Here is a 72,089-nt window from a genome sequence, read left to right on the forward strand (position 1 = left end):
CTCGTGACCATACAGTGTCAGATGTATCCAGTTCAGTGCCAGTTAGACACACTCTGCCCGCCCCCCAATGAGACTGACAGTTGGTACGGACAGAAAGGAACAACATATTTAGTTATTTACCTAATTTATGTGCTATCGTTTGATTTCAGCTCAGTGTTTGCTGGGTTTCTGCTGACATTTACGGTCGCTCTGAGAGCTTTCTCTACTCTCCTGTGCTGTCTGTGTTTCACTGTGGGAGCCACAGAGGCACAGAGTGCAGCATTGACAGGGACGTTACTCGAGCTGACAACAAGGGTTGCTGTTTAAGATCTGTTGCACCCGTTTTATTTTGGGAAAGTAAAACATTGTAGCTGTGGTTTATAACTTGGGCCTATTCTTTGACGATATATTCAAATAACAACACCGATGCTCCAACGTCTCATCCAGAGTGGCCTACTTTTTATTCTGCTCACATCAACTGCAGCACTTAAAGATTTATTCCGTTTGTACCTTTCACAAACAACAGTACTGCATATGCCAGTATACACTATGTAAATGCCTATAAAGGCGAACTTAAATTCACTTAGACAGTTTCACCAACAGGACACTTCATATAATAGCTCACAGCATGTTAGATAAAGTGAGAGAGTTATACGACAATTCATTTTCAGTTGGGTTCTGTCCAGTACTGGAGCACTTCATTCTGAGATTTGTTTGAGTGAGAGGAAGGTCCTGTAACCTGGTGCAGAAAATGTTATATAACAGTATAGGATTTGTTGTAAACATAAAATTGAATTTTCCATTTAAGGAAAGTTTAAAAAAATGTTTGTGTATGCTGTAAATACTAGTACTTAGAAAGAAAGGAAAATAGAAATGGCATTCTACCATCGTCATCATTAGAGCTGCACAATTAATCGCAAAATAATCTAAATCGCGATATGACTAAGTGCAATATCCAAATCGCACAACTGCAATTTTATAAAAAGGCAGGATGTGTCACAAAACAGTGTTTTAATGAAATGTTATAGCGCTGCAGAGACACTCTGGCCTACAAAGCTTGTTCTCCAGATGAAATAAAACAAGTTTGTTTGGCAGAGACCGGAAAAATGCCACATCGGCATGATTTTACTAGCTTTTCAGTGACAATGAAAATTGTGATATAAAATTTAATCATCCATAATAATCATAAATTATATCCCAATCTCAATATCTGCCAAAATAATTGCAATATCACTTTCTGACCATATCGTACAGCCCTTCATCATCATTGTTCCGTTTTTGCAACAAATTAAATTTTGTTACTTTCAGCACAAAATTAATTTATTACCATTTGTCAAAAAATGATTTGGGTCAGTGTCAGTGTGTACTGTACCTCTGCTTCCATAGCCTCCTTCAGTTTGAGTGTGTGCCGTGTGATGGCCTGCAGGGCTGCTTCCTGCGCTCCAATGGCCTGCAATGTAGCTTTAGCTGTGTTGGCCAGTGAGTCTTCAAGACTGGCTGATACAGCTGCAAAACAGTCAGACAGGAAAGATCAGAGGCTGACAGAGTGTAGAGCAGGGTGTAGAGTAGAAGGAGAGCATCCAGAGTGTATGCAAAGGAGTGTTCATATCTAAGAGGGGTAGCTACACAATGCTCAATTAGTACATTCAACTCAAACTGACAATAGACAACTTTTTTGCTTTAACTCATCATTCTGAAGTAAATACTGATTGCACAGTGTAATGGCTAGAGAAAAATAACACATCCGTGAATAGAATGCAAATGTATGCTATTCAGTCTGCCAATGGGCTGGATTTCTCCTGCAAAATGAAGGTTGAATTCAGCACTAAGGAAGTGCTTCTGCCATTGCCCAACCAAAACAGGAAGAGGCACTGTTTTCTCCGATCACTATCCCCAGGTAACGGTGGAACAACTGGAATAACAGTGGAAACTCTACACTGCAAAAGAAAAAGAAGCTGCTGATGGAGGAGGCAAAGACGGTGAAGGGAGAGAGTGATAGAAACTGAGGTAAAACACGAGTGAATGGACAGACAGTCACTCGGTGAACTGTGTTTTCTCTTACCGCTGGGACAGGAGACAGTTCGAACCCAGCATTCTTATACTAGAACAGTAAGTAACAAAACCTGCCTGCTTATTAATTCAACAGCGAGTGTAAGTCTGTCTTTTCACAGCACTGAGATCAGGGTGCAAATTGAGATTCTTCTGGGTGTGTTATGTTTTGGACAACAGCCAGGCCGCAAGCAGTAGCCATGTTGCTAACGTTGTCTTTGCAACAGCAGTGCCAATAGCAATACCACTAGGAGGGTGGTGTCTGTTTCAGCTTTAATTTGACTAGTTACTTGAAAAGCAACATTAGATTTGTTTGTTTGTTTTCAATGATTTGCCAATGAAGGAAGTGTAATGTAACGTATGACCGCTTGCTTGCGTTGCTTTACCTCATGTCAGTTGGGATTTATCACAGCTACTGTACAGTCCCAAGAACTCTAATGTCCAAAGTATCCCAGACTAAACACGGCAAAAGAAAGAATACGAAGGCCACACTGCCAGCTCAGATAGGACAGTCTCACCACTTTAAAAAGGTAAATGAAGGGATTGGTTTACGAGTTGGGGGGTGTCTTATGGAGGGGTGTGTGTGTGATAACCTCCTCTGATAGTGACAGTAAGTTATGAAGGAAACATGCAGGTAGAAATTATGAAAAAATGTGTAGAAGAAAGCAGATATGTCTGCACACACAGATAAATATGTTTTTCCACCACCTCTATTAAAATGTTATATTATGAACAGTTTATTATATAATAGCATAAACTGATTCGAGTATTTCCCATTAACCATATGACCGATTATCCTATACAGTGCGTTTGTGTGTGTGTGTGTGTGTGTGTGTGTGTGTGTTGTTGTTGTTGTCAGCCTACATGTTAGGATTTCCTGTTCCTCCTGGTCTTGTTGAGCCAGTCTAGCTGTCACTTCTTCTACTGGACGTTCTTTCAGTGGTTCTGTTGCTGCAAGAGACTCTGTGTCGGGATGAACCACTGCTGTCACCGGGGTTTCCTCATGGTCATGGCATTCCTTGCACTCTGGAAACAACATGGACACACACTCATAGACACAATGTAAACTTATGTCCTCTACCATAGCAATCCAGTAATGTGACACCTACACACTGCAGAACCACAGACACCTCGCTAGATTGTATGTGAAGTACAGGTGTATTTTGTGATTTAACCTCTAGGAGTTCTACATTCAACGGCTCTACTGATACAATATCTACAGCTCCCAGAGACCGTCACTGAGTCAGTACCAACCCACTGTCAACTGTAATGATCAAATAAATATATTTTTCTACCTAACTGATACATACATTTATCCATGTGTTAACTTTAATATCCAAAGAGCTTTTACTTTCAGATATCAGAGTGTGGACAGGTGCAGCTCGATGATATTACCTCTGACTGCTGCTTCAGTGTCACATGGAGCAGGGACTGATGGGACCTCGCTTATGGCTGAGATAATATGAGTCGCCTCTGCTGAAGCCTCTGGATGGGACACAAATTCAGAATGACACATGCAGTTTGTGAGGTTGCACATATGTGAGCCTGTGTAACAAAACCTAACGTGTAGACCTTTGATGGGCTCTTGAACAAATCAAAGGAACACAATGCTGGATGCTATGCACTAACCAAAGAAAGTGATGAGATCACTGTAAACACTGCATTTCTGAAATCATAGTAAAATAATTTGGCTTTGAGATTCTGGATTTTGTTGCAGAAGGTCTAAAGAGTTATATTATGTTCATTTTTAACATTTTGGGATTCCTTCTTTGTGCTTGAACAAGACTGAAAAAACGCCAATCGTAAAGCTAAAGAAGGCCAAAACAGACTAAGACAAACATACCTCTTTGTTGAAAAGGAAAACTAATCAATTGCCAAAATATTTGCCAATTATTTTACTGTGATCGATTAAAGGACTCAAGGGCAACACACATCATCGGTGGATGATATTCGTAAAAACATCCACATCCATTGTTTTCTAAGAGCTGCTGAGAGGACTCCCCTTTCATACACCTGTCCACTCTAGCGTCACACTGGAGGATGTCCAACAGCTGCTGGGCAGGGGCACCTGGGGGTGCACACGATCACAGCGGCCTCTCTCGGTTAGCCAAAAATCACACATAAATGTTTTTTACATGTTCTTTTTATCTATTCTTTCTTTTAGTGACCTTGTTTTTATGGGTCTTGTCTGCTGAATGTTGTTGTTTAGGAGAACAATGTTTTGCTATGGATGCCAAGTGTGTTTTATGAAAGTGAGATAAAGAACTCCAGCTCAGGATATCAGAAAAACTGAAAAGCTCTTGAAATCAAACCCATCTTCAAGAATGGAGACACATTTGATCCCAACAACTACAGAGGCATCTGGGTTAGTACTAACCTGGGGAAATTATTTGGCAGTATTCTAAATGACTTCATCATTGAGGAGAGTGTCGTAAGCGAAAGTCAGACTCTCAGAGAGAGACAGGCTCTCCACGACACTGTCCGTGTGTGTTGCCCTTAATTGTTTGGGCTCTAACCTCTAGAGTACGGGACAGGAGCACAGCATTCTACAGCAAAACTCAAGTGACAGAAGACAGCTTACCCTGAGAAACCTCTGAGGGTGCATACAAACAACAGAGTGCAGTAAAACATTGACATTTCAACAAAACTCAAATTCATCATTTATACACTATATAATAACTATATCACTATATAATAAGATCTCATGGCTCAGTCTTTCTCCCTTGTTTCCATACGTACCCTCGATGCTCTGTGTTGGGACAGGACTTGTCTCGGTGGCTGGACTCTCTGCCGCCTCCCTCACCTTTTTCTCTGACTTGGTTTTGGCCTTCATCTGTTTTTCCATCATTGAGGGAGGCTGTGCCAACTCCATCTAAACAGCAGCAACAGCAGCCATTTTAACTGAGGCTTGAGAGTCTCAAAATGTTTTTGTAAAAAGTCTCATCTGACAATCATTTCTGCACAAAGTCTGTGATTTAGATGTTTTAGGCATAGAACAAAAGCAAGTGAGGGTGCTTGATTGGCCGATAGTTTGGGTGGTGGTCTCTATAAAGGCCCGTCAGAAGAGCTTATCAGACGAGTCAAGAAGACTGTTTCTTTACTTGCGGCTAAAATGCCATAGCATAGCAGTGCTTGAGACTGCTTGAGCACTGATTACAACAGAGCACTTCACAAGCTGTCACTATAGGGCTCAACTAGGGCTACCCAGGTCCTACATGGATTTTTTTAAAGAAAAATTAATTTGCAAAGTTCTATTCAATTTATGGCACATTGTAAGATCCTATAGCTGCAATCCAAATACTTTTTTAAGTCATAACTTCTTGAAGTTTGGCCCTCAGAGCTAAATATTTAGTGATTCTTTGTTTGTGTATTCTGAGCTTCACCAATTGTGTATTTTTCACTGGAATGGGTTGAAATCAACATCCAAGAGAACATAAGTAACCTTTGCAAAATTCATTCATTTAAATGGTTGTTGCTGAATGGTTACAGTAATCACATTAATAACAGGAAGTCAAGTCTAACAGCTTATCTTAGAAGCTGCTGGCTGAATGTTTCGTAGACTCAATTTACCTGAGACAGAAGAAAAGAGAACTGATTTTTACAGGTCAGAGCTTAGCTAATCTTGACAACCTGTCTGAGTGTCAGACCAGTCAATCAAAGGTGCAATCAAATACTTTCTACTTCCATTTGCAGTGAAATGCTGCACTGTAGAGTTGAGTAAAGAAAGGACTGAATTTTGACCCGCTTTTGTCTAGCTGGTACAATCTCTTAAAATATGCAAGGATGAGCCCTGAGAACAGATCGTACTCAGGATCACCTAGGGACGAGTGTAATTTAAAGTCATTGGATTTATTTACCAGCTCTGTTAAGGAGTGGGATTTTCTCTTTCACACCCTGTTGTATTTTTAAAACAGTCTCATCTAATGCAGAAGAGAATCCAGCTGACCTTAGCGCATAGTCAAAATATGCTGTGAACCAATCCTGACCTGTTTCTTGATGGGGAGGCTGTCATCTTGAGGAGCAGGTCCCAAAGCCAAACCAAACAGCTGGTCTGAGTATGGGACATTTTTCTCCACAGTTGCTCGGAACTTGTGGTCCCATGAGGCGTAGAGTACCGTACCTCCAATGCCACCGCCTACGGTCACCAGGCCGGCAGCAACCACTTTTGCAGCACCACTGCTGAAGAGGGCAGCAAACGATAGACATTAACCTGCGGTCCATATGTGTGTGTGACAATGGGCATATCCCAATTCCCTTTAATCCATGTTTGCCTCACTTGTGTCTTTTCCTTACGTCTTAAGCCCCTTTCACAGATGCACTGTATAGATTTATCCAGAGTTTACCCAGAGGAGCTGTATGTGTGAACTTAAATGTCTGCATTATTTGCCCCAGACTGGAGTGAATTCACAGCAAGCGAGTGGGCGTGTCAACGATGTGTAATCTCCCGTGTTAGTGCTGGTTTAATCAGCTGTAACACACACTCAAATATACACTGGGACATGCAAAAATGCAGTTTAAACTGCTCATCGTCAAAGTTCTGCGAAACATCTGTCCAGAGTATTTCCCCACACGGTCTCTCGTGCTTCCATATGGCCAGTTTTGTTGTTCAGGCCTACAGTTAACACAGATATATGCAAAATATTAAACTTGGGAGTGATACACTTAAGTTTAATCTGTTATCTGTCTTGAGTCTGGCATGAAACTCCAGTGATGATGTGATGCATCAGATCAGTCTGATCAGCTGATCTGATCTAACAGGGGGGAGTGTCCGCTGGTAAGACTTGTGTGAAGGCTGCTCTTGTGTATCCTCTCCATCGTTCCCCAGAGCACAGATGAGAGCTCTGGGACAACCCGCCAGGCGGTGGACCAGAACGATTCCCAGTTCAAGCAAGGACAGTGGGAGAGGAAATATCAAATAAGGGAACTGGAAATGTACCCAATGCCTTGCCATCATCAAGAGGGGTCAATTTAATGTGTGAGCTGCCCATATGACTCACTTGAAACTCTGCACAATTCATCTCTGAACAGTGTGTGTGTGTGTGTGTGTGTGTGTGTGTGTGCGTGTGTTACCCGGTATCTCTTGCAGTGTAGTGCCGGCAGTGTTGCACATTGTTCAACCGGGTTCTCCCGAAGTTCTTCTAGAGAGCAGGCACGATACGGAAACAGGGAGTGAGGAACAAAGTCAATATCAGACAGACAGCTAGTTCATGCAGTGTTGCTGCTTGACGTTACAGATGTATATAGACGTTGTGTAGATTAGGGGTGTGCCGACACAGATACAAATATATGGCTGTGTTACAGTCCAAAATGCAGTATCTGGTTTCCACGAATACACAATATCACCACAATCACAGTGTGACCTACATACAAAAAACATATTGTGATGTGTGCTCAACAGCTCAATCATACCACAGGCAGTATAACTGCGTTATATAGGCCTACTGTGTATTTCGTTCAGTACAGAGACAGCAGAGTATGCAAAGCATATTATCAGTTCATACAGACGCCAGTATTTACTTGTGTGTGCTTGTGCCTGTTTGTTAAACCTGAGCGGGCCATGTGATATCACTGGTCCCTCCTGGTAAACTGCAGGGCTCACTTAAGAAATATGACTGACAGGTCTGCAGTGAGCTGGGGCAGACGGTGGGTTCAACAGAAAACGTGGTTAGCTCAATCATCTCGCAGCTGACATGTACCAGATATGAACTTTTTTTTTTTTTTTTAAAGATTGAACCCAGCGGAAATGTTGCTGGCATTAGCCATATTTAAAAATGTTAATGTTAGTTTTTAACATGTTAGCTTCATGACACGTTTACTGACATGAAAAAAGGAGTGAGGTCGACAGTAGTGTGTGTTTGTGAGGTCGTAGATGAAGTGTGGCTTTACCTCCTAACTAGCTAGCTCATGTTCACTATCTTAGCTTTAGCTTGCTTATGGTTCAAATGTCAACGGCTGCATCTGTCATTGGAAGCTAACCAGCTAGCACCGACATTATGCGTTTTTCTTATCGGCTCTCTGGTGCCTACGTAAATAAAGAGCCGTGACCTGTTAGGATGTCGGGGCAGTTAGGAAGGATTTGAAGGTAAATGATCCAATCTTGTTCACAATAAAAAATCCGCTATGGCACCTTGAGCCAGGGTCACTGAATGACAACACGATACCGCCGACATGGTAACGTTAGCTCGCTGTAGTAAAGGAGTGGTTACTCGCGAACACACGAGTCTTACCCGGGCTGTGGCATTAGCTCCTCTCAGACAAGCCCTCAGCATGGTCCTCAGTCACCTTTCTTCTCAAATTTGAATCAAGTTAACCTTTACAGTAACAGTAAAGTTCAGTTCTCTTCTTTCCTCCTTTCCGTTCTCGTTTCCCTTCTCCTTCTACCTTCTAACTCAGGGAATTTAAACACTTGTGTGCGCAACACTGCCCCCCTCCGTCAAAAGCACAAACGTGCGTCTGTTAAACGCACCAAAAACAACCCTCCTGCCTCTGGTAATGTGATTGCTTATTGAGAAAACCCTTTCCCACGTTTGAAGTAGTTGAAGAGTCGGACTGAGCAAATGTTTCTCTACAGCTTATATAGACCTGCTTATGTTGCTTTATGTTGCTGTGATGATTGGAGGTTCTGTTTGCCTTTGATGCAAAGAATCAAAGCAAACTAGAACCTCCAATCATCATGCTGTCACACACACACACACACACACACACACACACACACACACACACACACACACACACACACACACAAGAAAGCACACATCTGGCTTGGAGTTACAGACACAGTTGTTGAAGCCATCTTATTTCTTCCACTTCTTTGGTTTCCTCAGTCAAGCACTGATCTTGTCCAGTTTGTCTTGGAAAAGGTTGTTCTGCTTCTCCACTTGGAGCTTGTCCATATAGATGCCAAGTACTTAATGTTTTCTCATTCTTTTTTTCTTCAGCTATGTAAGTGTTGTTGCATCCCTCAGTAAGCAACGTAACAACCTGAAGAACTGATAATGAACACTGCTCCTACTAGTTTGTTTTCTTCTTCACCCCTGACACCCAGCTTTTTTGGGGCTCAGCGGGAAACTATACATGTACTTTCATTACAGTACCCTTGAAAACTGTGTCATACCTAAACCTCATAACTGTCGATGTGCAACAAACTGAACTGCTTGGTGGAAACCACCACACCACACATCAGAGGAAACTAACCTTAACATTACCATTATTTCACTAATGTGAAAGAACATTTCTGTAGAGATCCTCACAACAAAAACGGCATAAAGGAATTATGCTCCTTAATGATGTCAGGTTACTTTCCATCATGAGGCATGAATTGCATTTTTAACCTTGTAAAGAATCGAGGTATAACATTTCATACCAGTGCTTTAATAAAACCTTACCCCGCAGGAGCAATAGACGTGAAATTGGTTTTGGTTCTCAGGTAAATTTACAGGGCTAGTCATCATAACAACACAACTGTTTTCATGGATCAATGGTGCGTTGAGTGTTTCTAATATAAAGCAGACACAATAATCATATATGGTCATAAAACACAATGAAACATTCAAGTTTGTTTTTTTTATTTGAAATTATTCACAGAGGAAACAGCAATAAGAAACAGTAACATTTGAATTAAAAAACAGCCTATGTAAAAACAAATCACAGCCCCACAAACTCAAGTAATTCTCCTTAGAACTTAAAATAATACACACAATGTTGTCAAAATGAATCATAAAGGGAAAATATGTTTGCCTTTGGTTTGCCTATTTCCGTTAAGCTACTAGGTTGAGTCAGTATTCTTGCAGTCTATTAAGCAAGTACGAGCAGGGTTTGATTTAACATTTGCACGACTGATGTCTGCTATAGCAGACCACAGATCAGTGCTACACCAAATCCTAAACCATGTAAACTGAATGAAACTTGAAACATGCAACGCAATGTAAAATCTTGCCATAATAGAAACCTCCCTGAGTAGATTAGTCATTTGTAAAACGTCCCAACCTACAAATTAAAAAGGACCGATATAAATGGAGAAAGAATAGTAAATATGTTCCAGTGCTGAACTAATAACTGCCAGCTAAGACGCACATTGTGATGCTGTGCAGATGCAGCGTTGCATCAAGCAGATCAAGTAGCTGGTACCTGGAACAGAGTCATTCTGGGTAACATAGACGGCAGCGAGGAGTAGACAAAAAACATTTGAGATGTATGTGAAGATGGGGAGAGCTACGCAATGTCAGGTTCTGTTGTGGTGTCTGTCTTCTGTACTTTAACTGGAGTACCCATACAGTCTTCACCCTGAGCAAGAGAGAACAAGCAATTATGGTCAATAAAAAAGCCTGTTTATGAAGCATTTTCCACACCACAGATTTACTACAACACGTAGATCGCACGTTGTATATCTGTATATTTCCGTCAAATAAACATAAGTAACATTTTTATTTGTAATTTCTGGCAGAAAACAGAAAATAGATTTCTTGGGGTTTTTAGTGCTATTAAAACTCAACTGTTTGTTAACTGTTTTCTCTGCAGTCACAAATGTGTTTGTTGTTGTTTCAGCTTTAGATGTGCTACAATTATTCTGAAAAAAAAAAAAAAAATCAAACTCACCTCCAATGAATGGTTGCGTGTTGTGAGAGAGGCTGGGGCACTCTCGCAGTCTGAAAGGGTTGGGAAGTCCAGCTCAATGTCCATTACATCATCAAGACCCAGCTCGTCACTGGAGGAAGGAACGACAAACACATGAACATGACTGACAGCTGATTGGGACTGTACAGAATGTGTACTGTCGGTTCTTCACAGGCTTCAGGTGACCTAAACCTTTTTGAAGGCCAAATATCTTCTTACATGTTATCGAGGACTTTGTCTTGGCTGTCCTCTGTTGGGGGGTCCCAGGCATGCAGTTTGACCTTCCACAGTTTGATCTGCTGGTCCCATGAGCGACGGCTGTACTTCCTGAACTTATTAGGAGTCTTTGGGTGAACACCGGGCTGACGCATGTGTCTGAAAACAAAATGGGGAAGTTAATACTTTGCAAATGGTAAATTACTCTTTGGAACATCATTAGACAGCACCAGCACCAAGACCTTCATTTCTTTCTCCTACAATAACCATCTGCCATGTGAAAACAATATTGTTGTAGATTACAACAAACTTGTAAGGCACTGCAGATGGATACATGTTTTGTTTTTGTAATGTTTATGTTTTGAAAACATGCAGCTTTTATTTTGTAGACTGCTGTAGTCCGATTGTTGGAGGGACTTTCTGAATAAACTGACCGAAGTACATAGTGGCAATTCACATTAAATCAACCGGTGCCAAATTTGGTATCTGAGTGTGCATCTTTACAATAACGCTATAGAGAGAGAGACAATTCCCTGCCAACTTGTTTTTTTTAGTATGAAATCAATAGATTATGAACTGCATACTATCGACAAGGAATTATTACAGTATGCATTCTTTGATTCCCGAATCGATTTTATATAACAAGCACCCAGCCCGCTAGCTTGACGCCAACACATAATGGGAATTCCCATTAACGCACTAACAGAGGAGGAACAAGCTCAAGGGGTCAAAACGCAATCTCAAAATTCCCAATCGATTTAAAATACAGCCACTGCTAGCGGACACGTTGCTTGCCAGGAGAGGGCAGCGCATATATACTGTGATGTTTTCTATTACATTTATTCTTATAGCACCAGGTTGATGAACAGGAAACGCTAAATGTAGCAGTTTACTTCAAAAAGTGATCTTTATATTTTATTTACCAGATTTATATAAAAAAAAAAGAAATAAAGCAGACATGATGCAACAACTGCTGCAAAAAGACCAATCCTTCAAACAGATTTCAACAATCAAAGTTACAAACTTGGTATTGGTAAATAGACTAATTGGGTCACTGTCAAGAATAATCAGTTCTGATCGATTCTATATTCTCTTGTGACAGCGATGATGATGATGCCTTATCGTTCAGGAGACATGCCATGTTGAAACCATAGAAACAAAACCTCTATTTAGTTTATTTGAATTTGTAGACAAGTGTATCAGGATGATGTGATAGGGCTGTACCGGACTCTGGATTTTATCATTTAATTCTCTCATCAGCTAACCACCATCACATGTTGACGGTTGAATGTTTTAAATAAAAATCATGCCCCACTGAAGACTGGCTCATCAACTTTTAGGGGGCAGCAATAGATGTGCCAGTGTTTTGTTTTCAGAATATATTTTCAACATAGATGAATATAACCATGTTATAACCATATAACGTCAAACACGAGTTTAACACTACAATTAGTCAGAAATGGCAAATTTTTATTGGAGACCCACTTAATTTCTCCCACTCAAATGACCACCTGTGGGTCCCGGGGACTGACTATATGGAAAACCTATCAACATCAGAACGAGTACTGGTACCTGGAATTTGGTAGCGATACCCAACAGCAACTTTTTCCGATATTTTACTCTCTCTGAATTTACAAAAATGTCCTTTCAGTTGTAAAAAAAACTCATCAGATATGACTGGCATTTTTTCAGGAGGAAGCAGCTGGAGAAACTGTTTTTACTCTGTGGACTTTACTTGACTTCAATATCTCGTGCTCATAATAGTTTCAAACCTGTGTGGTGTGCGTGTTTATGCTGTGGACCTACTTTGGGACTTCTTTGATGTATCGGTCGTAGGCCAGTGTGTTCTTGCCATAATTGATCTGTTTCTGTCGTCGTAGCAGCACGGCCTCATCCGTCTCCATGTTTTCTCCATCTCTGGAGTCACAGCTGCACGAGATAGACGGGGTCATCAAACACTGACACATGCAGACTCAACAAATTATCTTCATATTAATTGTCTGCAGCATGTTGACCTGCATTCAGAGAACAATGTTTAACCAGAAAATGAATATTGTAAGTTTAATTATCATAAAAGACAGAATGAGAGGTGACATACCTTCCAGAAGAGCCAGAGGAGGCCTTTCTCTCTCTCTGGGTGACCTCTGTACCCAGTATCCTCCTCCTGTAACTGAACACATACACTCAGTGAAGATTGGGAGTCTATCTCAATACATATAGTTTTGAATGACTTGAAGATAAAATCTAAGTCTAATCTAAAATACAAGCATATTTTGCTTACCGTTGCATGTCTCTTTGTACATCTCTCCTCATCTCATCATCGTCCACCTGGCTGCCCCAGTCATCCCGTCTATCACAGCGAGACACTGGGCCTGTGCCTTCGGGAGTGGTGAAACTATTAAGAAAACAAAAAGTGGTACATACCAGCACAGACAATTAGGGGATTAGGATTTTTTTGTTGCCACAGTGCCAGCAAATATAGTCTAATGTAGTTTAATAATGTGAGCTTTTTATTTTTGGCAATGGCATTTGTGCTTCAAAAGGTCATGAAAGCAATGATCATTTATGAAGATCATCTTGCTGAACGTACTGAAAGTATAAGTATACTATATAGTTTGTCACAGAGATTATTTCTGCAAAATCAGAGGGCGAGAACCAGGGCGATGCCAACTTCCACTGTTGGTATATACTCTTACCTGGCATGTCTTTTGTCAGAGTGGCTGTGGCTGGCGTCAGTGTGGCCACCGTTTCCCCTTTCACTACCATCAGCCTCTTTGTTGGCCCGCAGGCTGCCATCGACCCCTCTCTTCCTGCAGTGGGACCACCGGGACAGTCCATAGCTGCAACACAGGGAAGACACAACAAAGATTTGGGCTTTAACATACAAGCATATGTCCTCAATTTAAGAGATCTTCATGACAAGCAAATCAAGGAAGGGAACATTTCAACCCAGACCGAATCACCCAGTAGTCTACTAATACATTCTACTCCCTCCCCATGGGTGCTACCATTGTTGTGTGACCACAGAGACATGTTTTATGAGGTCAATGTCATAGATGGATGTGCTCTGAGTTCAAAAGTAGGAGTTCTGACTTCAAGTGTCCTTCCATTGTACTTTTTCTAGTAGGGGTAGAAGGTTCTGAGTTGTCTTGAATGCAGCATAATGCATGCAGCGCATCAGCTACCTGGTTAAGAAACAGGTTAACAATCTTTGTTACAGTGCAGCAGAGGGAAAACATTTTCATCCAGATAAGGTAACTTAGAAGAGTGTTTAGAGTTTAGAATAAGTACCACCAGGTTTTTCTTAACATCATCGGTTTATGAACCTTTAGTTAGTTTAAGTATCGTTAAGTTTAAGTGGGCTTTACAATAAGTCGATCTCTACCTCTGGGACCAGAATATATGCTACACAGCCATAACCTGGGCTAGATACAGTCCTCCTCACACCAGAGCTCTATGTAAGACAATGCAACATTTCCTTTTAAAAGTAGGGCTGAACAATTATAATCGATTTGTAATCAAAATCGCAATATGGGAAAGTGCGATATCCAAATCACAAGATGATGCCACTGTTAGAGTAAGGCTGAATGTGCGGCAGACAGCGCTTTAATGAGGTACTGTCCTGCTCTACAAATGTAAGAAAACATGTTTGTTTGCTACAGACTCCGACAGATGTCACATCGACAGACTTTAATAGCTTTTTAAGTGGAATTATAACTTGATGTAAATGATCATTCCCACTAATCGTGATGCAGCCGTATTTAAAAGCTTCTCCCGCCACTTACTCCTTACTTCCGTTTGTTCTGGCCGTCTGTTCATCCATTTATTATCTAGCCGGTGTCATGTTATGTACTGCTAAGTGTCGCGAAGCAGGCATTTAACTTCGGTAGTATCATGAGCAACGTTAACTAACGTTACAGTCAGCTAAACACCTGTCCTGTCCATTATATCCTGTCAAGGCGATTAACTAACTAACCCTTGAGTTATCCGCACACTCCGACCCGGCGCACAGCGCTCAGTGTTTAGCGCCTCTTTCTCAGCCTTTCTTCTCATGCCACACACAGCTGAACAGGCGGTGTCCCAATGTTACGAGAACACCCCGAACAGGAGCAACTTGTAACTAGATATAAATAGTAGAGTAGTAGTTAAACAAGCACTCGCAGCAAGAGGAGTGCCGTCGACAGCAAACATTTAAGCTATAGCTGTCTGTCCATGCTCCATTAACCATTAAGCCTGAATGTTTAAGCTGTATCCAGCGTTCGCTTGACTCATAACGTTAAAAACCAGAAGGTTAGATGTGCTTTGTAACAAGCAAAACATCCAGTTAACTTCCAGAGATATCAGGCGAAACAAGGACTTCAGCTACACCAACATAATGGACTGGGCACAATGGAAGCTCGTAACAACGATGTTTAAAGGAGGTGGAAGTACAACATTAAAATTAAACACTTACCTCTTTTTATGTTCGCCGTTGTCAGCGTCACGGTGTCTGCTTCTGGTCCAGTCCGACATTTTCTTGATAATGAGTGATAAAGTAGTCCTCCCTTGCTCTGGCTCCACAGATACAGACACCCGCCAACTGAAAGACGCGCGGAACCAAACAAGAGACGGTCAGGAAAGAGACGGCGGGAGGGCGGCACGCACTTCCTGTATCCGTGTCACGTGGGTTCCATTACTGGCCCGCCCCTTCAGGAGACTGGACAGGTCCCGAGTCTATTTATGTTAATGAGCCACACACACACGCGCGCACACACACATCTTTTCCAGAAACATTTATCCGGCTGTAATCTTGAAGACCAAACATTCTGAATTTCTGATTAATGATGTCAAAATACGATATGCATTAAAGTGTATGTAATGCCTTCATCAAACGTATTTATTATACTTTTTCTCATAAACAACTTATTGACTAGTAAAAGCTATGCTCAACTGGAAGACCTTGTGAGTTATGGATGAAGTTTATTATGTCATAATAAACAGACGTCTTTTGTGTTTTGGATCAAATTGACTCCAGCCAAACCAAATGTACAGTGTTAACCCAAGTTACACTTCGTACCATCAACGAGCATCACATAGTTCAGGATGAGAACACTTTTATACTGTACAGTATATTTAAACATACAAGGAATTCAGCCTAGTGGTTGCATGTTTTAAAGACAGAAAGAATAAGACGACCCACAAGTGGCCCTAATGACTCTGTCCTTAATGACTCTTTAAGGACACTCCCATACAGAGTTTAAAAGCCCGCAACTCCCTTTTAGTTAGTTAGAAGCCTCTTGGATGAGAAGTGAAACGTCATCAGGAAACGTCTTCTGGCTTGCCTTTGAACAAGCCAGAGAGGACTATAACAACAAACCAGGTATATGTTGCAGATGCAGTAAAAAAAAGTGAAGGAAAAATGATAGAATCCAGAGGCAGCTATAGAGATTCTGGGTATTGAAGTCATAGTTGAACTCATTCAGGAGATGTTGTAGGCCTACATGACTAACTATGATTCACTGTCTCAAGGTAATTAGTATCCTCATGGTAATCCATATCCTACAGCGGAGTTTAATTTGTTTTACTATCGTCATATTAACAACATCACTGAGTGGAGGACAGTGGGGGTAGTACCAGAGTAGGAGTTGCGTTCACCATCCCAGATTTAAGTATTATGTCAAATAAAAGAATCAGTAACAAACTATTGGTATTTACAGGAGAAATGGTAGCTTTTCTTTTAGTACTTGAGTGGGTGGAAAGCAATAAACCAAACAAAGTACTAATAGGTTAGTGCATTAACCAGTCTCAAAAATATGCAATCAGAAACTTTTGATTTTCTGGTGGAAATAGCTCAAACTGTGTGCAGAATTACCAAAGCAGGAGTAAATGTGAAGTTCACTTGGATTCCAGCCCATATACTAGGTGTAGACGGAAATGAAATGGCAGACAAATATACAAAAGACGCAACAAAAAAAGTAGAAGTAAATATGACAGTTGAAGTTAATATAATAATCAAAGTAGAAATGAAAAAGAAGTGGCAGGAGAGTTGGAACAAGGAAAATAAAGGCAAAGTGTTCTACAGTATCCACAGGGAGGGAGGAAGGATGAGAGAAAATAGTAGATGTAAAAAAGAAGAAGATATAATATCAAGAATGAGATTTGGGCACACTGGACTAAACAGTCTGATGAAAGTAGTTGGGAAACATCAAACTTGTATGTGTGAACAGTGTAATTATCAAGAAACAGTTTGTTTCAGCAGTATTTATAAATTGTCCTAAGTATCAGTGGCAAAGGAGGATTCTAAAAGACAGTCAGTAGAGCAAATCACATTTAGTATTACAGAAATATTACAACTGAATTCAGGGCACGTGGGGTACAGGGCAATATTTATTTTGTAGAAAAGACCGGACTTATTGAAAGAATAGAGTTTTTCTTTTGTTTTTCTTTCTTTTCTTGTTTATTTTTTTTCTTTTATTTATTTTTTTCTTTTTTATTGATCCTCTCCCAGTAGTCGTATTATACCATTCTGATCCACACTCCAGCTCAGAAGGTGGCGGTAATGCACACCTAAGAGTCGTTTGCCAACCGCCATAAAAACACCAAAAGAAGAAGAAGAAGCGGCCTCTTTTCCATAGCAACCGGGGAGGTTTTCTCCTGATTGGCTGCTGTTATTTCCTGTTTTCAGACCTGGCTAGCAGCTGCTATTTTAAACCACTCTTCTCCCGTGAGCGGTGGATTAACAAAGTCCCCTTAGAAAAGGCGTAAGTCAGTAATAAGATACTTAGCTTTCGGGGACGTTTTCGTGAAAGAAACCAATAAACATTTATTGTATACGCGGACAAAAAGCCGTCATTTGCTAATTAGGCTAACTCCTTGCTCCTGTTGAGGATAGTTCTGTGGGATTATTGAGACGCATTGAAGTGGATGTGAAGTTACCAGCTCCTCATGACAGAATAAAGACGAGGCGAGGCAGTTCTGTTGAGCCACCAGGATGCACCAGGGATGGACGTCTGGACTCCAGTTCTAATGCTGAGTAAGAACAATGTCTTGACAATACATTGAGCTCCATGCTGGACTCACTCCATGTCTCCTCCACCTGTAGTGTCCCGAAGCAATCAGACTTCAACACTGTGCGTTTCACGAGCAGAGAGGATACTTTATAGGCGCACTACGTAGTGTGAAGAAGACCTTTGAATCAGAAGAGAAAGATCACCCTAAACAAACTCTCTTCATTCTCATCACTGAATAAACAAACTGACCTTAAAAAACAAGTATATTTATTTGTATTTTGATTTAAACAACTGCAATCATGATGAAAAGGACAGTAAAAAACAATAAAAACACATTTAACATGATACATAAGGTTTAGTTACTCAGTGCAGGACCCAGAGGATTATTTTCCATAAAAAAAAAGAAATGTCCCCATATTTCTTGAAAAACCTCAGGTTTTCCTTTGATAGCACAAGTCAGTTTCTCCAAAGCAAGACAGTTAGATGGATCCCTGAACCACGGATTAACATTCGCTTTGTCTGGGTTTTTCCAAAAGAGAGCAATTGTGTGTTTAGCTTGGATTAGACCTCATGTTATCATCTTCTTCCTGGTCTTATTAATATTCAGTCCCTCGGGGAACAGTCCTAGGATGCACATCTGTGAACATATCGGAGCTTTTCAGAAACAATTTTGTGATAATATATCAAGTACATCTTTCCAAAAGTCCATTATTCTCGGGCACTTTCATAGACCGTGGAACAGTTTGCCTTTCTACACATTACATTTTACACTGTAGTCTGGGGCATTGTGAATGAAAAGGTGGAGTAGAGACGGGCTAATATAGGTATGCATAATCCACTTATACTGTACAGTAACTAACTATAATGCAAGTCGACTGACAAACAGGTGGGCCTACAAGAGACTACCAGACTGACTCTTATTGGAACAGAGAGACAAAACTATCAGACACACTAACAGACAGACTTTGACAGACAATGCTAACACAAAATATTCCCTGTCAGTGTTTTTTATATCTGATATTTTTGGAGTAGTATTAATGCTGCATTAATGTGTCATTTTACTGCGGTAGATGTTTAAGGTTGAGCTCATTTTAATTACTTTATATACAGTTGCCTAGTTTAATCTACAGCAATGCATCATATTCTATAAGATCATCAAATGATTATAGCGTGGCTGTCCTGTGAGAACCACGTATCTGGTCAACCTTTTCCAGCTAATCCAAGGGATTAGAAAAGTCTGAAAAACTGTAATCTAAAAAGTGATAACTGTCAGATAAATGTAGTGGAGTAGAAAGTGCAATATTTGACTCTGTGGTGTTATGGAGTAGAAGTATTAAGTTGCATAAAATGAAAATATTCAAGTTTAGTACAAATCCCAAATGTGTACTTAATTACAGTATTGCAGTACTGTACTACTTACAGTTGCACTTTTTGTTCTATGTATGTTTATGTTTATATGGGGACATTAAACGTCATCATGCCAAACACGGAGTCTCATCTACTCACTAGTCCTCTTTACAGGCCGACTTCAGTAACAAGCTATTCTAACTAACTTTACCACTTGTACATTGATCAGTTTACAGAAAAGGTAATTGTGTAATAAGACACTTAGTGGTGGTGACGTTTATGTCTTGTGACTGCATTGTGGTCTGTTTATAGTTTAACATTAGCTTTTTACTGCTCGCGATTTAATTTGCGCTTTGAAAATCACGTAAGTGATCTGTTAAGATTACGAACGTGTAAGTATGATAAATTTGTGTTTCAATTGCAAATTCAGACATTTTTGTTGAGGGACCAGGGCGATGCTAACTTCAGGGTTTGCCTACAAAAATCCGTCGTCACTACACCACTCAAATAAAGGAGCACTTTTTAGTTTTGGAGAATAAATTCAATCTCACGATTTCAGTATTTACAACATTGAGGTAATAATACAAATCAAATCCATAAGTGAATAAACCAGCTGTTCTCAGAGGAAAATAAGGTCCCCAGAACACTGTTTGAAGCTAGAAAGGTGGCAGGGTCCGCCACATATAAACAAAGTAAAACAGTATGTTGTCCTTCAAGATCAGTTTGTGTATTCAGTTTATTCAGTGAGGAAAAAGAAGAGAGTTTGTTTATTTAGTTTGTTTGGGCATAAAAAATCAGTCGATAAAGACCTTTCCCCTCTGATGAAATTCTTTTCTTCAAAACTACGTAGTGCACCTATGTAGTGTGCAGTAGTATTGCAACAATGTTGAAATACACAAGAAGAAACAAAAGTCTTACATCTGAATGTTACCTAAATAAACACACTGTGCAAAAGAACCATCTGAAAAAGAGTTTGATTTGATGTATTTTAATTTAATTATGTATTTCACTTATGCATTAATGTGAAAGTAGCGTTAAGTTAATTACGCTTAAAGTTAATTTTTAGCTAACACAGATTAGCAGTTTAGTCTACAAAAGTGTGTCGCACTTTATAAGTGAATTATATGTTTTGAATATGAACTGTGGATCTGTAAAGTCACTACAGCTGTCAGATAAAATGGAGGGACGTAAAATGTACAATATTCCCCTCTGAAATGTGGTGGAATAGAAGTATACGGTCTTGTGAAATGGAAATACCTAGCTAAACAACTGTCATGCAACATATCTATTACACTCTAATTTGCTGTCATTCCTTTGAATTGTGGTTCTGATGAGAAATGTCCTTTTTGTAGAAATTTCATCAAGGCTTAAAAAGTAAAGATAACATTTTAGGCAACATTTCTCGGACAAGAAATGAGACAGGACTAGGGTCTCTGCAAAAAACATTTTGAGTTCTGACTTTTTTTTTTCTCCGAATTCTGATATTGTTACTAATAGTGATGTCTGTTCACAGCTTTGCTGCATTGTCTGGGATGGAACACAGCAACCCAGAGATACTGAAAGATTCTGGTGAAGAGCCTGGTCTGATAGCAGGTGATTCATTCATACGCACGCACACACGCACACACACACACAGTCAAAAAGTCATGTGTAGTGGGGGTGTAGTAGTTCTGTAGTAAACTGTTGCACCTGGGTAGAGCCACGCAGTGTAGACTACAGAGCTGAACGTGGTGTCACTGGTGTGTGGACATCTGTTACAGTTTGAGAAATGGATGACACGTTTTTAATTTGCAATACATGTTACACAAAGTTTCAGGGAGGAGGGAAAAGTTCATTTAAATCATCCATCTCTGCTCACTACATCTGAGAATACGATCAGATGACTGAGGATTGTGTGTTTTGTTTGTCTCTCTCTTTCAGACGGGGACAATTCTGAATCATTCTGTCCAGAAAAGGAGCAGGTTAGCTGTTTTTTTGTTTTGTTTTCATTCCAAAACTCTGAGTACAAATCTATGTTGGTCTGCTAACCCTGTTTTTCTATGTGGTGTGTAAACAGGGCTGCGTGTATTGAGGTACTTGAGGGAGCTTTTTATAATCTTGTAGCTCATAGATTCGGTTGCATCATTGGGGAGACCATTTCCATGCTTTTGTGTTCAGAAGCAGGCAGCTGGTTTCAGTGAAACAGCTCTGATAAATACACTGTACACTTATCTTGCCAGCACCAAACAGCAGACATACTAAGTTAGAGATGAGCTGGCGTGGAGAATCTTGCTGAGTGGAAAAGCCATTTCTTGTTATCCACAGACTACAGTGCTCGGCTCCCAGCAATCAATTACATGCATCCTATAACAGTATTAAACTGCCATCTCTGATTGAAAGGTCCAAGCCTGTTTCACATCTGACCACATTCAGGATCACTGATGGCTGTGGTCGAGTGTAGATCGGCAAGTCTGTCTTCTCTCCATATGTGTTCAGGCTTCCCTTCACCCAGAGCCACTACTCTACCATGTCCTGACATTTTTAGATTCAATATTTGTTGATAACACAAGAACTATCTCCCAAACGAGATACTTCACACATATATTACTTCTGCAGATTTTCCAAATAAACCAAAGAATCCCAGCTTAAAAAATACTGCACCGCCAAAGCACTTTCAAGCTCTCCCACCTTGGCCCCGAGGACACAAATGTTGGCGCCTATTCATTTTCAAGAGCAACGGCCAATGGTGAAATACCAACTCTAGGCCGGTCAGACCTATGGTGCACCTTGGCCCCTTGGCTCTCAGTCTGTAATGGACAACTGCACCGAAAACTTTTAATATATATTTTCCATTTTTGTCTTTCAGAGGCGATGCAGTTCCTCAGTGGTGACAGAGGACCTGACTGCTGATGGTACTGTACTACATGTGATAGCAGTAGATAAAGCACTCATTGAACAACACTGTAGCGTGCTGCTGGAGGAACTGTCAGCTGCCACAGTTTTGTGTCTTGCTACGGTACTGAGTTTAATACCCACACCCAAGAATGTCACCGGTTGCTGTATGCTGTAGATGGCTTTATTCTAAAATACTGAAAATGTCCATTGATAAGCTTATATCATGACATCTTAGCAATGTCTGGCACCTCACTGTGAGAGCCCATTCAGTCAGAATCAGGCGTTATGTTTTGGCTGTGGCCGTCCAGACTACAGGGGGTGACACAAAAAAACGCACCGGCTGCGGCAAAAAGGTTGAAACAGATTTAACTTTGGAGAAACATAAACTGATGTCACGGTAGAGTGGCCAGTCACTTAAGCTGGCGATCAGACTAACAGCATGAATGACCAAAATGCGTATTCCCTCTATCTGGCCTTGTGCAGCAGTTAAAACACTTCTTTTCATCTGACAATGTGGACAATCACTGCAGTTCCTGCCTGATAAATTATGAATCCATTGATCCACAATGAAACCATGATCCATAGATCAGAGGCAGAGTAGGACGAGTCGGTAGCGGGGACACTAGTACAGTAGCATGGTTAAATGCCAAATACTACTTATTTTTTTAATCGCATTAATTTGATCATTTTTAATGTTATTGGAGAAAAAATCACCAGTGAAGCAGCATTCTAGTAGCAGAACAACATAGCAGCTTCTCCTTTGTTGTGTAATGGCAGTTGGCAAACTGCTTTTTGGTGCATTACCACCACCCTCTGGATCAGCGATGAGCGTTGAAGTTTGCGACATTACGTCACAAATGGGCCCTGAAGCATCTTCTGTTGTTTGAAATCTTTTTTCTATTACCATCCATTTAACCTGTAAGTCCTCTTTTTAAATGAAACTAAAATCACCTAGTCTTCCTCTGATTTCCACGTTTTCCTCGTCTCTTCCTTGCTTGTGAGTTGTCTCTTTTCATCACTCCTTCCAGGTTCCTGGTCACAGAGGTCCATCTCCCGTTCCTTGCAGCGAGCTGAGACTTTACTCAGAAGCACCTTTAATCCCAGTTTGAAGTGGCTGTTTCATGGCCCCAGTCAAGATGAGGAGGAGGAAGAGGGAAATTTTGTAGTTGCTCACAACCTGGCCTCCCGCTCCTCTGCGCGTCTCCTGCGTCTGCAGCAAGCTCTTCTGACTGTGGCGCCCCAGTGGCAGCTGGTTGGCGGAGCGCCGATGGGAGCGCCGATGGGAGCCCCTCAGGTGAGCTGCAGGGATGCACGGATGCTGAAAATGTAGCGATTGGAAGGAAACGCCTTGAGCGAAAGAAATTGTAAAATATTCAGTCATTACTGTTCTTTAAATGTCTTTAAATGTCCATGATTCTTTTTATGAAATGGATGAAAACTGTTTCTGTGACTCTTGTGTATTTAATGTTTATGCTAATTATTACAGTCATATAATGTCTACATAGTATTAACTCTGTCAAGGAGGTTATGTATTCAGTTGTGTACATTTGTTGGTCGGTTTATCAACGGGATTATTTCATGCTGGGTTTGGCTCCTGGTAACCCAGGGCTCAACAGCTACATGACTAAACGAGCAAGCGGCAACTTCAGCTAAGTTCTGTAAACCACCTCAGTACTGGATTCTCTGTCGTCAATCTGGTCGCAGTTGGTCTCAGACACAGGCCGTTTTTTAGGCTTTCAGAATAATACCCTTTGAAACCTGTGTAAACCTTGGCAACTGTACCTAAATGCCAGATCTGCAGTGCGTTTCCACTGCGGACAGTACCCTTAAATGTCAGCAGGGTTGATACTGGCCCGTTTTGTGACCTATACTCTGCTAACCCTAATCTGTCACAATTAGCCGCTGTTAGCGGTTACTTTAGCAACAAGTAAAGCATCTGTTCATCAGGAAACTATAAATCACAGCTGTAGCTCGGACATTAGAGGTAAAACCAGAAAACATTGTCTCCACAAAATGTGATCCAGTTTCACCCAAATCAGTGAATAAAGATATAAATGAGTGTGTTTGCACTGTGATCAGTGAGGCCTGCCACTGATTGTTATTGTCTTTGCTTGATTAAAGCCTGTACAATGTTTATTAGTGCAACATGACAGAAAAAAAGGGAACAAGACAAAGAAAACGCTGTGGGTGATCAGACATAGCTGACATGACAGAACATTCATATAAAGTCTACAGTGACCAGCGTTAATCCCAAGTATTATGTGTTAAGCCTGGAATGACAACAGATGCTGTATTTCTGTGGGTTGGTAACAGAGGAGCTCAGACTACTGGGTGGTTGTTATCAAAACAAACTTAAATTAATGATGTATAGTAAAAAGGAAGTTTAGTTCTGCTGCTTTTCAAATAAGAACTCTTGATTAATTGAAACTTTTGAAAAACAATCAATAGAAGGAGGAGAAGTGGTGTCATAGTGTCCGAGTACATACCTCTCTCTTCCACCCCCATCAGGTGTGTGTTAAAGGCCTCCCAGCAGAGGGTGGTGTTCTGCTCATGCCCTCAACCTCCCTCCTGCAGGGAGGCTACAGAACTCTGAGGAGGCTCATGGAGCAGCGGTCCCTGCTGCTCTTTATACATGAGTACACCAGGAGGGCTCGCAGAACAGCAGCCTACATATCCAAAGTGAGCCAGCTGCTGGAGGATCATCTGAAGAACTCACACCTGACACTTGTCCAGGTTAGGACTGCAGACATTTCAGTTTAAGTTTTATTTTTTTATTTTATGAAAAAACGTGTTTGTATTTCTCAAAGTAAGATAATAACAGAAGAATCATGTCGATTTCAGAACTGAAGCTTGGCTAAGGTGCAAGCACAAACATGGAAACACAAATACAAAGGATACTCGTGATGCTTATTCACAAATGCAAGCATTTTCCCCTCCTTTCCAGACCCCGTCCAGCTGGGCTTCATTCAACGTTGGTCTTGGCTCACTTAGCCAGGAGCTCCGGGTCCATCTCAACCACTGGTCTTGTCTATTCTCCAAAGTCCACTCTGACTACTATCTGAGGTCTGCTTTGGTCCAGAAGTCTAGGCTTCTGGCGGAAGTCAAACAGACTCTGGACTTACTTGGTCTGCAGGCGCTGGTTCTGGTGGAACACTTGGTGTATGTCATACTGTCTGCTGTAGCCCAGACTAAATTAGAATCGGTACCAAGAGAAGTACTGGAGGATATTTTAGCTGGTACACGCCTCTACAACCAGGCAGTGTGGGAGAGAGCGCAGCACAGCACCACCCGGCTGAGGACTGCGGTATTACAGCAGCCACATTATTCCACATTGGATTCTAGTCTTCCAAACAGCAAAGGGCATCACCCTGCTGCCTTCTCAGTCAAAGAGCTGACGATGATTTTAGCACTTCATCATGCAAACACGATAGCCAAGCAGCTGCACTGCTGGGCCTCTGACCAGAGCTGTCACATCTGTCAGGTCCACCCCAAATATGAGGCCTACAAATGTTCTGATAGTTCTGTTAGTCAGGTAGCCAGGGCCAGCTGTGGGACCTCCGCACTGAGATCTGAGTGGACCTGGAAACAACTGCAGCATACGTACCTTTCCTCTCCTTTGTTCTCTATTCATCATCACTCTCCTTCGCAGTCACCTCATTATACCCGCCATAAACCTCCTCCTGTTTACGTCCCTGACCTTCAGCTGGACAGTGCTATATCAGTAAATCACCATCCTCTATTTGCCAAGCCTACCTTTGTCCAACGTGGAACAGAAGGCTCTAACAAAGACCAATCCAGTCAGTGCCAAACATACATGTTCCAGACTGGTCCTGCCCAGACCAGCGTAGAAGCTTTGCTTTCAGTCCATCCAAATCTTGAAAGACAGTTTGGTTTTGAAAACTGTGAACTGCTGCAGACCATTTCATCCTCTCCTGCCACCTTCCATCAACTCTCAGACCTGCCTCTGTCAGGTGTTTGCCATCAGGACCATTCCTCAGTAGAGCTACTTTTTCAGCTGCTAGTTCCCCCCAATGACCTGCTTACTCCACTGGTATCACATACACCTAAAAGACGGGCACAAACTGAACAACTGCTCTCAAATACAATAAATAATGTGTCGGTACCAAACAGACAAACTGACATGATTCCAACTGCACAAATCATAAATACAACTGATTCAGTGGAAATAAATCAACTGAGCACAGGACTAAACAAGCAGCGACATGTGGAAGGAGCTCAGCAGGAATGGACTGAACTGGAAACAGCAGCCAGGCCGGAAGCCACTGTCAGGTAATGTCCAATAATCAGCCACTGTCTGTTGTGCTGATGTTTGTCCTCTGTTGTTAGACGTCCAAAACTTTTAAACAAATCGCATGTCAGATCATCTGAAACGGCAATTCTGACAACAGAATTAAACACTTTTGCAACTTGCATAAACCATTATGTCCACTTCACACAGTGAATTCATCATTTTAAAGAGAGCAAAGGATGCAGTACCATGACTGCCATCCAGGAGAGAATCTCTGAAATGTTCGCTGTGATCCCCATTTGAATGAATAGTAGCTTGTAACCTCATTCTATAGTCTAAATTGTGCTTATTGCATCCCATTACCACTCGAGGTCACTACTGAAAGTTCACATGCAGCCCAAAATCTATGACCATAAAGACTATGTGCTCAACAAACTTGTGAACATGACCGCTTTTGTACCGCGGTGTGACATAAACTCAGCCATACTCTTTTGTATCTGCCCTTTGAGGTGGCAGGCTTTCCGTCCGGCCTTAAATATGATGGAACAGATAGAATCACTTCTGACCTTAGACATGTTCTGGCCTTCAATAAAGTACCTGTGAGTCTGACCTAACAGGAGAACTGAGCAGAAGAAACAAGTAGTTGCATCTTATTGTATGTTTAGTTATGGCTGACATAACACCTGTCATGAACATGAAGGAGTCTTAATGATTGTTTATAACTTTGTTGACATTGATGTCCATGTTATGGCTTGCTAACTTGAAATAAGCCAAAACAAACACAACCTGTCATAAACATGTCATAGGAAGCCTAATTATAAACCTTAAAGAAACAATGTAACTTTATGCGTTAACATTACATTAAACTGTCATGTGTGGTTTTGACTTTGGAAGTCATGAGACCACTATAATTGCGCCATGAATAGTTTTTTTGACCTCCACTACAGTCGGCCATTTTGGACTTGGTGTTGCCATTAAAATGTTAAGTGTTAATACTGTGTCAAAAGCTTTGGCAACAGGGTCATGAAACATTTTATTGACCTCAAGTAAGTGGTACAAGCTGGGTTTGTCAAGAAGATGTCATTAAATGTCACAAGGCCAGTTTAATGATGGGGCTCAAGTACAAATGTAATTTAGGGAGTTATAATAAACTTGAGGTTGAGAACACTTTTCATGAAACCTTTACCAAAGCATTTTACAAAGTAATAACACTTAATTACATTTTTATGATGAGTCTGAATTGTCCCACTGTAGTTGAACTCAAGAAAAATATTCATGACACAACTGTAATACTTCTGTATGTGTTGTCAGATGGCAGCAGGGTGAACAGACTGTGGCTGGGTGGGTGTTGTCTTAGTATCTTTGGGCTCTGTGCAGACATCTCAGTTCACTGATGTCACTGATGCTCTGTAAGATGGTACCAGTGATGTTCTGCTGGTTTTAATGACCCGCTGTAGAGCCTTCCTGTCCTGGGCCGTGATGAACCATGACAGTTTGTGATGTTCCCAGTCAGGATGCTTTCTATTGCTCCTCTGTTATAGTTGATGAAAACTTGGCATCAGTATTTAGCCTTCCTTAGTTTCTGTAGGAAGTAGATCCTTTTTGTTTTTTTTATTATTTGTTTTTACAAGGGTGGTGCTGTGTGATGACCATGATAGCTTTGATGTTGATTCCCAGGAACCTAAAGCTGTTGACCTGCTCCACCTCAGCTCCACTGATGTAGACAGGGATGTGAGGCTTTGACTCTGATTGTTCTCTGTGTGTTCATTTCCCCTGAAATTTCCACTCATTGTTGTTTGAAATGCTGCCAGTGATGGTGGTATCATACTTCACAGCAGTGTTTCATGAGTGAGATTGTGTTGACTGCTGAGCCCAAGTTAACAGACAGCATCCTCGTGTAGCTGTTTGTATTCTCCAGGTGTATGAAGACTGAGTGAAGGGCAGTGGATATGGCATTCTCTGTGGATATGTTGGTTCTGAAAGCATACTGGTGAGGGTCAAGGCTGGCTGGGATGTTGTCTTTGATGTGCTGGAGAACCAGTTTCTCAAAACACCTTTTCAGGATGGAGGTGAGAGCTTCAGAGTGGTAGTCATTAAGACTAGACACAGCAGACATTTTAGGTAGAGGGATGGTGGCTCTCTTTAGGCAGGAGGGAACAGTCTCCTGTGAGAGTGAGTTGTTAAAAATGTTAGTTGATGTGAATAACATCAAGTAGTTGATGTTTTTAGTACATGGCCAGTAATGTTATCGGGACCAGCAGCCTTATTTATATTATCTCTCAGCAGGATTTTTCTCACATAGGCTGTGCTTACTGACGGTGGCCCGTCCTTTGGAGGCAGAGTAGACCTAACAGCTGAGTCTTTAAATGCGTTCAGCTCATCCGGCAGCGTGGCCTGACACATGATGGGGGTGCTCCTGCTTTTGTAGCCTATGATGCTATGGGTTACCTGCTACATGTGTTTATACATGTACATGTATAAACACACGCGATGTGGCCAGAAATATGTTCAGTTGCACTGAATCCTGGCCAGTATGATGTCCTGTCACATTTCACCGTACACCACTTTGTTTATAAGCAGCCTGAATATTGATCTTTTTTGGCTCTTAAGGTGACCGCACTGACAGTTGCAGGTCATTATGTGATAACTGCACATGATAACTGTTTTTGTCCTTTAGCTCAGATGTCCAGAGAGACAGAGACCCAGAGAAAAAGGAGCCTGTCGCAGCAGAAGGGACAACAGTAGAGCCAGACTGTCTTCGTTGGTCTCACTCTGTACAGTGGTTGGACCTTGGTCAGTCACTGGTGTTTGCTGATCTGGTTGAACAGTACCACACCTTGCTGTGGACTCTCTGCAGCAAAGCCCTGTGGCTGCAGCTTCATATGCCACAAGTAGGATACTCTGCAGGAAGCATCAACCTTCAAGACAGCTACAGGGGGTTCCAAATCCTTCACAGGATCATTCACGCTTCAAAGACAGGTAAGATGATAATGTCCAGGCTCATTCTGAGTGTGGAGTCATTTACATGTCTTACAACACAGTCACTAGTATTTGCAACTGCCAATACCTATTTATTAATTTCTTTATCTGTCTTTTAATTAAGTAATTATTAGTTCAATTGATTACTTCATTTCAGAATCATTTAATCACAAATACTTTATTCATCCCCTGGGGAAACTGGGTTATTTTACAATTATATGTATATACAACTCCTATTCTAAAATCTTATATTCTTTCTATGCAGTATATGGGTCTGAATCTTACATTCAGTGGTTTTATTTCACAATTTCATACTCTCTGAGCTTCCTGCCATACATGGTTCAGATTAACAGTTAATGGTGAGTTCAGATACGTTGTGATACTGAAACTAGATGGTTCAGGTGATTTTTCATAGAAGCGTGAAACGTGGTACAGTTGTACATTTTGGGGCCCTGAACATTTTCAGATATGAAGCCATTTCAAAAATGTCATGTTGCAGCCACGGTGGCCATTTGACTTTTCTGCAATAACTGAATTATGTATTTTGCATCATATCTCCTGAACCAGACATGATAACTCAGAAAAGGTGATGTCTACCCCTATGTTTTGATGGTCAAGGATTACAATGATACCATACACTATATCATTAATTGTTCAGGTGAACAGTTAATGCTGAATTCAGTGACATTATGAGAAGGAAATGACAGTATCTGAGGAGATAGCTGAGACTTAATAATATCATGTCAGTTGCATGCATGTTGTGAAGAGTTTTAAAAGCAGAATCCTTTTATTAATTTACCCTGTTAACACAGTGAATGTAAAGAGTGGAACAATATTCAAGACATATATATGTTTTATATATATATGTTTTTTAACTTTAATTTATTTACTGAGAGCAATGCTCCATTTTCCAGGAACGCCCTGATCACATTCACACTGTTGCCCATTCACACCTGGAAGCTCTTCAGTACAACCACAGTCTTATCTGTCGGCCACTGGAGCAGTCACGGTTAAGGGCCTTGCTCAAGGGCATCTCGGTGGTGGTAATAAGGGAGGGGCAAGTGCTGCTGATCCAGGACTATTTTTAGGCGATTGTCAGAATCCGTAGTTATTTCTCGTGATTGCAAGATTGTCCGTTGTTGGATTGACTGCATATGATTTCTACATAGTCTTTGTTTCAGATCTTCATGCTGAAAGTTAGTTGTTTCTCCTGGACATGAATGACTTCATGACCTCCTGGGGTTTTGTGCTGTTTGTCGCAGATCTAGTTCCAAAGGAGTGCAGAGTCATGCTCGAGGACTTCAGTCTGTACCTGTTTGCCTTTACAGCACATCGTCAGTGGGACCATGGCAAGTACACACACACACACACACACACACACACACACACACACACACACACACACACACACACCACTTAATAACTCCCTGTAAGAAGTAATTTATTACACTACTTTAGTGTCTTCACTGCCTTAAAGTAAACCAGTGCAGCTAATTTGACGTGTTTATCACTCATTAAGCGTCTCTCACAGCATCGGTTCCTCCACAGACTGTCCTCACCACACTGCCCTCATTGACCAGTGTCCAGGCTGAACAGTCTCTCCTAAGACACACTAGAGGGTGTCGCTGTGTTGAATTCCATATCGGCAGAGTTCAGGCGATTGTTGCGTTTGAGGATTTTTTTTCTATCCGCCCATTATGCAGATTATTGAAGTACTTGTTTTACACAATTAACAACATAATGTTTGATTAGTAACTGTAATGTTGTCACAAAATTTAGGGAACAGTAACACAATACACCACTGTGTTAAGTAATGTGTTACCTTGTAACGCGTGACCCCTTACACAAGTGTTAAACTTTGATTTGGACTTAAGATCATTTTTTAATAAAAGCGTTAAAACTCATGAGTTGATTGATAAACAAGCCTCTATCAGTTTTTCTGCTGTTTTATTTTGTCACGCTGTCTTTCTCTCTGTTTTCCTGACTTTTTTCAGTGGTGTGCAGCAGTATAGGTTCAGCTCTGAAAGACAAGTGTCTCACAGGTGTGAATCAAGCCAGGAACTCTGTGATCCCCTCATCTGAGCAAGATGGAAGCGTGATGATGTCAGTGACCATGGAGCACTTCCTACTGCTATCCCCTCCTCTTGTGTCATCTCTGTGCTGCAATCACTCAAACAGCAGGTCCTCAGGTAAGATGACACACACAATATTACCACAGCATCATGCAGTCGCATCAGCAGCACCAGCTACATCATTTGTGCATAATGCCATCTGATTTAATAAGTGCACTTATGTAAATTCAGCTACTGGGTAACTTTCAAACACAACAAAGTAGCATAAGAACAGGGGAGTTTTTTTCATTGTTAAACAACCACTATAGCTGATGAAAATCCGTCTACATGATCTGAAAAATCAGTCAATGAAGATCTTTCGTCCCCCTATCCTGGGAGAAATATGATTTACCTCCACAGTATATCACTGTAAGCACAACTAGCAGTGTTTGCAGAAGCAATGAGAAGCAATTTTTCTCAGCTTGTAGGGTGACAGAATGATTGTTAGAAGAGTTATAGCACTACATTTGGTGTCCTCTTCTAGTTGCTATTGAGAAAATGTCATGTAGTCATCCCCTTCAAAGTTGATATCAGACTTTTGCCCCTACAGTACTGTATGTACTTGTGTACTTATAGTCCCTCTGCTGCCGGCAGACACATAGAAACCTCCTGGACAGCACACTTTGAAAATGTACAAAAAACAGTTCACTGGAAAACACTGGATTTTTGATTTGTGATACTGAGTTATATACAGTAATAAAAAGGATTTGACTCAAGTGCATGCCTCTTCGTCACTGAAACAGCGTCATCATCGCTAAATCTCCACTTCATTTGCTGTGGTTAGCCAGTGGCAATGCATAAAGCTACAAGTGATAGTTACACCATATTTCTATTGTGGCAGAAATACAAGGCTCCTGTGCTGCACACAGGATTATTGGTGGCAGTTTAAAGCTTTTGCTAAAATATTAGACACATTCAGGATCGGCACTGATTCTGGTTCTAATGTGAGCAAGCAGAGATGTGTAAGATCAAAACCAGGGGCAATGATATACAGAAACACTATGGTGTCCACACAGGCAGAAACTCATCAGGGTTTTTTTGCTCAGTTGCACTTTTGCTGACTTGACATGGACTTGGTCCAAAAGACTTAGAAGCAGCTCTGACACAGACTCAAACTGTGTTTTCTTGTTACAGCCCAATGAACATTTTTCTGTTTCAAAGGATGTTCTTTTCAAAAACGTCTATGGTCACCAAAGAAAAGATGTTCATAACTGATTTAACTGTTTTTTAAATGACTGCTTGAAGACTATAGATGGCCATTATTTGAATTACTTGCTTGCAAATGAGAAATCTGGATGTGGACTATTAGTCAGGCTCCAAAATGATATGCAATTATTTGCACATTGTAGAGGATGAAAATGGCCTCCATTGCAGATTCTGCAATAACCTATTTGACATTCGACATCATTTCACTGCAGCTGTCATGAATCAAACCACCAACCTTCAGATTCATGACTGTCCCAGGTGTTTTTCTGTTGTGAAGCCTCATATTTATTTAATGAGCTCTGCAAAGAACTCAACAAGTCCCACTGGAGTCAGAGGTATAATGCTTAACAGTGTCTTCATTTACAGCTTCATTTATGTTGAAATTATGTCTTCACATGGACCACATTCACCCACCTGTGCAATATAACTTTGGACAAATACTATCAGACCAATCAGTATCTTCCCTCTTTCAACCTACGAATGGACGAATCATAAAAATGACGACACAACTTTGTGTTTTGTGACATGTTGATGTTGTAACTGCATTTTAGCTGGTTATAAAGATGGTGAAAATGGGTCTTGATATTCAGAATAAATATTTGGTGTCAGTGTGATGATGATTATTATTGTATTGATTTAAAGTCTAATTAACGAAGTCTACATCTCTGGTCTGTTGTCATGATAAAGCTGCTGTTTAGGTCTTCTATCTCTCTACTGATAAACTAACTAACTCACCACAATAGCAATAAAACACCGCCCTCTCTCTCTACCCCCTCCCAGGTAGCCTCTTCCCATCCAGGCTCACTCTCCAGAGACTCACTGTCAGCTTGGCATTAGCAACAATACAGCTGTCTACAGTCTGGGTGATATCTAAGGCTTACCAGTTCCTCTCCTCATGGAGCCTCAACAAATTCCTGCTCATAACACAGGGAGACCTCAAAGTAGGTTACTCATTTATATTAGTCACTTTTATATGTTTTAGACAATAGCAAATCCAAGAGTTACATTACTTGAAAAATCCTGTTTGTCTTGATGCAGGGATGAACAGACATGCAGTAAAGTGAACTTGGGTATTCACAGCACTTTGTCTACAAGTGTATGTGGTACACACTTCTTTTATAGGATAAGCCTAGTGCTATTTGGTATTTTATTATGAGAAGCATTACCGTGAAAAGACCCAAATCTACAACAAACGGGTCGTACTAAAATAATTGTCTGTGTATCAATGTCCGATATGTGGTATTCCTCTATGTCATAGAGCTCCACTGTTGTGTGAAAAGTATGAAGAAAAAGTTAGATTATACAAACTTTGTTTAGGTCAGCTTATGAAGTGATTGTGGTTGTCATAGCAGGTCAACATCCACTTTCCTTATAGCTTGGCTTTTTGCCTTGTAGCCCTTCAATGTGTGACATGTTCTTTTTTGTCTCTGCAGGTGCTGACAGAATCGTTAGAGATGATGGTGCGTCAGACTAAGTCACTGATGTTGAAGACGGACGGTGGCCATCATTCCACTCTTTATAACCACAACCAGCTTCTGCTGAGTCTGCAACTTGAAGCACTTGACAGTGCTGTATCCAAGCTGCAGGTGACCTCTCTGATTTCTTCGAATGTCTTCCAGACTCATTAGAATGCTGACTCTTCTCCAAGCTCTTCTTGCAGAGCAGTGGAAGCTGTGTTTAGTTTTGTTGTGTGGAGGGTGTCCCAGTTTTTAGGATTGTATGGATTAAAGTCAAGACTGGCGACACATTAGAGTCAACTGACAAACAAGTTATGTTGACCTGTGTCCACGGTCAAGAATTTAGTTCATACATTCAACAGCATCAAATCTGACAGACTAAACACAGCGCTTCAGTAGGAGGAACAGTTCCTAAAAATGTACTTTTGCAAATCCGCTAGTATAAAAACTGGAGATCGCCACAATATCCTCACTTGGAGAAAAGAATTACAGAACTGTCATCAAATTGAAACCAAAATAAATATCAACGCCACCACTAATGGTACATCAATGTAAATAAAATATAATTAATTTTTTATTAAATTAATTAATTAATCAATCAATCAACTAATCATCAGAGCCAAGCAGCCTACTGGGTTTGTTTATACCTTCTTCAACAATGGGCTATAAACATGTAATATTTATAGGATGTAAAAACTTTGAAACAAGTTTACATACACTCTTCTGGAGAAAGCTTTCTCTACTCTGAGCCTGATGCTACAGCTCTGTGTCTTTATCCATCAGACCTGCTCTTCTCTGATGCTGAAGAACTTCTCCAGTGACTGCAAGAGGATGTCAGGGGAGATCTTTGAACGGACCATGCCTTCTGCTGTACACTGGAGACCCAGCCTCAGGACAGGTATGGACTGTTTTTAGTGGGCAGTATCTGACATGAATTTATGCAACAGATACTTACGAATCCCTAGCAGAGGATGACTCCTAAAACTACTCGAAGCTCAACTTTTAACTTAAGAATACACACTGTCTTGATTGCTTTGACACATGTTCTCTATCAGAGGGGCACCAGTTGGATGGTTTTGTAGATATACTTGACAAAAGATGAATTTTTAGGCATCATTTATACAAAGATGATGGGAAGTGGCTAACCCAGCACACTCTGAAATATGCTATCTACAGTGCCTATAAAAAGTATTCAAAACCTTAATTGTTTTACCCTTTTATTTATGAATGGAATTGAGGTCAATGTAATTTAGATCATGCTGTGGGGATGCTTCTCAGCTGCAGGCCATGGAACGCTTGTAAAGGTAGATGGTAAAATGAATGCAGCAAATTATAGGGAAATCCTGGAGGACAACCTGATTCAGTCTGCAAGAGAACTACGACTTGGGAGAAGATTTATTTTCCAGCAAGACAATGACCCGAAGCATACAGCGAAAGCTACACAGAAAAGGTTTAAAGACAACAAAGTCAATGTTCTTGAAGTTAAACCTTGTGCAACCTGACAGGGCTGGAGCAGTTTTGCAAAGAAGAATGGAGTAAAATTGCAGTGTCCAGATGTGCAAGCCTGACTGAGACCTCTCCACACAGACTCAGTGCTGTGATTGCGGCCAAAAGTGCATCTACTCAATACTGATTTGAAGCGGGAGAATGCTTATGCAAACACTTTTTTTACATTATATTTTTTTAATTAATTGACATTACTTTGTAGAAATCTGTTTTCACTCTGACATTAAAGAGTTTTTTTTTCTGTAGATTCTATCTATCATCTTTGCTGATGCAGTTTTTCACAAAGTGGAGATCTTGCCCCATCCTTGCTTTTAAACAAGTCAGCCTTTCAAGGATGGCCGTTTCATACCAATAAACATGTTTCCCTGTGGAATGTTCCATACAGGTGTTTGTTAAGCACCCCTTAAAGTGAAACTCTCGCCAAAAAGCAACCGAGGCTTTATTTATGATTGGGTATGAGTCAAACCTTCACGTACAAGCACACTCATGACCAAAGAGGCACTTTTAAGATTTACCGTAGTTTCGTTTTGGGGCAAGCTCATTTTGAACGGGAGTACATAGGGCATACCACGACGGCATCAAAATGTCTATTTTTAGACCACTAAGAAGGCTCCACACATCATGAAACTTTACTGGTAGCATCACCAGGGTCTCTACTCATGACACGAGCAGTAAGAACATTGTTTGTGTACACAAAGTGTGTGAAAAAGACGGTTTTGAACTACTTACGCTTAGCTACTGGGACTCCGGCGCGCCGCCGCCATTCCAGGCAAAAAGTGTCGATCTCCGAGTGCGGCCATCATGACGGAGAGTAACGGTGGGACGCTCCTCGGGCTTATTTCCAGATGAATTCGCGGATAATTCGTTGTTCTGTCGTTAGTCAAAAGCAACACTGACGTCCATGTTGACAAGGGAGCCACATATTACAAACAGTACGGCATCAACAGCCGGTGATGTCACGTAACCGGAGATCGACACTTTTTGCCTGGAATGGCGGCGGCGCGCCGGAGTCCCAGTAGCTAAGCGTAAGTAGTTCAAAACCGTCTTTTTCACACACTTTGTGTACACAAACAATGTTCTTACTGCTCGTGTCATGAGTAGAGACCCTGGTGATGCTACCAGTAAAGTTTCATGATGTGTGGAGCCTTCTTAGTGGTCTAAAAATAGACATTTTGATGCCGTCGTGGTATGCCCTATGTACTCCCGTTCAAAATGAGCTTGCCCCAAAACGAAACTACGGTAAATCTTAAAAGTGCCTCTTTGGTCATGAGTGTGCTTGTACGTGAAGGTTTGACTCATACCCAATCATAAATAAAGCCTCGGTTGCTTTTTGGCGAGAGTTTCACTTTAACTTTTCCAGTCTTTTGTTGCCCGTGTCCCAACTTTTTTGAAAGGTGTTGAAAGCATCAAATTCAGAAGGTTCAGAACAAAGTTTATCGGTTTAAAAAACTACATGTCTTTGTAACATATTCAAATGAACATCACTCCCTTTTAACTGCCTCTTTTGGTAAGACAGATCAAGGGACATACTTGAAGAACAGCTTCTCTTAGCAGTGGAGTTGCTTACTAGTGACTATTGGTATGAGTTCCAGATAACCAGATACTTCTATCAAGCCAGTGGGACCAGCAATGGTAGTTTGACCTTAGTTGATACATTTAGATATAAAGCTGGATCAAGCTGCAGAGTATCTACTTACTTTGGTGAGAGTAGTTAAATGCAGCTTAAAGGGAAGTTAGGTCAGGCCTAGAGAATGGTGTTGCCTGTTACAGGGTCCAGTGGATTAATGGTAGCACAGCCTGATATCCACTGCACGGCTTAGTCATGGTTCAAACTTTCTCTAACATGAATACTGGGCTTCCAGGGGAATACTCACAAGACTTTTGGCACATTTATTGAGTATTCATAATTGTGTATTTCTCTGTTGGTGCACAGGTTTTCCCAGCAGTCCCAGTGAATATGCATCTCTGGCAGCTCAGACTGTGATTGGTCAGGTTTTAGAAGGTGTGGCACCGTTGTCCGATGATGCCCGTGTCCAAGCACTGAGTATAACAATGACGGCTTTCATGGAGGCATGGATGGAACATATCCTGAAACAGAAGATCAAATTCAGGTATGTTTTCGGTCAAGGCATCATGCATTGATGTCATCCGCAGTGTTATTCACCAAATTAATGACAGGATTCTACAGAATGGGGCGCCCCTGTAGCCAAACATTAAAGGCGCATACCACAAAGGCGCAATACCAAGGCTTCAACTCCAGTCTGTGTCTTTGTTCTACTCATCCCATGTTCCTACTTCCTCTGTCAATAAACTGACTGTTGAATCTATTTAGTCAATTCAGAATCTATTCAGGATCCATCAGGCCAGAGCAGGATAAGTAATTCATTACTGTAATCACACTGATGATTCCTTCAGTTACATCTCTGATTGCTGTTGTTTTGTCCTCCTCCTCAGTGTGCAGGGAGCTCTCCAGCTGAAGCAGGACTTTGATTCTATCCGAGAGTTGATCCAGTCAGACAAATACGGTCTGTCAGCGGAACTCCACCAACGACTGCTCAGCCTCCGGTATCATAATCTGCATTTCATCCATTGACTGTGTAAAATAGTGGACAGAGCCACTGCGACAAAAACAAGCAAAGAGGTGTAGCGTGGGTGGTTCTGAAGCCAGCTTAGTTAGTTATACAAGCCCACCTAGCTGGAAGCTACCAAGCTAAGATTAGTTAAATTCCCCTCATGTAACTCACAAGAGTTTGACCGCAGGTTTATTTGCCCCAAACAGCCATCATACTTTGCACACAAAAAACAAACTCTGTACTCTCTTACAACTCCCAGTGTTTTAGAAGCTCCAGCTGGCTAACTCCTCAGAGCTGTTGTCATGAACGGATAAATTAGGTAAATATACCAAAACCATTTTTTTTGGACCAGGCTGTACATGTTTATTTCTGCTGTAAAGTTGGGCATTTTAATATGGGCTCTAATAAGTGGCCATTCGCGGAAGTGCATTTTTTCTGACACCCCCCCCCATGAGTAAAATTGAAGGTTTAGTCTAAAGCCTAAATTATAAAAAAAGTAAAATAAAATCAGGACATAAAAAGGATTTGTTGTTGAGGGATCTGATATTTGATGGACCAAAATTAACAAGAGTACACTGAGGAGCAGGGTGACATTTAATGTACAGTGGCATTATTAAGCCACATAAATCCAATAACCTGCCACTTCTTATAGAATCAACAGTAGACAAATATACATTGGACATAAAACATCCTCAAGACCCAACATGGAGATAGACACACATATTACATCAGCAGGAGACCTGCAGTTTGTACGCACCACGTTGCGCGCACGTACAGAGTTGCTAGGCAATGCAGTGGTTTCAGAGAGTCGTACTGCTCAGTGTCACTTACCTGGACACAGAACTCTCTGGAGAACTGCACTCCTGCAGTAGCAGACACACCAACAGCTTTTGCTCTGCTGCAGCTGCTAATTTGGCATCTTTCATGTGTTTTATTCTCAAAATGGTTATCATGAATTTTTCTTTTGACCCATTTGAATTTGTTACTTTCATCCCTGCTGGTAAATTAATGCAAAGGGGAAGAGATCCTATACCTGTGGTGATCATTTTCCATACTGCTTTATGTGAGCAGATTGGGTAATCCATCTCTCTGTCTGCAGGGTTTTTCAGCAAGTGGACTCAGCAGTGGTGTGTCTGCTCCAGCAGCCACAAGCCAAACCATATCTACAGTCTAGAGCCTGGGAGCCTTTCACACGCTGCTGTGAGTATCACACCAGTCAGTCAAAAAGTTGAGGAATTAAAGCATATTTAAAGTCTTTAGAGCCAGCATCTTGTTATTGGAAGGTTGCTGGTTCGATTCCCCTGGTCTGCATGTCGAAGTGTCCTTGGGCAAGATACTGAACCCTAAAACTGCTCCTGATGTGCTGGTCGGCACCTTGCATGTCAGCCACCGCCATCAGCGTATGAATGTATGTATGAATTACTGTAAGTCGCTTTGGACAAAAGCGTCTGCTAAATGCACTAAATGTAAATGTAAGTTAGAAAGTAGCAGTCAGTGGGTAATATCTGGCCCACCCACAAAGTGATTTGACATCTAATGACATCAATCTTTTTGGCACACGTCATTGGGACTGTTTATTCTGCACAAAGCAGTTCCTTGACACCCCTGAATGTGTGATCTGTGGATAATCAGTAGTAATGAGGACACTGCCCTTGGAAAAGCAAGTTGCTTTTAAGATTTTTATTTTTGCCTCTGTTTGGGGAAATGAGTCTTTTCTCAATTCTCACTCTATCAAACTGTATGCAGGAGTTCTGTGGGGCTCTTAGCTAAACAAGACTTCAGTGCTCTCCTGGCAGCATGACCCCAAGTGTCTACCATAAGTGGCTGCATTGTGTTCTTGCCCCATGTTGCCAGAGCAGCTTGTATCTTTCAAGCCTGAAATTCACTTCAAATTCACAGCAAGCAAGGATGGGGGCATGGTTCACCACTTTGTTAAAAACTGCATGGGCAAATAGTCCAACAGTTTAAGAAAAATGGTCCTCAACGTACAGTTGCAATACATTTTGGGATTTCTCCATCTACAATCCATATCATGAAAAGATTCAGAGAATCTTGGTTTGTGGCCTTGCTGAAAGGCTGAAATCCAATGTCAACATGACCGAGACCTTTGATCCCTCAGGCGGCACTTCATTAAAAACCAATATGATTGTATAAAAGATATCACTATATAAAATTGGCCGGGGAACGCTTCGGAAAACCGTTGTTGGTGCAGTCAGTTCACTACATCTACAAATGAAAGTGACTGTAAGACTCATCCATGCAACGCTAAAGCGATGTGTTAACATCCAGAAACTGCCAAATTCTCTGTGCCTGAGCTCATCTGAGATGGACTGACACCACGTGGAAAAGTGTGCTCTGGTCTGACCAGTCGGCATTGCAAGTTGTCCTCTGACAACGGAGACCCTGTACTGTTGTGCAACTGAAGTCATACGTCACACAGATGGGAAAGTATTTTAGGGTGAAAAAATGTCAACAGTTAGGGGTCGTACCTGTATCTATTGACAGTTGACTTCAAGTCGATATTTAATTCTGCATTTGATTCGACAATGACGTAGTCTTTATGTTCTATTAAAGCAGACTAGTTGTTCTTGTTTTTTGTTTCTTGTTTGTTGATGCAGTAATTAATTTGTTTAAAGAAGAAAAAAAAAGAACCCACAGGCATTAAACTGTGTGACTCCTCAGGTCCATCCAACACCAGCAGAGACAGCATTGATGCAGTGGTGGGAAGCAGTATAACAAACCTGAGGTCTATGGAAGGTGAGGACCTGACTCAGTCTGATCCCTCAGTTGAGACCACTGACCTCCCTCCAGTGGACCCATCCACCCCCGCAGAGCCCTACCTCGCTCCAAGGCAAGTTTTCACTACATTTTTCTCAAATGGAGGCAGCGATTCCTGAGTGATGTGGTTCGGAGTGGGTACTGATGCTTAATGCCTCTCCCTCACTTTAAGTATTTCACATGGTTCTGTGTTAGTGTATTTTTGTGGGACAATTATAAACCCATGTGTGCTGTTGTGATCAAGCTCAACTGTAGCATCTTTATTTTGTCCTCCCAGTCTGGCTCTGGGTAACGCTCAGCAGGAATGGTTGGACCTGAGGATCCACAGCAACACTCATCGTTGGAGGCTGCCAGGACTGCAGTGTCTCTCTAAGTCTGAACCCTGAACACACAACACCTGCTGGGATCTGACACACACACTCAGTTCACATTAATCTCTCCGGCTCTTTGGTTCGGTCTCAACAAACATGGTATCAAGCAAATGTCATGACAGACAGTGCATGTTTTTGCAAATATGTGATACCTGTGGAGGTTCCTTTTGAATTATGATCACTTATTTATTCATCTCATATTTGTATGAATTCACAAACATATTTTTTTCACCACTTGTCAGTAAACATGTTCTCATATTCCTGAATAAAATAAACAATTTATTTATATATATCATTGTGGCTTCATGATAAAATGTTTGTTTTGCACACACTGTTTTTTATGTGTATATTGAGCCTTCCACACTGCTGTAAGGCAATGGATTAAACTGGAATTTGTCTCTAAATATTCTCCATAAAATGCACCATAATAGATAATTGGTGCACAACTCATAGCTTGTTAGCACTGGAGCAGCTCATGTCGAGGCTCAATGACTGAACTGCTCTTGTGTCTGTACACTGAATCATAAAAGATTAGAAAAGTTTACTAAGGCAACATGTTGACCAGCTAAGTGCTACTCAAGCAAAAGGAGAAGAAGATGGAAAAGCAGATATTACTATATAAAGACTAAACAAAAATGTTGCCTACAATTATGAGATCACATGCTACTCCCATACTCTAGAAGTTATTCTTTGTTCATCCCGGTCATGGCCGTTTTCCTTCTCTGCCTTGTGTAGATGCACCTTGGGATTAGAGTGCAGAGGGAAATTAAAAGTCACCTGGAAGAACATGGATGCCATTGGTCCTACCTGGCACTTCAGCCTCTTGTGGTCAAAATGAGTATTACAAAAACAAACATTTTTTAATTCTGTTTCACACATGAAATCATTTTTTTAAGAACTTCATGGCTTCTGTAGATATCACTTCTTCATTGTTTGTAAAAAAAATTAATAGACCTTGACAAAATTGCCTGCAACATTGTGCAATCTAAACTGAGCCTAACAGGAGCTCACAACATTCACATCTATCAATGGTTTTAGAGGCTTAAATAAAGGTTTAAATTGAATTAAATTGAATTGACAGTACTTCACCACCATCCTGTCTTTATTTGTAGCCAGCCAATCTCCCTCATGTGTTTAGTGAAGTATTCATATGCTTAAAAAATAAATGTTGGATATAAACAAACTAAGCTGCTATGATAGGAAAGCTGTAGCATGTGGTTGTGGGGTAATCAAGTCAAAATCATCATTGGGCTGTCGCACAAGGAGAGACACCTGCCAACAGGAATGATGGGATGACTGACAGCTGCACATCATGCCAGTGAGCAGAATTACGGTACATATCCCTCTGGTGCAGAAAAAAGAAGAAAACCGAAGACGAAAAACGTTCATAGGATAAAGGTCAGGCATTTGTTCATGTTGTAGATTCATTGTAGGGTGGAGGGGGTTGCTATAATGTTAGCCAATTCTTGAGCAAGTTTGTTTTGTCTTGAAATGTTTAATTTGAATTTGAAGTAGGTTTTCACAAATCTCGCCTGTTTTCCTCTTAAAGTGTAACAGATCGATGCATCTCCACGGATCATCTTAAGGGGTTGAGAATCCCTCTATCATAGTTTGATAAAATAGGGGCCCCCAAACAGCATTTTGCATAGGGCCCCCAAAAAGCTAGAAGCGGCCCTGACAGTAGGTTTGGTGTTCCTGGGGTTAAAGGCCTCACCTTCTCTCCTCCAAACATATTGCTGCTCACTGTGGCAAAACAATTCAATTTCTGTTTCATCTTACCAAAGTTTTCCTCCAGAAAGTTTTTTCTTTCTTAGAACAGATATGAGCTTGCTAAATAGATAGGCGCTTGCACTTTATTCAAGTAATGCTTCACTGAAATGTACTTTTACCTAGCCAAACCTAGAGTGGGTTTGACTATGTCTTTTTAACTTTATGTTGTCCTTTGTGGTGTACACAACTATCTTTTTAATTTTTGTAATGTCCTTTGTTGCTCTTACCGTCATTAGTCCCCTCAGCTACCTCATGTCAGTCCACACTGCCAGTAACAACAAACTGGTAAGAAAAACAATGTCTTATTTTTTGCTGTCACTTTCTTCTTCCTGTCTTCCCTCCACTCATTAGTAATAAAATGTTGCAGAGAGAATTGGCAAGACACGGACAGTTGCCAATTAAACTTACTCTTCTGGGTTGTTAATCTCAGCACCTGAAACATTTTGTTACCTGTAAAAGATATGAGTTGATGATTCTGAAGAACAACATTGAGGACATTGACTACGCGGTTTACCACTACATCTCTAAGTCTGAGCCCAGCTACAGTACCATATGGAGGAAACTGATATCGGCTGCTTGTATCCACAATCTCATTCTTTCGGTCACTACCCACAGCTTGTGATCATAGGTGAGGGTTTGAACATAGATAGACTGGTAAGGAAGGAAAAAGGAATAATCTTTATTTGATCACATATCATACAATGTACAACATAGTGAAACTGGTACTCTGCATTAAACCCATCCTGAGAGAGCAGTGGATGCTTGTATGTGCCCGGGGACCAACTCAAGATCTTAGCCAGTGCCTTTGGTCAAGAGCTCTCACTTTGGTCATGAAGGTATAAGACAAGATAGCTCTTGGCAACGGCCTGGTACCACATACTCCCGCAGGACTCCTCAAAGTACTTCCACAGTACAGGGAGGACTTGATGATCACTGATGACATGGAGGAGGTGGAGCTCAGTGCTGTGGATGTGCAGTCACAACAGAGAAGCCGCAGTAGAGAAGCTTATGATGAAGACGATGATGACGACGGTTCCAGAGGTGGAGTGCAGTGTCAGACACAGTGATCAAAGTCTGTGATCTGTGACCGGGGGACACGGTCGTAGGCCTTGTCTATGTCCACAAAACACATGAAGACTGAATGGACGATATCCCTAGTCCTGGTCAACAGGTCTCTTCCCCGACTAAAAACAGCCTGAGCTAAGCCCTGCTTTCCCTTTTTAAGTCACTGGATGGTTTGCCAGAACTTCCTTCAGGCCGACTGAATCCATAGCCTCCCCAAATTCCTCCCGTGCCATGAGTTTTTACTTTGGTGACTGCTGAAGCTGCAGCCCTTCTGGCCTCTTGCCACCTGTCTGCTGCTTCTGGCGACCCCTCGGCCAACCGAGCCCAAAAGGCCCCCTCCTTCAGGGCTCCTTCACCGCTGGTGTCCACAAGCGGGTTCTTGGGTTGCCAAGCAGCCGCCTCTACAATGGAAGCTCTTCCAGACGTGGGAGTTGAAGACCCGATGGTCCGGGTTTCCGAGGTCTGTCCGGCAGCCTCCCCCTCCATCTGATCCAACTTACCATGAGGTGGTGGTCAGTTGACAGCTCTGCTCCTCTCTTTACCCCGGTGTCCAACACATACGGCCGGAAGTCTGAGGGTTCAACCACAAAGTCGATTATCGAATTTTGAATTTTTATGACTAGCACAGAAGTCCAGTGACAAAGAACCACTTGAGTTCAGATCAGGTAAGCTGTGCCTAACAATCACCCCTCCGAGTTTTCGTCATCATCACCCACGTGAGCGAAATTCTCCCAGAAGAACCATAGAGTCCCCCAATGGAGCCCCTTCCAGGATGCCACCCAAGGACCCCAAGAATGCTGGGTAATTTGAGCTGCTGTTTAGTGCAGAAGCTCAAACAACAGTCAGGACCCTCAGCGACTTGCAATCGTAGCGACCCTATCTTCTCTCGGGGAGAACTCCAACATGACAACTCGGGGGCTTGTGAGTTGCCATTAAATCATGTTTGGGCAGTTTTCAAAACACTTTGACGTAAAGGCAATTTTATTTATATAGCACCAATTCACAACAAAAGTCATCTCATGACACTTTTCAATCAGAGTCAGAATCAGAATCAGAATCAGAAACAGATTTATTGCCAAGAAGGATTTTACACCAACAAGGAATTTGTCTAGGTGGATAAGGTGCATACATTGAAGACAAAAAAAAAAAAAAAAAAAAATGCAGCGCATGCTAGCCGACCAGATACTGAGCAGGTCTAGAACATACTCTTATATTAATTTGCAGAGACCAAACATTTCCCCCCATAAGCACTAATATGGAGACAGTGACATGGAAAAACTACCTTTCACCAGGCAGAAACCTTAGAGCAGGTTGGAGGGATTCAGTGTTTAATTTCAAAGAAATTTCAAAAATGTTACTTGGTAATCACCACCTGACCATGACATTTGTGGACCTGAAAAACGAAGTGTCAATGAAATGTATTTTCTCTTCAGAGTGAGTACCTGCAATCAGATGAAAGAGAAGATGATTAGGAGAGTGATGTAGAGTCTCTAGCTTGTGGGCTCACAGAAACAGTGGTTACTCTATAATGTATATTAAGAAATTCCTGCAGGCCTGTAAAACAGCCAGAAATGTTAAAGTTTAAAAGTGTTCCCTAATTTATGAAGCTATCTAATATAGTTCCAGAGGCAGGACCACACCTCAACCATGCCTCTGCCGCTTTTCCTATAAATCCCCTCCTAACCGTCTCCTCCACTTATGTTCTCCTATTCTGGTATTCCCACCCGGCTCTCTCTCCCTGTGCCTTCCTCTCCTTCCTCCTACTGAAGCTTTTCCACAACACATATCCACATCTCCATAAGCAGAAAACTACAAGCACTTGCCAAACCACACACGTGTTAAATAATATTTTGACACTATTGTTGAAGGTGCACTATGTAGCTGTAGAGAAGACATTTTTATCAGAAGAGAAAGATTTTCACTGACTGATTTCTTTCTGTCTAAACAAACTACATAAACAAACTCTCTTAATTTTCATGACTGAATAAATTAAATAACCAAACTGACCTTAAAGGACAACACAATTATTTACTTTAGTTCATACTTTACTTTGTATTTGCTTTATATTTGGACCCTGCCACCTTTCTAGCTTCAAACAGTGTTCTGGGGACCTTGATTTCCTCTGAGAACAGCTTGTTTATTCAGTTATGGAAAAAATACATATTACTGAGTTTGTATTATTACCTCATTAATATTGTAAATATCGAAATTGTGACTTTGAATTTCTTCTCTGAAGCTACATAGTGTCCCTTGAAGTCCTGGTGGTTTGGAAGAAAAAAAATTGTCATTGATTGATCAGGAGACTGACCGTCAAAAAAAAGAAAAAAACTAGCTTAGAAGGTCAAAAAGCTGCCAGGGAATGTCTAGTAGATATTCCAATGTATTCTGATGGTCATAGTCATTTATATCATCAAATGGTCTTATTCAAGGTCAAAGGGTCCCTCTCTGAGATCAGATTCTGTAGTACAGGTGTAGCACAAGGCTCACCCGTCCTCTTCACCCTGTACACAAATGAATGCAGGAGCAGTCAGCCAAACAATTACACAATCAAATTTCGTATGCCTGCTGCATGGTGAAGACTGCCCCTCAGTGTATCGCACAGAGAAAGCCACCTTTTAGAACTGGTGTGACAGCCACCACTTTTCTATACGCTCTTTATATAAACAAAACCAAATGGGAAAATAAATGATACCTGACCCCAGGGAGGCGAGAGTCCATGACTTAATAGCCTGTTCAGTAACATGGTCATCTATACTGACAGTGTTAATGAGCAGCCGAACTCATACAAGTATCTTGGCATACAAATAGACGGTAACAGCAAGTTATTATTGTGTTTTGGCTATCATTGTCTCGATTACAACTGTACTGTCACTGTACTGTCTTGTCAGGTACTGTTTTTAAAGGGGGCATCATGCAGTTTTGAAGAAGAAATTCAAACTCTGAATTCTAATATTTAGAATGTAAATAATAATAATAATAATAATACAAACTCACAAATATGTATTTTTACCATAAGTGAATAAACAAGCTATTCTCAGAGGAAAATAATGTCCCCAGAACACTGTTTGAAGCTAGAAAGGTGGCAGGGTCCGCCAAATATAAACAAAGTCAAACAGGGTTAGCCCTAACCCTAACCCTATGAAATTGTGTTGTCCTTTAAGGTCAGTTTGTTTAATCGGTTTAGTCATGAAAACAAAGAGTTTGTTTATTTAGTTTGTTTGGGCATGAAAAATAAAAGGTCAATAAAGATTTTTCTCTGGAGAAAAGAATAGTCTGGTGAATTCTGTTTAACCATCTGATACACAGGCAATGCAAATGCGTCCTAATGCACAACTTGGGTCAAAAAATAGCCTCCTTCATTACATCAGTAGTTGAAGAACTCAGTACTCATGTGTTGGACCACACCTGTTTTGGACCTCAGCCTTTATTTTGATCTCAACTAAAGTTAAGTAAAGTTTCATAACTGCATCTTGCACAGCTGTGAGTATATTGTGCTGACTAAAATCTGTAGACACACAGACAGACATATTAGAGGCCAAAAGGTTCACAAATCGTCTTCAATTTTAAATAATGCAAGTTTTTAGTAAGCTGTGCCAAATTTGAACATATGTCACCCCCGGGTGTTTATTTAACACCTTATGTGCTGTGGTCTCTGCCCTTTTCACAGCCAATACATTTGAACTGTGATCACCCAATCATTAAAGAAGAAGGGCAGCACACAGAAATCAAGCACTTATCTCATCTGCTGTTTGCTTGGATCGACTCAGTAAAATCCCAAGTATGAACTTACCACCCCTTTAATAAGTAAAGGCTGTATGGCATTTATGCGTATTGACTGCAAAGCCAGTTGGCCTGCTGTTACAGTAACAATCCTGAGAGTGGCAGCAGAGGACCAATTATTCCTGTGTAAAAACTATGGTTTTCTAGAGCGTGAGAGCAAATGACACATCCTTTCTATTGTAAGGGGTCCATTTTGGTGTAACTCTGTAGATATTGCAGTTATGTGTTATAGTGGAAAATATACAGAGTCATTTTAATTTATTTGATGTTATTTCATTTGTGAGTTTATTTTTCTAAGATTATATCCCTATAAAATCAAGTGTTTCATGCCAACACAGAGCACCCTACAGCACAGTAGGAATTTTGATTACACAGTTTAATAGGCCTCTGTTGTATATGAAATATGTATTTAATATTTGTAAGCTTTGCTCCCTCTTTTTCTGATGATGAGCATTGCTAAACGGCAATTACATAGTATGATTAAAGGAAGATAATCTCCTTGTTAGCCTTGTGGACTTTGTGGTGTGTGAATGAGTGAATACCTATTTTTGTGTCTCTGTATATTATGTCCTCACTGCTCCCCCAACGCAGCTATGCAGATAGAAAAAAACAGCTCCCCACTAAAGACACACAGGACTCTGGCTTCCTTTTAGGAGATTAACTTGTTCTTTATATGGCAGAGTCTAAACTGAAACTGATAATACATTTTAATTCTTAACATTAACTTGAATATTCCCCCTTATGAGGTCTGATGTCACATCTTAGGAGATGTCGAAGTTGATGTCTCCATGCATCTTGTCAAAACACTTCTTAGTCCAACAAGAAGAAACACAGAATGAGACTTTCCAGATGAGGTAATGGATTAAGGCAGTGATTCCCAAACTTTTATCTGACCTACTTTTTTAAAACAACAAAAACCATTGCGGGCCAACTCACAACAGACCCTATAATCTTGAAAAGAGCGACTTTGTGCATAAATTAATGTTCCTGACCATTTTTACTGATATTTCCATATCACCTTATATTGTCTTGAATATGTAAACCAGCCTTTTCAAGGAGACAGTTTAATAAATCACAACTTTGTTGAAACATTTGTTGTTGAGAACATATATACATTTTTAATACTTTATAAATGAGATCAAATCAGTGCATTATGTGGAGTACACCGGCTTATTGTTTTTATCACCTCTCAGTAAAACAATACACAGTTCAAATAGATCTTCTTCTACTTGCTTTTTTTATTCCCCATTGAAGTTACTCATAAATAACTTGTTTACATATTTCGGATGATTTTTTACATCTAATTTAAAGGAAAGAAGGAGCTGTCAGGCCATTCAGTGATGCCTGAGCTGTGAGTTTTGTGCATACCACATGAGCCATGCTGGCATGTAGATTAATACTTTTTTTGTCTCAGTATTTTGGCATATGATTACTTTAAGCCCCAGAAGCAAGTGGACATTTGTGCTGTGAAAAGATGAAATGAGAAACGTAATTAAGATGGTTGTGTGTCAGTGTGACGCTGTCCATAGTACTGAAAAGGAGCCATCGGTTGATGGACAGACAGAACATGTCAGTTAGTTTTGATTCTTAGCCTGTTGCTTTTCAAGGTTGTAAATAAACCTTTTGGCCCTGATCCATTTCTCCCCAATCTAGCAATCATCAGACAGAAGGGAACGTCAGGAAAGTGAGAGAGAAGGAGAGAGAGAGAGCATGCACTGCAGATTGTAAACAGCTGGTTATGCACCTCCCCCTTCTGATTTTGAGTGATTATTTGAATGCCCTGATTGATAAATAAACAATGCTCTGTTTGTGGTTACAGTTAAGTTGAGTTTTGTTTAGTTTTAACAGCTAGTTGTTCACCCAGCTCTAGCCACAACAGTATAATGCTTAGTTAGTGACCATCGGCTGTACCCTATATAGTTGATTCAAAGTGTTCCACAATGTATCGACTACATGATACATTGTGGAACACTTTGAATCAACTATATAGGGTATAATAATTCTTACTATACATATGGACAGCACTACAAAATGGTAGTAAGTGATTTTGTCAGATGTACAGTCGTCCGCAGTGTTCGGACCCACAGATGAAGTAGTTTATTGTGGATTTCAAAATGGACTCTTAACTGAACTCAGTTTCCCAGAATTCTCCAGTCTTCACACCTAGGTGCAAATTCAGACCCCACACTTACCAGATAGTCAAAACTCTACCTGTTCTCTCTCTCCTCCACCTCTCTCCCCACTGGGCTGCCTGCCCTCAAGTTCTCTTCTCCTGGATTCTTCTGGGCCTAACATGCTGCATTTACAGCAGGCCCAAAGAATTTCTCCACACAGCGGGGACGCGAGGTCCTGCTAGTATTCCAGCTTAGTTAGCACCAGCAGCTGCAACGCAAAACTTACGAGCTAACTACACAATCCAAGGAACACGAAGCAAGTTAGCACCGACCTGCTATCCTTGGAAAGGAAAGGAGCGCCCAGATTCCTCCACCTGCTGTCTTTCATCAGACCTTGAAAAGCAAGAAAGGAATTGTTCAACATTGGAATTACAGCCGTCTCCTGCTTGGCTCATCAGCCAAGGAACCACCGGCACCTTTTCTTCAAAGACTGGGCCTAGATAGCACACTGCATAGCATAGCATAGCACGGCTAAGCACAGGACTCTTGACTCTGGTTGATGTAATGCAAATGTGTTCAATCTATGTGTTTGATCACTGTGTTGGTGTTATTGTGATCTCAGGGTCAGGTTTTTGGTAGTTTGCTTTGCTACATGGCTAATTAGACGTCAGTTGAATTACGCTTCACAGACTCAGGGTCTTTGCATGCAAGTAACCATCTTCTCTAACTTGGCATTACGTGACACACACACACTTCTTCAGCCTGGACCATATCACACCTCCACGTGATATCAGTGAGCTAATGGTGTGAGCACCACCATTGTTTCTTTGTTCTCTCCTTTCAAAGAAACAAGTGTTGATCCACCATCTTGGACCTGAGTCCAATCTTTTAATCAGCCATTTTGTTTGTAGTCTTTCTTTGTCCATGCCGTGGTTGTGGTACTTTGAACCCTAGCCACCATTTTGCTTTTGTTCTTCTAGACAAACACACACACACACACACACACACACACACCTGTATATGGTACATGTTAGTTAGATTGTGTGTTTTCATCTTTCTGTTAAATAAAAGACGTCTGAACCTACATGCTGTATATTTAATATTGCGCAGGAGTGATTGTTGCCAACCTCTACTCTGTCAAGTACTCCAAAATCCTTCAACCATTACAAGCTGTTATGGTAATTTTGGTTTTAAGTTATTTATTAATCAGAGTCGCCAACTGACAGTTTAGTACCTTTTTATGAGACTGATTTGGTGAATTGTCTATCTTTTCCCTTCATCAAGGGTGGTGCCCTGAGGTGATCTAATCTAAATTGGATCTTATTATTTATCATAATTAATAATTATCCCTGATAATCATTAATTATTATTGACAGCCAAATTAAACCCAAAAACTCCCTATTAATGTTGCATGAAGCACTACAGCAGTAAATACACAGCTCAAAAAAATTAAGGGAACACTTAATTGTCACAGTACAACACCAAGTCAGTTAAACTCCTGGGATATCATCTGCCCATTTAGGAAGCACAAGTCATTGTGAATCAATTTCACCTGCTTTGGTGCAAATGAAAGTGAAAGCAGATGCAATGGAGAGACAAAAGCAAGACAACCCCCCAAAAGGGAATGGTTTTGCATGTGGTGCCCACAGACAATTGCTGTCTCCTTATCCTTCTGACTGATTCTTCTCTAGTTTTGTGTTCTGCTAGTGTCCTTGTCACTGGTAGCAAGAGGCCGTACCTGCAGCCCAATCAGTTTGTACAGATAGTCCAGCTCCTCCAGGATGGCACATCCATACGTGTGGTCAAAAGAAGGTTTGCTCTGTCTCCCAGCACTGTCTCAAGAGCATGGAGGAGATACCAGCTGTTACATGAGGAGAGCTGGACAGGGCTGTAAAAGGGCCTCAACCCAGCAGCAGGACAGGTATCTGCTGTCAGAAACATACTCCATGAGGGTGGCATGGTCTAATGTCCTCCAGTGAAACTTTGGACTCAAAGCCCAGTCCAGCTCGATTGGTATTTGTGAGAGAACACCAGAATTGGCAGGTTCGCCATTGGCGCACCGTTCTCTTCACAGATGAGAGCAGGTTCACACCGAACACAAAGGTGTGTAAGAGTCTGGAGACGTCGTGGTGAACGGTATGCTGCCTGTAACATCATCCAGCATGACCGGTTTGGCGGTGGGTCAGTGATGGTCTGGGAAAGCATATCCTTAGAGGGTCGCATAGACCTCCATGTCATAGCCAAGGGAAGCCTGACTGCTACATCTTGGTCAGAGAATACAGATGGTTTGAAAGAAGAAGTAAAAGAATCCATCTATGTCAAAACAGCCAAGACATTACTTATCACCCACCTACAATGCAGTACTGAGTTCCCTCCTCAGACAGCTTAACAACCAATCACACCTGGGCTCACCTAGCCCTAGCAACCCACATGAAGGCCGGTTGGGTCAACAACCCACTGGTGGCCCTAACGACTCTGAAACTGATGGCTCACTTGTGTAAGGACACTCCCACACAGGGTTTTAAAGCCTGCAACTCCCCTCCAGTTAGTTAGAACTGAAGAAGCCTCTTGGATGAGAGGTGAAACGTCTTCAAGAAAGTGAAACAAGTCCAGTTGCCTACGATACAGCACTTTGAATTACCATGACCTGGATGACTGAGAACCTTCATAAACACATTTAAAGCAAAGAATTGATCAGTGGAATTTATATAACATATTTATAGATTTTTGTGTTTTCATATTTTTTGGACCATTTAGAATCTTTTCCAGCAAACATCCGAGATAGCAAACTGACTCCACACAGGATCCTCTTGAGAGGAGTGCACTTGGACAACGGAATGGATCCGTAACAGATAAGGAGCTGTAAAACTAGAAATATCTAAAATCAGGTAAACCAACAGCTACTTTTCTCTATAGAAGCTTCAAGACTTCAATAACTAGTCTGCCTTTATTAATAAAGATTCAATTCATTCAAGACTTGAAAAATTGTGAAACTACCCTTTAAGCCAACCTCTGGTTCTCCAGTTAAAAGCTTTTACTGTGGAAGAGCATAAGTAGTATTAGGTTTTAATTAACAGTAAGTTAATACGACACGTCCTCAAATGTCTCGTTTGTCCAAAGTTCAAAGATATTCAGTTTGCTGTCAGAGAGGAGTAAAGACACCACAAAGTATTCACATTTGAGAAGCTGCAATCGGAGAATTGGCTTTTTTCTTAAAAGAAGTAATACTCAAACAGATTGAATATCAAAATAGTTTGCAATTAATTTACAGCCAATTATTAATCAATTGATTGTTGCAGCTCTATTAAAACGTAACAAAAACATATTTAGAGTTCATAAAATCATAGGCATCCTAACTTTATGAACAAGTTTCAAGGCATGCCAGGATTTTACTTTAAAAACATGTTTTTAAAGGATGCAGGTATCCTCCATACCAAAGTACATTTTCTTAAGGTGAATTAACAGTAGGCTGATCTTCTCAGAGATGCTGGCAATGACAGACCTCGTAGAGCTTCCTTTATCTGCTGCAAGGCTGTTGCTGAGCTGCAACAATAATCGATCACTCTATAAGTTGTCAACTGTTAAATTAATCACCATCTATTTTGATAATCAATTAGTCAGTTTGAGATTTTTTTAAAGAAAAAAAGTCATTTTTCTTAAATGTTTTCTGACATTTACATACTGTACATGATTTCAATGCTGTTTCTAATCTTTGAAATAAATAAAACTGATAACTTTCCTTTATTCCAAGCCTTCGTTTCCATCTGTTAATCAATAACACAAGTGTATATGTATCTGGGACTTTTGCCAACGACTACAATGTTTTACTTTCCCAGAAGGAAACAGGTACAGCCGATCTATCTAACAACGCACCTTGTTGTTAACTGGAGTAATGTCTCACATAAATTAAATGAATAAATCTAGTCTATTTCTTTCTGTTTGGGCTGGCAGCATTTGTTTAAATGTGAGCTGCACATATCAGATATACGTACAGTATCTGACGCTGACCAGCCAGTTGCTGGTCATAGCTGGTCATGCCTAAAACTGTCCGATTCCAGTCCTTGGCCAGCCGATTGGTGCATCTCTAATCATTATACATATTTTTGAAAATAAATGCCATCTCTTACTCTTGTGCATACATTTTCAACAAATTACAGCACATTACAGCAAAATGATCAGATGGCACAACATGAGACGTTCACTCACAAATTCATCTCACTGCACAAAATATCATTTCACTAATGCATCAAATGTCAACTACTTTTGCTTTCTTTGTTGATCTCACTATACATTCAAGTCAAATGGAATTTAATTATACAGAGCTAGCAATATGCAACAGTTTAAAACATTTGGACACGAGCGAATGTCCTGGGTTTGGCTGGTATAGACATTAATCACCAACACTGCTCTGACAGACAACGGCTGAAATGCCTCCTGTGTAACCACACTGTTAGCTATTAATGTCCAATTGCTTGATGTGTCTATGACTGAATGTATGTTATTCAAGCCGATACATAACAACATCAACTACAGCCCACTACAGCCCCCACATTGGATTTATTTCTCAACTGGTCACATGTCTAAGATATAAATAATAGGGGCCCCATGGCTACACAGGGATTTGGGATACTGACCATGAAACAGAATGCTCTTGATTCGAATCTGGTTGTGGACCTCTGTTGCATATCTCTCCCTCCACTCAACGCCTGAAATCTCTCCGCTGTCACCTTTCTAAAAAGGCATAAAATGCAGGAGAATACAGTAAAACTGTTACCTTTTTTCCCTGTTTTGTTCTTTTACATTTTGGCTTTTAGCCTTTATTCAAATAGGACTTCGAGTTTGACAGGAAGTGGGGGAGAGAGAGGTGATTTAATATGCACATATTAAACACTTCGAAGAGTTGTGTAAAAATCCTTGGAAAGAGCAAGAAGACATTATGAAACTTGGACCAAAGTACATTTCAGAGTTGTGATCTCCTTGACCTGGCGGTCCTCCCATGCAGTGCCTCCCAAACGTGAAGCCATCAGCTCTATGCAAAAATATGCAATTAAATAACAAGCAACCTGCTTTCAAAGAGAAAATATGACTAAGGAGGCAAGAACAAGCTTTTCCTCCATCTGTCTCTTTTACCACCTCACCTCCTGTGTCTGTGTGTGTGTGGCCGAATGCACTCATTTAGAAAAGAGAGCTGAATGTTTATTAGCTCACATGCTAACATGCTGAACCTATATTCTAATTATTCTAATTGGTCCTTGGCTTGCTGCCATTTAGCCGTTGTTGTTGTCTTGTTTTTGCTGCTCCCTGTTTTAGTGTCTGAAAACAGAATATAAATAGTTCAATATTTCTCCTTCAGTGTCCTTTAAATGTGAGAGTCATCACTGGCTTGATGTCAGTGAGAAGTCTTCACTGAGCTGCAGCAACTAGGTTGTTCCTGCAGCAGCTCCATTGTTCCAGATAGTTTTTACAATGACAGAAAAGGTTTCATACAAAACTAGAATGTTTTCATTTCCTGATGAAAATGTCTGTGATTGCTGCATCTTTTCTGAATAACTATAACTGTACACGGCTTATATCGTGTGAAAATTGCAATGCTGTGTCCGTCTGCAGAATGTGTACACAGGAGCAATTGCTGCATCTACAATAATCAGAGTTCTCTAAATGGTAAATTTGTCACAAAATGTTGTGCTCGAATCCCAAAGCGTCTCAAAAATCTTTATTTATTTGACAAATTTTTAAGCTACCTCCTGTAATTGATGTGATCACGCTCATACATTTTGTGAGGAATCTTTTGTACATGTCATTGCTTTGCCAAACACTCTCAGATGTGTAAAATGTAAGGTTTGGTCATCCCAGGTAGCTCAGGTACTCCTCCAACTATTTATCATCATCATCATAATCATCATCATTATTTTAAATAGTCATGTTGTTGTTATTGTTAAGAATAGTAGTAATAATTATATATAATAATCTGTTAGTGCTCGGATTACTTTTTTGTAACGAGTAACGTAACACGTTAGATTATTAAGCAATTCAAGTAATCTGTTATTTAGTTACGTTTTCAGAAAAGTAATTGTTACTTAAAAAAAATGTCTTTCTTTTCCTTTCCTTCTGTCACCGCTAAAGAAGATCCCTGAAGCATTTGCACTGTTTCTTTCTGTGAGTCAATACCCCAACACCATCCAGTGTGCAGTGTCAAACATATGTTTTGAAAAACTTCTTCTCTTGCTTTATAACCACTACTTTGGAGTAAAGTAAACTAGAGAGAACCGAACATTGGCTGGTTGAGTCTGTGTGTTTGAAAGGCCCAACTGCACTAATGTAGCTTGTGTGTATGTGTTTGAAAAGCCTTTATGCACTTCACAGTCTGTATGTAGGTATGTGTTTTGTATGACGAAATATGAGGGACACATTAAAGAAGAAAACTGAGATATCAAGAATGTAGTTGTGATATTGCGAGTATGAAGTTGTAATTTTAGGCTATGGTTAGTCCATACTGTATGTTATTTTGAAGAGAAATATAAGAAGCACTAAAATGAGGAAGCATTCAGTTATTTGTGAAACCTATGCCAAAATATAATTTACAAGATGCTCCACGTGCATGCAGCTGGCTGCTCTCCTGATATTCTCCTCTAAAATAACATGTGGCTTGAAATGACAACTTTTTATGATAAAATTACGACTTAATTATTGTAATATGCCCACGATATTATGACTTTTTTCTCAAAATATTACAACTTAATTCTCATATTTACGCTCGCAACATCACTACATCCTTCTCCAAATCTCAGATTGTAGAAATGTGAATTTAAAAAAAAAAAAACCCATGTACTTTCATCGTAATTGTGCTTTTATCGTTTCTATGTAAGCACTCATAGTTTATGTAAGGGATAATGTATAGTTCGGAGGTTGTTATGGAGAAATAAACCCTGACAGGTTGTATGGAACCCCGACGCGAAGGGTTCATTAGTTGTATTTTAAACATCATATACTACGCTATAAGAGGCCATGTTGTATTGTTTAAATTTGAAACAGCTGTGTCTGTATGACTCCGCCCAGTTCTCTGTCAGATTTCTAACAAAATAAAGAGCTGTAAATGTTATATTGCATCTGTCATTCCTACTATTAGGCTGCAGAGTTATCGATTGTGGGCTGTAAAGAGTCTACAAAAGATGATAGAGTCAATACATTCAAAGGTACATGAACAGTTGGCTGCAGACCATTTGGACCATACAACCGCCACGCACAACAAGTAGCAAAGGGGTTTTACCTGAATTTTTGGTGACTCTAAAGTACTCTAACACATTACTTTTCTCAGTAGATAACACAGTTACGTAATGCGTTACTTATTAATGGCAGTAATCTTGTAATGTAATGAGTTACTTTTAAAGTAACATCACCTAATACTGGTAGGGACACATTCCTACTGTCCATACTCAAATGTAATCTAATACCATCAAAAGTCAGCTGTATGTTACCTCATCAATTGAGTGCTGCTGTTTTTCTGCATTTCCCTGAAATCAACATACAGTATACTGATCACCTTTGGAGAGATGTTAAAAGCTTTTCTAAACACAACCCACTGTCTTAATAGGTGCGAAAAAAAAGTGGCAGATTGTACCTCCCAGCCTGTGAATCCAGGCTCATTTTTCCCAAAGAAAGAGTGATTTGAAGCAGTGAAAGGTCACATTGGCGCACTGTTCCACTTTACTGACACAGTTAGATAATGATCGACAGGCTGAGCTAAAAAAAAACAAAACTTGCCACTTTCCCTTCCCTTTCTGTCTTTGCAATTATTTTAGCCTATATGGAAAGGGATACAGAAAGAACAAGAGAGAAGATATTAAAAAAGAAAAAGGGTTTAGAGCGCCAACATATCATCTCTGTCTTTTTTTCTTAAGAAACAGAGGCAGTGCACATGAGGTTGCCAGAGAGATTAACCTGTCTCATAAATTCACATTAGAAGTCCCTAATCTGTTCTTCTTATGTTACCTATAAATTACCTATAAAATATAATAATTCGAGTTGTCAAAATAATGTGTTTATTTCCATGAATTACTTGTAGAAAAAAATAAAGCATTAAATAAAAATCAGGCTATATGATGCCCCATATGTCACTAAACATGTTCCCCTTACATTCCATAGTAGATTTGTAAACACAGCAGCAGACAAAACAATGCTTTCATACTAAATGGAAATTTTACATTTAAAGTCCCACTCCAGTCAGTGTTTCTTACCGTCAATGGTCAACGAATGTTCTTTCTCAAACAGAGATAGGGCTGTGGAATAGTAGGAGGTAATTATTACAATTACAACCAGACTGCTGTTCTAGCAAGATTAACGTGGATGGCATGGATAGCAATAGCATGTATATAATCTTTGTATACAATTAGTATTAATATTAGAAAGGATAGTGATAGCTGTCACTCTAACTTAAGTTCTTCTTGGGTATTGAGGAGCTGCAGAGTTTATTCATGGTCAAACTGTAACCTCTGAGAAGCTGGCCCGGCCAAATTTCATTTCATACTCTAATGCAAAAACATACATACAGGTATGCACATGTATACATACATATGCATGCATAACGTGAGAATGCGAGTACGAGTATGAGAGTATGTGCGTGTGAGAATGCATATACAGTAAGTGTGAGTTGACTTTCTATCCATATGAGAGTGAGAATGTATGTACAGTGTATTTTTAGTAGCTGGAGATCTCTCCAGTGAGATACTTGGTTTTAAAATCGTTAAAGAAAAATAATGATGAATGACAAGACATGTTGGCAACGCTCAGCTATGGAATGCAACTAAATACAATAACTCATTCAGTACACGTTTGAGGCACTTGCACTTTACTCGAGTCCTTTTCTTATAATGCCATTTTCCACTTATATCGCAACTACAATTCAGAGGGAAATATTGTACTTTGTACTACACTGCATTTGTATGACAGCTGTAGTCACTAGTTACTTTAAAAATGAGGATTTATACATTGAATTGATGTTTTGTTATAAATTAAACTAGCCAACAGTATATTCAAGTACTGTCGAATGATAAGTCAATTAATCATTTAGTCGATTGGCAGAAAATTATTTGGCAACTATTTGATTGTTTACTACTTTTCTGCTACTTTTGATATTTGAAGTACATTTTCCTGATTGTACCTACATTTACTACAGTAACATTTTTAATGCAGACCCAGTTTCACAGCATCTTCACTTGTGAAAGATTTATTCTGATTCCAATAATCAGACATATGCATATGGTCGTATCTCGAGGCAGATGAGCCAAGAACAGAGTTTTCACAGATTGTTTAATACAGAGGAGAATGTTGCTGACATACATAACATGGTGTTGGTAATAGGTACTGGACATTGACTTTACTGTAGAGTACAAACTGATTCAGATGACTATGAGCTACGTCATGCTTCCTCTATGCTTACATGAAACAGGTTATCTTAACAATCATGCTGAACTTATACAATATCTGCTGTAAACAACAGGATGTGACAAGGTGCTGCAGCCCTGCTAACCTTGGAAACACTGGAGAAAAGTACAAGTACCTCAAAAGTGTACTTACACTACATTGTGTTGGTATTACTAAGGAATGTTTAATTCAGGTCAATATGCCATCTGTTGTTGCTTGTTGGGCTTGAGTTTGCTGTGTTATACTTTCAGCATATTTTTGGAGCATGCAGTACTTTGGAGGTTATTCTGGAGAATATTCTGGACAGTATTTGTCATTGTTTTGGATTGTTGCAATAATAATTAACATACATTTGCGTAAAGCAAGCATATTTGTCCACTCCTATGTTAGTAAGAGTATTAAAAACTTGAAAAATATCCCTTTAAGGTACATTTAGAACAGATAAAAAAATGTGTGACTAATTGAATTGAATTGAAACAAAACAAAACATAACAAAAAGTTAAATTAGTTCGACAAATAGGCATAATAAAATGAAAAGCATGTTACAAAGTATATTCCATTAACAAGCACTGACATGCCCGAAAAGGAGTAGGAAGAAGTATACACTTATTTTATCCTGCCCCTTCTCCACAACTCAGTAATTAATCATAATCAATTTACTTCCATTCCTGAACCTGTGTACTTTCATATGCTCCCCTCTAACTATATACAATTCTATATACTATATGTACAATTAATAATTCACATATTATATATAAATATATTTACATACACACCCATATATGCATATATACATATGTGCTTAACACTTGTACATATGCGGGTGGCTGTAGCTCAGGAGGTAGAGCGGGTCAGTTAGTGATCGGAAGATCATTGGTTCGAATTGAGGACTGGAAAAGCGCTATAGAAATGCGCACACATCTACATATATACATACACTCACACACATGCAAATATACATACATAGCTTATAATATACATGATATATATACAGTACACTGTTCACACTGCCGCTTGAAATCCAGATACCTTTTATAGTTGTACGAACAACTAGAATCTTGAAATTCAACTGTTCCCTCAAATTATAACCCCCCTCTCTATCAGAAAAAAAACAAACTTTTCTGAATATTACCTGGTTGTAGGTTGTTTCTTGCTTTATACATTACTTCCTCCACATGGTAATTTAAATATGGTAAGACCAGTGAACAGTAGAGAATGTGCAGTGTTTTGTGATCCAGTAGGACTGAGATGCTTCGTGACAGTTTAGATTGTACATGTTTTATGTTTTAAGTGAGGTTTCCAGTGGATTTTGTGGTCTATTATCACACCTAGAAATGTATTTCCGTACACTCATGGGAGTTAACTATGGACAATCATGCAATTAATCACAATTTAGCATTAAGTATTTAAGTATTCAACAGTGACAAAGAAATGGATAAGAACTTTGCTATAAGTGTATTGTATTAATGAATAAAAACTGAGATAGCAGCTTGTATTCTGTCTCTTGCAGATAGAAAATGACCTGTATGCCTTGAATTTATTGGATAACAAAGTACACACACAATTCCCTATCTGACTGCTTAAGGCAAGGATTAAAGGCGAGGAGAACACGTGTCAGCTACCTCTCATCAGAGGAATTTTATCAGTGAGGTCTTTATAACTCTTCCTCAACAATCATCATCATCATCTGGCAACTCTGATGGGGCCCAATGCAAATCCTGAAAATCAAAATACCTCACTGGTGTAGTGCCCCAATCTAAACACCACAGGAGGGGAGAAAGTGACCGGCTACTTGCTGGATCTGAGAGAGCTCTCTTTTATGTAGCGTGTGTTTTGGAAGGTACAGTTCAGCTTTCTCCTTTGACTCTTCTTCTCTGGTCATTGGAATTAAGTAAGCCAAGTATCATGTTCTTAGAAACTCACTCTGTGTCAGGCAGCTATATGTTTTATCTCCACAGATCAAATACACTCTCCCAGACAGTGGTAATTGTTTTAGGGTGACATTTACTATAGAGTTACAAATACTCATATTGGCAGGTCCATATTCACAGGGAGCTGAGCACTGCTGATTAATTGCACCGTCCTCACTACGTGCTACAGAGCCTTTCTTCAGTCCCCTTGGGAAAATGAGGTGTTGTGCCCTATTGGAGGTGGTAAGGGTCCAGGAAAGGCCCTCAGGGATACAGCAACTTAAAGCTGACATTATGCACCACCTCAGCCCTGTTTATGTAAATAGACATGTACATGATATCGTTAGTCTTCCAGTACACAATGTTGTCTTTTAAGTGTTAAGGACCAGTCTTTCATATAATTTGCCTAACAGTAAAGAGACGGCTTGTATTAGTTATTAACCATTTGTTTTATACAAAATTGTTCATCTACATTAGTATGCCAAGTATATAGGTTTGTCATTCAGTAACAGCCACATCACCCAGTGGTTTTAAAAGGTTAAAGTTATCATTTAGTGCTGTATCATAGGCAACTGGACTTGTTTGAGTTTCTTGAAGACGTTTCACCTCTCATCCAAGAGGCTTCTTCAGTTCTAACTAACTGGAGGGGAGTTTTCAGGCTTTTAAACTCTGTGTGGGAGTGTCCTTACAGAGTCGTTAAGGAGCCACTTGTGGGTAGTTGACCCAACCGGCCTTCATGTGGGTTGCTAGGGCCAGGTGAGCCCAGGTGTGGATGCTTGTTAAGCTGTCTGGGGAGGAAACTCAGTGCAGCATTGTAGGTGAGTGATAAGTAATGTCTTAGGCCACCTCCTCTGTTCAAAGACAGTCGCTCCAGTTTGACATAGATGGATTCTTTTACCCATCTCTCAAACCATTATCAGGTTAAAAAGCCTGCAACTCCCCTCCAGTTACTTAGAACTGAAGAAGCCTCCTAGATAAGAGGTGAAACATCTCAAACAAGTCCAGTTGCCTACGACCTTGTGATGTTTGTCAGTCCCCATAGACCAGTAAGTGACTAAGTTTGTGTGTTGTATATAAAGACCTTATAAATCCCACAGGGCTGTGATATATCACATATTTGATATATGCATGCTCTGGAAGTGAAATTATGTTTTTGAAGAGAGATATGTCTTTTTGACATGACCTTTTAGAGTTGATAGGATGGTGGGAAAGGTGGGTCATTGTAAATACACGCAAAAAAACCAACATAATCTTTTCCTTTTTTATCTTAATTTCTGTCTGAAAATATAGTGATATCTAACCAGATCAGGTCAGATGCATCCATATGCCCTTTTAATTCACGGTAAGAAGAGCATGATTGTGCTTGGAGCTCCTGCCCTGCGAGGTCCCCCCCTCCCTCTGATCATCAGCAGACATGATCGGCCATGTCCAGACCTGTGTGCCACCACTGACCCTGCCAGCATTGTGTTCAGCCTCTGCAGGGCCTGGCAGACGCAGGTGTGAACTGGTTGGCTTGGGACATATGCTGCGTGTCTCTGAGGCCATCTGAACATCAACATCCACAGCCTGCTCTCTCTGCTCCATCACTTGACCCTCACCATCTGCTTTCCCTTTGTCCCTCAGTCCTCTCCTCCTTCTTCCATCCCATTCTCCTTCATCTCATTTCCTCTCTTTCTCTCTGTTTCTCCTTTTCCACATTACATCTCAGAATCCTTTTTTGACTTGTCAGGCATCTCCACTCATGTCCCCCGCAGTACAAAGCGAACACAGAGAATACGAAAAGACTGGAAAGAGAGACAGAAAGCTGTGAAAAGCACATCTAAAAGCACAGTCTTTTATTTGACTCTGTGTGAGTTGCTGCTTGTTGTATGTGAAAAGAGCAAATCAGCACATCACAAAAGGCTCCAAAACACTCTTCAGAATGATAGTGTGGATGCAAGAGCCAGGCACCCTTCAGCAAAGCAGGAGCAGCAGAAAACAAAATCCACATGGACCTAGAGAAAATGAGAAGCTCCTGTCATAAAAAAATCTGACACTTAAAGCTATGGTCTACGATTTGAAAGATTTGTTAATATTATTAACATCATTTAGATGGTGGTTATGACCCAATAGGACCACCTACACAATGTGAAGAGTAAAAGGAACCAAATAAATCCATTCTCTCTAGTGCCTGTAAAACTGAAAAGAAATTGACCAATGGATCAATTTTCCGATCCAATCCTCGCTCACTCTCCTGCTACTGCTCACGTCTGGTCCCGACCCACTTCAGCATTTGAAACTACAAGCGGACAAGAGGTTTGTGTTGCCCTGAGCAGTTCAGCTGCCTCTGCTTGCCTCACTGACAAAGAGTCAAAGAAAGAAAGTCTGTCACTGAAAAGACACAAAGCGGAGATGTGAAACAAAGAGGGCTCAAACCAGAATAAACATCGGGTCATCGTTTGAACGGTGGCGAAAGGTCCGTGAAGATATGGACCCGATGCTGATACAGCGGAGTTTCTTTCAGGGTTTTCTGCTTTTTCAGTTGCTCCTTTGTCGCTTCTAGCTCTTGGAGAAGTCTCTGCCGGGACATGTCTTTTGGGTGCTCGCTAGAGAAGTCCATTTTCTTCGGTATTTTCTCTCAGAGAAATGCTGTTGTCTTACTGTAGATGGACAGATATTGTCTGTATCACACGTCTCTCTCTTGAACCTTTTCTTTGCTTTTCTTTCCCACATTTGAAGTAGTTGAAGAGTCGGACTGAGCAAATGTTTCTCTACAGCTTATATAGACCTGCTTATGTTGCTTTATGTTGCCATGATGATTGGAGGTTCTATTTGCCTTTGATGCAAAGAATCAAAGCAAAATAGAACCTCCAATCCTCATGCTGTCACACACACACCAGATAGCACACACACCTGGCTTGGAGTTATAGACACAGCATGGGGAGCATTTCTGATGAACTCCCCGTACTATGTCTGCAAGATATATGTGTGCTGCTGTGGGAGCATCAAATATATCTTCCCCCCCCCATGCCCGACCACAGATGACATGTGGTATCTACTACTCCTTGGTGTTGATGTTTGATGGTGAATGTGACAGCTTGAGTTGTTGAAGCCATCTTATTTCTTCCACTTCTTTGGTTTCGTCAGTCCCAGAAAGTGACGGGCTCTTTTCCAGATACTCTTTTTTCTTTTGCCTGGGAGAGTCTCCTCAGAGACTTGGGTCACCTCCAGAAGTTCGGGGGCCAGTGCAGTAGCAATGGACAGCTGCTCGCACGGCTTCTCCTCTGGAAATTGAGTCACCTCCAGAAGTTCAGGGGCCGGTGGAGTAGGGACGGAATCCTGTTGATCGCACGGCTTCGCCTCAGGGACTTCAGTGTCTTTCAAGGCCTTGAGCTCTGTGGAGAGCTCAAGGTTGAGAGAGATCTGAAGGTCAAGCAGAGTTTTCAGCTCCTCCAGATGTCTCTCATAACATCCCTCCTTCTCCAAGGTGTTTTGCTGCAGTTTGTCGATTTCCTCGGGCATCCTGTGACGGAGGTCGTCCTGTTCAGCCCTCAAGTTGGTAATCATCGCAAGCCTTTCGACACTGTGTCGGAGTGAGACTTGACTTCCGTCTCAAGCTCCTGCTGCAGAGTATCAGCCTGCTGTCTCACAGTGATGACTTCAGTTTCATACCTTTGGCTGGTCTCTTGTTGTGAAGCGCTGATCTTGTCCAGTTTGTCTTGGAGAAGGTTGTTCTTCTGCTTCTCCACTTGGAGCTCGGCAGTCAACTTCTTGTGGCTGGATGTTTGGGCCTTTTTCAGCTCCTCATGTTCTTGGTGAAGGAGGTTTCTTTGCTGGACTTCCTTCTGAAGCTGATGTCGAAGAGTCTCAGCATGCTGTCTGACAGTGTTGACATCAGCTCTATACCTTTGGCTGATCTTGTCCAGTTCTTCGTGGAGAAGCTTGTTCTGCTGCTCCTCCACCTGGAGCTTGGCTGTGAAGTTGTCCTGGCTGAGTACATGTGCCATTTGCAGCTCTGCATACTGTTTTCAAACAGTTGTCTTCTGCTGCATTTCCTTCACAAGATCATGCTGAAGGGTGTCAACCTGCTGTCTGACCTTAATGACATCAGTTTCATACCTGAGTCTGATCTCATTGTGGGAGACACTGATCTGATCCAGTTCTTTTTGAAGAAGCTTGTTCTTGTCCTTCTCCGCCTGGAGGCCAGTTTGAAACTTCTCCTCGTTGATTAAATGGGCCACTTGGAGCTCTTCATAATCTTTATGAAGGTCCTTCTTCTTCTTCTGCCTGGTGTTATCTCTCACCTGAGTAGCTATCTTGGCGTTGCTGAGAGCTACATCATCGCTGTACTTTCTCAGCCGCTCTAGCTCTCTGGTTGTTTCTTTTCCCCTGTTGATGTACATTTCTTTCAGGGGTTTCTGCTTTTTCAGTTGCTCCTTTGTCGCTTCTAGCTCTTGAAGAAGTCTCTGCTGAGACATGTCTTTTGGGTGCTCGCTAGAGAAGTCCATTTTCTTCGGTATTTTCTCTCAGAGAAATGCTGTTGTCTTGGATGAACAGATATCGTCTGTATCACACGTCTCTCTCTTGAACCTTTTCTTTGCTTTTCTTTCCCACGTTTGAAGTAGTTGAAGAGTCAGACTGAGCAAATGTTTCTCTACAGCTTATATAGACCTGCTTATGTTGCTTTATGTTGCCGTGATGATTGGAGGTTCTATTTGCCTTTGATGCAAAGAATCAAAGCAAAATAGAACCTCCAATCATCATGCTGTCACACACACACACACACACACACACACACACACACACACACACACACACACACACACACACACACAAACACACACACACACACACACACACCAGATAGCACACATCTGGCTTGGAGTTATAGACACAGTATGGGGAGCATTTCTGATGAACTCCCCGTACTATGTCTGCAAGATATGTGTGTGCTACTGTGGGAGGTAATGGTGAAACACTGCCCAGCAGATGTTAAATGGACAAAAACAATAGCAGAAAGGACTAAACATATAGAATTTAGTGAGAATAAAGATCAATTTGATGCTTTAAGGGGAAGTTAGAGCTAACAAATGGTATAGCCAATTTCTTTCTGCTAAGCTATTAACAAACAAGTATTGCCAACATTGATATTGTGAACATTTCACGCAAACTGATTGTTTTAATACAGTGAGAGCATTTCATGTATGCACTGGAGCCAACTGAGACACATACTTAATTCCAAATAGAATAAATTAATGTGTAATTACCTGTTGGAAGGATGAAGTGGATCTCTCACTCACTTCTTGGTCTGCAGAAGGTAGAGTCAGGATCTGAACACTTGGTGTCTGCAACAAAACACAACAATACAGTGTCAGACATATTCTGTACAATAAATCCTGACTAATCAATAAACAAATGATCATACTTGTTTCAGTGAACATAATTCACAGGAGGATCTAGGCACATTATGCCAAACTCTATAGAAACTGCTAACACTGTACAGCATCTGCTACCCAACAATATGAGGACATGTAACACACACTCTACAGTCGCTGGGTCAGACAATATGAGGACATCACCTGAAACACACTCAAGTCTTTCACAGCCTAAAACAATATGAGGACATGACGACTGAACACATACAGAGTCCAAATTCCTGACTTCTAACTTCTTCTGTTGTTGTCAAAGAAAGCTCTAAACCCCACACTGATGTGAATTGATCTTGTAACTAGAAATTACCATCAATAATCTTAATTTAATATGTATCTTTTTATCTCCTAATACTTAACAGATATTTTACTGTATAATCTATGAAGAGGATTTACTCACCAGTCGCCATGGCCACTGAGATTCTCCATAGTCATAGGTTATTTCACTCTCTGCTTGGATGTCTTCAATAGCAAACAAGCAAAGATGAGGTTTACCCTGGACTGTCAACTTTTTCATTTTGCAGTTTGATGACTTGTGGCCATCATTAACCAACTGGCCCAGTGAGTCATCTTCATGGGAGGCATCAATGCTAAAATTGAACAAGGAAACATATCTAAGTTTTCTCCACTAAAACCATAATGTTGTAAAGAACAATTAATCTTTTATAGGCCTTTACTTACCACCATGAGCTATTGTTCCATTCAAAATCAAACAGGAAAGCATTTTGCTTCTCTGTGTACTTTTTCTGCCGCTTGTTCCGATCATATTGTGAGATCAACTCCCCACGGTACTCGACCATGAAGGATCCCTTTTCAATTGGTGCACAGGCAAATACACCATGTCCTAATACACAAAAGTTAACTCATTAGTGTCAAGTAATACAATCCAAATCAGGTTTACTAACTGCAGCTGATCAGGTATTGACAAAACATATGCAGAACAAACAAACATAAGACTTTTTAACAGTGAGAAAAAGATCTGAATGATGTTTGGTGATGTCTGGAATTGATGGTTAGGGCTGCAATCGATAAAATCACTTAAAAATTATTATTAAAATAGATGGCAACAAATTTCATTAGCAATTTGTTGTGTTGTGCAATTATGTCGTCATGGTGTCTAGTAGCATTCATGCAGTAAACATCGGGAATGATATCTAACATACCTTTATAGTCATTGATCCACTGGACCTTTAAACAAGGCTTGTCACCTCCAGATAAAATAAACTGAGTAGCCTCAGCTTCAAGACAAAGTCTGGCTCTTCTTTTTGACATGCTCTTTACTTGGCCATGTACTCCTCAACCTGCAAACATCTACATGGAAAGATGACAAAAAGTCAACAAGACAAGTACAAAAAAAGACCAGTAGCCTACTTATTTTGAATCAAAGAGGACTTATAAAATGGTATTATTCATAACTCATTTGCTGATCAGGCTAATAGATCAATGCAAACCCTGTGCAAATGTCATTAAACATTAAAAAACTTTAACAAATAATATTAACCTACCAACTTAGCTGTTGATAAATAGTAACTTATTACGTAGCTGTAACGTAACGTAGCTGTAGCATGCTAATGACGTTACGCTAGTGTAACCGGATGGTTGGTTGTTTATATATTTAATTTCTCTCCTGTGTCCCTTAGTCTGTGTGTTTTGCAGCAGGCAGGACGATCGTGGCAGGTGTGCGGCACGCCCCTTACCGGCACCTGTAGTGTAGCCGCGTCATTGGCCGCTAATGCGGACCTGTTCATATACCCCCGTGGTTGGCCGGTGTGCAGCTCCGCCAAGCCGTGGTATTCCGGGTTTTGGGAAACCCTCTCTTATTTGTAGTAAATACAACAACGTATACTTTAAAAAGTGACAGAAAACAATTATGTTGATACATCAGGTGAAAATAACTAGCTAGCGAGCAAGTTAGTAAGCGAGCCACACAGAAAAAAACACCTTGAGTCCGCAAGTAAGGTGAAGTGAGCTAATACTATGGTTTGTAAGTAATTAATACGACACAACTATTTGGCTACCACACTAAGCTTTCAAACGCAGATGTTGTAGCCTAATACCTTAAGTTTTTCTTACTATTTTCTACTTTCCTCATGCACTCGTCTGAAGCTGGAGAAGGAGTTGCTGTGTCCAATATGGCTATCAGCCTCATCCCTTCAGCCGGCCAAGGTCCAATCTTCAACCCAATCTGCCGGGTCAAAATAATTAACCCAACCTTGGGTAAAAGTAACCCAATCTGCTCAAAATCCACAGCTACCCAGCGAGTGGGTTAGGAGAACAACCCAGCATTTTTAAGAGTGTATTATACATATCGCTTTATTTATAAAAAAATACATTTAAATAATAAAAAATAATGTGTAATAACAAAATAACGCAGATTAATCATGCTCTCTGACGCCCCTTGACCAGCAGTTTTGTAAACATCACACTTTCCGGCTTCTCCTCCGGTGCTTAACGGTGGTGCTAGTAACAGGGATTGAGACCTGTAGTTTCCCTAATAACACACTGCACCGATCAGCTGTTGCAGTCCCTCCTGACCGGCTGGCTTCTTAGATTATACTCCTCCTCTGGAGCCTCTCTGTGCTGGACAGGTTGAATGTCCGAAGGGTGAGCAGCCCCTCAACGAGCAGCCTGGTGGTAAACGCCGGCATGCCGAAACCAAGCTGTACTAGCCGGGTATGTATGGGAACACGGCTCGCCCTGCAGACACTCTGCCTGTCCGCTCTCTTTAGTCCAGAGACACAGCTGCGAGCCGAATGGGTCAGTGGGTTTAAAGGGGAAAGTCAGCTGGCAATCAGCTCACCACCGCCAGCAGCATAGACACACAAGCGCACATGTAGAAATGCTCACTACAGCTTAGGCCACTTGTGTAGGTTACGGCGTCGGCTCTTTGTAGAGCCTATGTGCAACCGTACATCAACTTTTATTATAACAACAGAAGCTGAGCTTGGTGGATGACATAAATGTCCCAGATTCTACTGTAGTCCATTCCATTTTAGTGACAGCTTACTTTTGTCAGTAAGTTAGTTGTCCAAAGTTATAAAACATTGTAAGTAGAGATAAAAAATAATAATAATACCAAAACACACTGGAGTGGGGCTTCAAAAAACACCCAGATGGAACTGTTGACAGGAACACTGTTTTGTGCAACTTATGCAGCAAGGAATTTTCAGACCACCAGTAAAATAACAGCTCCTTTTAAAGTTTAAAATGTCCATTTATTCTTTGATTCACTCGTCTACCAAAATACAGTTGCGCTGAAATATTTTTAAATGCTCACGGCAAATATTGGCACTTTCAACTGATTAATCACAAAGCTTGTATTGTATTTTTTTTTAACTTATTTTTATACAGAGAACATAAACAGCATACAGAAAGACATAGAACAAACTGTACACCTACACGTTCATACAGATATTATACTGATAGAGATACAAGTCAGTTCATACAATAATGGCTCAGTGAGCACAAAGCTTGTATTTAATTAGATTTTTTTTTTAATCACTTGATTAAATATAAAGCACTTAACAGGCATATCATAAACATGTTTTGGGAAAATTCAGTTTTGGGAAAATGGCCTTGGCAACATCTCGAGTCGTTCTGGTTTAATAAGTAGTAACAACACTGAATGCAAGGTCAAAAATAGTAACTCATTTATATCAAGCCTGAAATAAGGATTATAATTTGTTTATGTGAAACAGTCAAACCAAATCAAGTATTTAGCTCTGCAGCAAAACTAAAACGGCTGACAGACCTTTTCTCTTTCTGTCTCAAACAACTGTAAAAGACATTCAGAAAAGACGCTTAATATGCTTTTGTTATAACTTTCGAATAACCTTTGCAACTATGGAAATGACATTAAAGTGTTTCTTCTAAAGCATATGATTTTTTGTTTGTCCTGTGTTCCTGAGCCAACACCTTGTGCCCTGCACCCTTAAACAAACAAATAAATGACATAGTGAGGAGGAAAAACAAGGGAGAGAAGTAAGATTCCATCTGTCTGAATCCTAATGAGGCTTCCCAAGCTGCAACTGTGTCTTTCACAACTCCAGAGGTGAAACTCTGAGATCCACCCCAAATGGCTGGGGAGACGTCAAAGGGAATTGTGTTTTTTTCCTCCACTGCCAGGTAGGGACGGATGGAGAAAAAAACAAAAAACAAACAGAATGTCCACCTGCACACCAGGCATGGGCTGGACTGTTTCTGGAATCCAACCAAGGGTAAAATATCTGAACAGATGCCTCACTCACACCACCTGCCTGTCATATTTACACAGAGCAAAGGTCAAGTGGACAGTAGCATTCTAGCACAGCTGCCTCCTGTCAGAGGGAATTTAATTTTCATCATGTGTACTTCTGCTTGATTATAATGGGCCATGCATGCTCGCACAGCCAATTCTGAAATTCAATTTCCATACCCAGGACTCCCCACAGTATGCAATCTGAGACCTTATTGTTTGTGTGGGCCGAGTAATTGGTTCTACCTGAGCCGGTATTAAATATAATCTTTTAACTAAAGCTTTTTATTTTTTATATGAGATCAGGATAATCTTTGAGGTGTGATGAAAAGCTGATGTTTGACATTAATATCACATACCTAAGCTCTGATTCTGACAGTGGCGAATCTTCAAGGCCTTCAAGGTATTCAGAGAAGGCCCTGGAATCCTCAGATGCAAACATATCTTATTAATTCTATAAAGAAAACAAAATTACGCCGACTTGTTTCTGTAGTCTTCAGTCCATACACTGCGCATTTGAATGGTTTTGTGTTGGAAAAAAATTCAACCAATCAGATATTTTTCTACAGTGTCTCTGGGGAGAATATCCTCCATCCAGGGTATTCTATTTCCTTTATAGAATGCCCTGACCATTAAACGTAATGAGAGTGTACACACACACACACACACACACACACACACACACAGGCACACACACACACACACACACACACACAGAGAAGGCCCAGTTCTGATAGGCACGGTTCGCCACTGGATTCTTAAGATTCCAATCATTTATTTATCATGCTTATGCCTGGCTATCTGTGCTTGAAAGGTTAGATTGTCAACACTTTACAGCTTGGTAAAAGTGCATCAGACCTGTGTCATAATTGAGTACAGCAGGGTGCATACATGCGCCAGGTGTCTGACTGGATACATTCAGCCAGTTGCCACTCCATCCACAAATAAAGCACAGTGGGAGAGTAAACAGTCCCATACATTAACCCCACATACCAGCCCTTTACCCCAGAAAGAATGTCCTGCAATCGAAACCTGGTCCCAACACCAGTAACCAACACCTATTTGACAAATGCAAACTTTTCATGCATGCA

General features: G+C 40.7%; 3 protein-coding genes and 1 long non-coding RNA gene across 8 annotated transcripts in view; 1 reads left to right on the forward strand and 3 right to left on the reverse strand.

The window, feature by feature from the left end:
• Window positions 1-8,587, reverse strand: part of immt (inner membrane protein, mitochondrial (mitofilin)) — a 15,175-nt gene extending 6,588 nt beyond the window's left edge. The window contains exons 1-7 of one of the 4 annotated variants that reach the window (XM_084353649.1): window positions 8,256-8,587; window positions 7,099-7,163; window positions 6,015-6,204; window positions 4,768-4,900; window positions 3,424-3,513; window positions 2,893-3,054; window positions 1,352-1,485 (exon numbers count right to left, since the gene is read on the reverse strand). In XM_084353649.1, the coding sequence (XP_084209775.1) occupies window positions 1,352-1,485; window positions 2,893-3,054; window positions 3,424-3,513; window positions 4,768-4,900; window positions 6,015-6,204; window positions 7,099-7,163; window positions 8,256-8,297 (816 nt within the window). In that variant the 5' untranslated portion in view covers window positions 8,298-8,587. Of the gene's footprint in view, window positions 1-1,351; window positions 1,486-2,892; window positions 3,055-3,423; window positions 3,514-4,767; window positions 4,901-6,014; window positions 6,208-7,098; window positions 7,167-8,255 lie in introns of all 4 variants that reach the window. The other 3 variants (XM_084353648.1, XM_084353647.1, XM_084353646.1) reach the window with 3 other exon arrangements.
• Window positions 8,588-9,576: 989 nt separating this feature from the next.
• slbp (stem-loop histone mRNA binding protein) lies at window positions 9,577-15,540 on the reverse strand. 2 transcript variants are annotated; one of them, XM_084353651.1, is made up of 8 exons: window positions 15,311-15,540; window positions 13,554-13,697; window positions 13,139-13,252; window positions 12,956-13,021; window positions 12,664-12,786; window positions 10,861-11,016; window positions 10,624-10,732; window positions 9,577-10,311 (listed from the first exon to the last, which is right to left on the reverse strand). In XM_084353651.1, the coding sequence occupies exons 1-8, from the start codon at window positions 15,367-15,369 to the stop codon at window positions 10,240-10,242; spliced, it is 843 nt and encodes a 280-aa protein (XP_084209777.1). In that variant the 5' UTR covers window positions 15,370-15,540; the 3' UTR covers window positions 9,577-10,239. The 2 variants fall into 2 exon arrangements, with proteins under 2 accessions (XP_084209777.1, XP_084209776.1); XM_084353650.1 differs by having other exon boundaries at window positions 12,956-13,027; window positions 15,311-15,539.
• Window positions 15,541-17,480: 1,940 nt separating this feature from the next.
• ccdc142 (coiled-coil domain containing 142) lies at window positions 17,481-41,579 on the forward strand. Its single transcript, XM_084352937.1, has 18 exons — window positions 17,481-17,869; window positions 20,707-20,786; window positions 21,114-21,154; window positions 22,039-22,084; window positions 23,096-23,361; window positions 24,576-24,800; window positions 25,012-26,357; window positions 28,994-29,295; window positions 30,558-30,644; window positions 31,290-31,484; window positions 33,393-33,553; window positions 34,046-34,198; window positions 34,853-34,967; window positions 37,509-37,686; window positions 38,030-38,140; window positions 39,248-39,348; window positions 40,831-40,999; window positions 41,204-41,579. Exons 2-18 carry the CDS (start codon window positions 20,726-20,728, stop codon window positions 41,310-41,312), a joined length of 3,666 nt encoding a protein of 1,221 aa, XP_084209063.1. The 5' UTR covers window positions 17,481-17,869; window positions 20,707-20,725; the 3' UTR covers window positions 41,313-41,579.
• A 20,969-nt stretch (window positions 41,580-62,548) lies between these two features.
• Window positions 62,549-66,952, reverse strand: LOC311257607. The gene is made up of 2 exons (XR_014622639.1): window positions 63,772-66,952; window positions 62,549-63,140 (listed from the first exon to the last, which is right to left on the reverse strand). It is a non-coding gene; the product is annotated as an uncharacterized lncRNA (long non-coding RNA).
• Between the last annotated feature and the right edge of the window lie 5,137 nt (window positions 66,953-72,089).

The sequence above is a fragment of the Pagrus pagrus genome, assembly GCF_965226575.1.
Source record: "Pagrus pagrus genome assembly, chromosome: 5".
Classification (NCBI taxonomy): Eukaryota; Metazoa; Chordata; class Actinopteri; order Spariformes; family Sparidae; genus Pagrus; species Pagrus pagrus.

Bases quoted from the DNA above. Each gene is read 5' to 3' on its own strand.
- slbp (XM_084353650.1), bottom strand. From the start codon at position 15,369: ATGTCGGACTGGACCAGAAGCAGACACCGTGACGCTGACAACGGCGAA. The intron at 13,028-13,138 runs GTAAGCAAAATA...GTATGTGTTCAG, and splicing joins GTACAAAGAGACATGCAACG to TTACAGGAGGAGGATACTGG. The intron at 10,312-10,623 runs GTGAGTTTGATT...TCTCTTGCTCAG, and splicing joins CACGCAACCATTCATTGGAG to GGTGAAGACTGTATGGGTAC.
- ccdc142 (XM_084352937.1), top strand. From the start codon at position 20,726: ATGGAACACAGCAACCCAGAGATACTGAAAGATTCTGGTGAAGAGCCT. The intron at 23,362-24,575 runs GTGAGCTGCAGG...CACCCCCATCAG, and splicing joins CGCCGATGGGAGCCCCTCAG to GTGTGTGTTAAAGGCCTCCC. The intron at 38,141-39,247 runs GTATCATAATCT...CTCTGTCTGCAG, and splicing joins CAACGACTGCTCAGCCTCCG to GGTTTTTCAGCAAGTGGACT.